The sequence below is a fragment of the Hirundo rustica genome, chromosome 1, assembly GCF_015227805.2.
Source record: "Hirundo rustica isolate bHirRus1 chromosome 1, bHirRus1.pri.v3, whole genome shotgun sequence".
NCBI classification, from domain to species: Eukaryota; Metazoa; Chordata; class Aves; order Passeriformes; family Hirundinidae; genus Hirundo; species Hirundo rustica.
Genome location: NC_053450.1, coordinates 107085571 through 107157659, shown reverse-complemented (window position 1 = coordinate 107157659; position 72089 = coordinate 107085571). Strand labels below are relative to the sequence as shown.

General features: G+C 38.8%; 1 long non-coding RNA gene across 1 annotated transcript; it reads right to left on the bottom strand.

Annotated features, from left to right (window-relative positions):
* Positions 1–12708: 12708 nt before the first annotated feature.
* LOC120755624 (uncharacterized) lies at positions 12709–53118 on the bottom strand. Its single transcript, XR_005701840.2, has 4 exons — positions 53047–53118; positions 43136–43249; positions 14722–14831; positions 12709–12809 (listed from the first exon to the last, which is right to left on the bottom strand). It is a non-coding gene; the product is annotated as an uncharacterized LOC120755624 (long non-coding RNA).
* Positions 53119–72089: the final 18971 nt, after the last annotated feature.

The window sequence follows — 72089 nt, the reverse complement described above, 5'->3', positions numbered from 1 at the left end:
CTTTCTGCTATAGGAGGCACAGTACATGAACATTAAGAGAGGAACCGCTTAGAAGTCACATCCTTTGAGATGACTGAGAAACAGCTGGGAGAACAAAGAATATGACAAAAATTTATTGTGTAAAACTACACAATAAATCAACAGGAAGTAGCAGTCAGGCGCGCAATAAGCCATGACAAATGCAGGTATGAGAAATAAAGTCATAGAACAGAGACAGACATCTGGTGTGTATCTCAGCAGGTTTGTTTTTTTGGTTTTGGTTTTTTTTTTTTTTCAGAATTAAGAGCAAAGAAATATAAATAAATAGCACATTTGTGTTCTAGTTTAACAAATAAAAAGCATAATAACAATGAAATTTCCAGATGCTAGTAACTACATCTCTAGCAGCTCAAGTCAGGAAACTCACCAGCTTTCTATCTCTAAGCAGCTTATTTTATATGACTGTGTTATTTTTGAAATATTATTCAATTGATTTTCATGGGGGCTAGTTTTAACATACACTTTTCCTTAAAATGTAATTGTGTTTGGTATTTGGATGGCACAGTTTTTGCTCTCTGAATATAATGAAATAAGAAAAGAGAAATTACAGTCAGATCATTGGGCCTTTGATTTGCTTTCAGAGAAAGCAAAAGAGGTCTGTGCTCTTCAAGCTGAAAATCAGCAATCTGTACATCTTATGCCATCTCCTTTCTGTGTTCCTGGAACTAGACATTGCATCAGATGGCTACTGTTAAAATAATACACAAAATATATAAGGAGGTGTTGTTTGCGGCTTTTAGTCTTTTGGAAGGAAGAGTTCATGATTTCAGGGGCTTGCTCTGCTGAGATTTAGATATAGATTTAGGTATGCTATAGAATAGTAACCAGTGAGGGAGAGTAGTGACAACTCTGAACATAAGGTCCCTTCTGTGAGCATACAACAGGACAGACTAATTTCATTCAATTAACACAGCACCCCTATTCCAAACCCTGTAGGTTAAGCTCCATGAGAAGCAGGTATGTTGTATTTCCATCCATAATCCTTGAAAAACCCACCCAACAAAACTGATGCCAGAAGAACCCTAGAAGCGATGAAGACCTAAAAAGATTGGACTGCTCTAGGAATGAGCACACTTCTTCCTGACTGAGGTTCTTCCTTCCTGTCTCCCCCAAAATGGGATTCCCTGTGGAACTGGCAGCTCCCCAGATTTTGTCAGCTGTTAGGCTTAGTATCTTCATAGGGACTGCTGTGCAGGATGTTGGCTGATGAGCAGAACCATCTGTTTAACCTGCTGACACAGGCCTTAAGTTCAAGGGTCTCTCCAGGAGACTCTGAACAGCCCACCGGTCATTTCTGTCCTGCAAGAAGGGAATAAACTGGCAGGAGCATCAGCACGTGCTTTAGAAAATGGTGAGAGTCAAATACTGACATTTTGAAAGAGCCCAGGCTGAAGAGCTGCACAGAAACATAGAACACCAGCCTGTCTCTGGTAGAGACATGCCTGGTAGGGATTGACTTATCCAAAGTACCCTGTGCTCTCTCCTTACTCATGGGAGTTACCAAAGCAATAAATACGTATCTTTTAATTTGGGTAATTATTTTGGCATGCGTGAAATCTCTGTTGATATCTTATTGCCAAAGTGTGAGGAACAGGTGGAAGCTTTTCGTTAAAAAACACAGCGCAATAATCAGTAGCTAGACAGAGACATGCTTCTTTAATTTGAATATTGATGGACACACATTATTTGATCTTCTACACTATATAGACTTGTTCTTACACCAGGATTACAGAATTTCCTGAGGAAATTAATTGCATCCACATTTGAATGATGCATATGTTTGGGGCTTTTTTTTCTTTTCTGTAAAACAGTTTCCCTAGAAATGGGAAGCCTGAGCAGTGGCAGGAGCAGAGAAGTGAAAAGCACTTCCTGAAAAGCTATTTGTTGATCTTAGGTTTTGCCCTTAGGTATGACAGCTGGAAGAGTTTACTCTCTCAAAATTGAATATAGACTCACAGCAGAGGATTGTCAGCACCTTCTACAAGTAGAAGGAGAAATATAAGAGAAATTAAATAGATAGAATTCAAGCACACATCTTTGAGTTTCTTTCAAAACTGTCCTGTTCTCACATGGCTGACATTTCCATACACGTATTGTACCATTAAAAAAAAAAAAAAAAAAAAAAAAAAAAAAAAATTAGTACAGGTATCTCTGGTTTTCCTCTTACAAAAATCAATTAAACCCATGTTTTTAACTACTTTCCCCCACATTGTTGCAAACTGGGTTTCCCAGATTTCCTCTGTTTCCCTCCAAACTCTCTTGAAAACAACAGCCAGAGGAAGAAATAGAGCGATGCAGAGGACCTATATGGAAAGAAACTTTGTCAGGCTGGGGAAGAAGAAGCTCATTTCCTGGTAGGTTTTGCTCAAACCTGTCTCCTCTTTGTTGCTCTAGAAAGGCAGAGCCATGAACACCTTTTTTCAGCAAGTCATCTATTCAATGGTTTTGGCACTCTTTCCTGGTTGTAAATGACCCATGGATACCTTTTGATATTCATTAATTTGGTGGATATTCAAATAAACTGAATGAATGGTTTATGCAAATTTGACTGTTGCTGTGAGAGATTTCTCATTATTCATGCTGTGTGATTGATTGTCTAAGTCTCAGGGTATTGTTTCTACTCCAGGAATGGAGAAGTCCTACAACCAAAACGAGATTTCAAGATGGCCAAACACCATCAGGGCTGTTCTTCACACAAACATCAGTTACTACTAGCGTCTAAAATATTTCCCTGTTCTGCAAAAGAAAAAGTGATAAACAAAGCCAAGACTTTTGATATACAAACCAAAGGGAAAAGAATAATGAAACAAGCCTGCTACTTCTTCCCGGTACAAATTTTCACAATTATGTGGCACTAACCCAGGTACAATCTTTGAAATTATTAGACAAATACATAAAAATAATTTGTCACATAGGAGATCTTCAGAGGAAATGTCTAAGACTTGGTCAGTGGTTTTGCTCAGCTGATAAGCTAAGCTACCTAAAATTCATATTCTTTTGTAGGTGATTTCCTTTGTAAACAAGTTAATACTGGTATTGTTTGCCAGGTATTGACAGCTAGTTGCTGACAGGGGCATGCACTGAAATCAGAAGCTCAGGAATGAACTTCATTTCTGAAAATCAGAATGAGAAAAAGTAGTTGGAACAACCAAGCATATATTTTATGAAGATGTCCATTGCTTAAACTCAAGATCATACATAAGGGATCTGAAGGCCGAATGGAAGATACTTCAGCCTGTTCTTCCTCACTGTTCCCTCTTCTTCACCCTTACAAAATTGCTACTCTTGTGTAGGTCTTCTGTAAAAAAAAGGAAAAGCATCTAAAGCTCATTTTATCACACAGATTAATAGAAAAAGAAAGAATTCATGGGGGAAGGGAGTATTCTATACATTACCATGTATAGACATAGAGTCCTGAGTCAGACAAACCCTTAGAATAACCTACAAAGTAATTAATTTTTTTCCCTCTGTGTTTCCCTCTGTAACAGTGATTTAGGGCATTTTTCTTTAACAGCTTTTCTTTCTTTAAATACTATACATGATTCCCACCCATTTCTTTTTATGGGGCCCTTACATTATACTATAGCCAGCATGGCAGCATAGGAGAACAGTCTCAAAGCAGCACAGCTCCCAGAAATTTGGCATTTCCCAATCCTCTATCACTTAGCCCTTTTTTTTACCCTCCAAATAATGGTCTCATAGCAAGTGCTGATATAATACCCTTATGGTCAAAATGCACTGAAGATCCTCTTAAAGACATGTGGATACTGCCCTTCAGCAGGAGTCTTGCCCTTCCTATTACCTGTGTTCTGCCCCGTTTTTGAACTCTTCATGCCCTTTTATCACAAATCCAAAAAGCTGCCTTGTTGCACCCTTCTGCAGCCCCTCTGCATCAGATGGCTCTTACTAATTTGTCTTGAAGATTCCTTTGTTCTTTTTCCCTGCTTCAAAATAATTTTTATGCTCTGCTGTCTTTATAGAAAAATGTACTGATTTGAATAGAAAATCCATGTTATTACTTTCTCCCTCTGACCCCTATTTATTGATGATATTTGGAGGGATGGGAACTTTGTACATCCAGAAAACACCTACAGCAGAGACTCTCAGCAACAAAATCTCCACAGTAAAAACAGGAGGCCTGAGTAGTGTTTAGAGAAAACATTCTGGTTTCTGTGAGGCAGCACTGCACCTTCAACAGCTATTTCACTCCTCCTTTAAGAGAAAATTTTGCCCTCATGTGTGAAATGTGTTTCCTCTTGTACACTAAATAACTTTGGTCTTTAATCTAGATCTGAAAATGTTGTATCTGTAGCATCACAGCCCTTTACTTCACCTAATGACCGAACTTTCTGATCCCAGACATTTAATCTCTGTGTGTAAGCATGTCAAGCTGGCTTGGAAAACAAGAATTGCAAATCATTTTCTCCAGAAGGAAAGTCAAAATCTCCCATTATATGAGCAACATAATCATTTTATCTAAAAGGACAGATACAAAGCAGCATCTAAAGATCTGACACTAATTAATATGGTCTCCCAATTTCTCTAAAGAAAATTAGTGGACATAATTCTTCGCACATTTACCCCAAGAAGGTCAAATCATTACCTGGTATTTTCTGGCACAACCCAGTTGAAGAGATTAGGGCCATGCTGATTTATACCAGCTAAGGATTTTGACCCCATGTTTGTTAACACTGCCCTGGTATTTTCTTCTGTCTGTTGGCTTTTTCATTTCTTAGCTAATATGTGATTTATTTTGCTGAATAGGACAATTGTCTTCAATTTGCTCCTGTTATTAAGGTATATGATCAACCACTTGTTATTCAAAAGTATGATGGTCTGTTCAAAAGTTAAGGTCTGTTCAAAGAAAAAAAATTGTACTTTGCCTCTACAGCAGCATGTAGAGTCCTTTAAAAAGCTGTAGAGATTTAGAGAAAACAATTTTGAAGTCCTTACAAGCTAAGTACTTTGCACTGACACATTATAAAACTCTTTTGTCACCCTGGTTTTTCTGAGTTTTTTAAAGCCTTTTGATTGTTCATAAAATGGAGTCAGACCTTTTAGCTACTGTACAATATTAGGAGCAGTTTTCACTTTTTCTCACACATGTAACATAAACAAATCCTTTGTTTTTCATTCTCTGTCCTTTGTTTGCATATTTCTAACCTGAAAACAAATGTAACTGACAGTTGGTCTGGCCATTTGGCTAAGGGGTGATAACTCCAAAAGCCAATCCACTGCCAGACCCACAAATGTATAAAAAGTAAGAAATAAACAGGCAGGGGGTCTCCACCTGGTTCTCCGCTTTGGCTCAGCCTTGAGCTCTCTCGGAGGAACCCTCTGCCCTGCGAAAATCTATTGACTCTGTGTGATTGCTTTGCGTACCCGATCACACTCTTTTCCATTTCTCAACAATAACAATGACTCTCTAATAGAAATAAAAGTATAAAAGCATTAAAGTCATGGTGGCCATGGAACACATATTCACTGCCCAATATTAATTGAAATGTATTGACTGTAAAAATATTAACCCTATTGTAAGATAGGTAGAGAATAAAACACTGAATTAAGTTATGCTAATGATTTATTTCTTTTAGCGGTATATTGCATTTAGACATTCCCACTGAATCCCAACCTGCATGAGTAACTGAAATCCTCACATGTCAGAGACAGGCTGGTTTTGTGGCATTTCCACCTAGGTCTCTAGAAGGAGAGATTACCTCATGGGAGAGCCTGTTCCTAAGTATACTGCAGGTAGATGAGATATCCTCAGGAAATTCATCTCAGTTCCTGAACTTCTCAGTGCTTCACCCCACTGCAGTAGCTTCCAAACTTTATACTGCATCGTTATATTACAGCAACACAAGGAGAATGGCCCTGAAATGTGTATGATAAGTTTGCTTTCAGATATAGGCAGTAGATAAGCAAAGATATACTAAGACTTATCTTGCCCAAATATTTATGGGAAAGAGCAAACTCTTTAAAAGGCCAATGTAAATAACTGGAGAAAACAATTGTTTGCATTTTTATCTTGTGAGCTAAAGCATGAAAGAATTCAGCCACTTGCTTAGAGACCTGATTCTTGATCCAATGCTCCTTGCCATCAGACCAGTGCTTTAACCAGAGCTAACCCACAACTTCTGTGTAAAGCTCTTTCCTTTCTCATTCTTTCACTAGAAAGTGTTGAGAGAAGCTGTTGGAAAACTGGCAACAAATATTCATAGAGCACCCATTTCAAAATGACCAAGTTACCCATAACAGTAATTTTCACTGTACTGATACAATTCGCTAAAATCTTATTGAAAGAACAAGTATTCTTCATTTGAATAGGAAAAAAAAAAAAAAAAAAAAAAAAAAAAAAAAAAAAAAAAAAAAAAACCAAACACAGAATAAATTCTTTAATGGTGCAAAAAGATGGGAAAAATTTGCAGCTTCCAGAATGTGAGGTCCCAGCCCACAGTGAAATACATGCCAGGCACATATACAAAAAGTTCTAGAACTACTTTTAGTAGAGGAGCTTACATTGAGCAGCAGAAGCCACAGGAAAGCACAATCTAGAGATAAAGTGAAGGTAATGGACTGAAAAAGGAGTGCAGCTCTGAAGAATAGCCTAGAATGAGAACCATCTGGGTGGAATTATGTCTAAAAGATGTTGGCAATGAAATATGTCCTATTCCATTCCTTGTGGGTTTAGGAAAATGGGATTTTTTAATTATTATTTATTTATTTAAAATAAAGATTTTTTTTTTTTTTTTTTTTTTCATCTTTTGTTCTCCACCAATCAGCAGAACCTAAGATCTGACTTTTCTGAAGGGGATAATGGTTCCTGTTTACTAGAAAAGCATGGTTTGTTTATATCATAAACTCTGTAAAATAAATACTGTAAAGGTTTTTTACATGATTTTAGATGGAGAACTGGTGATAAATTTTGGCCTAAATTTTAAACTGCAGAAGACCTAAATTCAGGCATTAGACATCTATTAAAATAGGTAAATAAACTGAGTTATTTAGGAATAATTCAGCACTTGAATTTAAGATACTTTCAAATGCTTAACACCAAGTTCTGATGTTTAAAATGTCAGAGTTTCCTTCCTGTAGAAAGAACATCCTTTTCCGAGGAGCAGCATATCTTTGTTAGACTCACTGTTAGAGTTGTGCCAGAACTTTCTGGCTAAATATGACTGTCCTGTGATGAAAGGAAGTTCACTCACAAAGCCACTCCAAACTGGCATTCAGATCACCAGAGGAATGGTACGGAAGAGGCAAACACCTTGAGATATTGGGTAATGCTGATCTTGTATATCAGATTTGCTACCCTGATATTGGGTAGGACATTTTCTGCTAAGTACACTGATCTCGGCCTTCAAAGATTTTTTTTCCAGCTTAATTTTTAGGGTTCGATGAGCCTGGGTAAGGCCCAGATTACTTGACGTACACCTTCGAAGAAATACAATTCTTCCAAATTAAAAAACAGTACTGATTCTGTACCTTGTTCCCTTTAAAGAATTTATTAAAAAACAGCCAGACTAAGACTAAAACCATTGACTCATTAGAGCAGCAGAAAATATGGATTCACTCCATCAAAACTAAAAGCCAGTATATTTCTTTTCCACTTGACACAAATGATATCTCACAAGTCCATTCCCAAAACCTGACATTGTCAGTTCTGAACCACCCAGGTTTACCCACAATTTATTATACACAAATATTCATACATCTTTGATGTCCAAACTAAAGAACCTGTCTTCCATTTTTACACCTTTCTCACTTTGAAGTTGTCAGCAAAACTCAGATAATGCCCACATGATAATGTTAAAGGACATAATCTCTCTCCAAATAAATTTCCATAACCATCCACTTCTTGTTATCATCTTTTCCCTTACTGTCAGTCCATTCATATGCTTTTTCTCATACCTTTAATTATTTCCTCTTTTCTACCTTTAATGTTTTTCTTTCTTTTTTTAAAAAAATTGCTCATTTCTCTTTATTGCTGAATGCTTTGCCTTGTTTCCCCTCTGCATTTTTGTTCGTTGTTTTTCCTTCAGTCTATCAAAGCATTTCAGCCATCTTTCAAATGGCCTTTCATCCTACTCCTAGCTCATTTTTAGACTCTGTTCCTTTCAACTTATTTTCTTCTGTTTTGCCACCCATTTCCTTTAGATTTATTTTCAACAGATCTGACTTTCTCAAAAAGGTTCCCTGGAAATACCTCTGATATACTGGAAATGTTTGAACCAGGATGATTTCCTCTCCATAGGTGAAAATAGCATGAAAGAATGGACTTGACATCAAAGACCCCAAAAGACACAGCCTCTATTAATAGCCCTTCTAAATGTCCAGTGGAATTCCTAATTAAAATGAGAACCCATAGAACTTATTTTTTGCACATACAGTGCTATGCCCTGTTAATATATATTATGCTGTCTGTGAGAAATTAAATGCAACATTAGACAGAAGTTTAAATACTCCAGGGAAACACAATTTAGGGGAATATCTGGACTGATGTTCTCCACAGATTTGAATACATAATGCCATATGAGCATCAAACTACGATCCTACTGAAAGAAAAAAAAATGGATAAACCCAGCACTAATAATGCCTAAACTGTGAATTTCTTCATCAAATCCAGACTAATAGCTGTTTTTCTGTGAAAACAATAGTGTATATATGCATGCATGTAAGTTTGGTCTGGCTGTTATGGAATACAATACTTAATGGTCCACAGAAGGCACAATGTACATGTTGTACTAATTACATTTTGAAGACATACTCTGGTTTCTGTCAGGAGCACAGAACACAGCATGTGCGTATTGTTTCCTACCTGCTTTGTTCAATACATGGACTTTTAAGCCAGAAGGTTTTTAGTTCAGCATGGGCAGTCCCTATGGTTGAAAATGTGGGACTCAATATTGTCAATACTGGCTTTAAAAAGACATAATAATACTATGGAAACTTACTTTTTTGTGTGTCATATGAATTGGAGTCATTACCAGAGGAGTCTTCACCACAGTCATAATTAATATGTATGGAAATGCTTCAGTCTGGTTTAACCTGGCTTGAAAACACTTTGGTAGAGCCTTTGGCCACTGGCTTAAGTTTAGTTGGCTGAAGATCCCTCTAGATCTGTGTGTGAAAGGCTATCTCCAGCATCAAAACCTGACATCTCACTTTGTCTCCTCACCTTGTCCTGCTCTTACCTGCAGTTTATCCTTTACAGTCACCTCAGCTTCTCCTCTTCAGACTTGCAGAATCTCCAATAGGATGACAGTGAGTCGCCACAGCACAGGGAAAGTGCAGGGTCACTGATTTCAGCTCCAGTTTGGGAGAGTGTTTCAGCACAAGTTTAGTGTTTCAGCACCTGATAAGGTAACTTTACTAGACAAGAGAAAATATTGACCTAATCCATTAGTAGTTTCTACTGATTCTGATGGACTCATCATTAGGACCAGGCTCCTCTACAAAAGAGGTTGTCATATACTGGATTTTCTCAGTAAAATTCTCATTTTATTTTTTAATACTTATTAAGTTTTTTTCTAGCTATTCTATTTTTAGAAAACTTACATCTTTTAAAACTATGACAAAAGTGTTCTGAGAAAAATACTAGTGGAAATGGGTTTAGACATGGGATGTCTAAACCATTTTGAATTCCTCTGGGTATCCCTTTTAAATGGTAATACATACATGGCGACTATATCCTCATGAGATATATACAACAGGCTAAAGAAAAGTATGGGGTTTTTTAAGAGTGCTTAGGACCAGCACATACTTTATGCAGCCAAGAGGAAAGGAAATGCAACCTATTTTATAAAAAACCTGAAGTAGTCTCATATTAAACAAAAAGAGAAATAATCAATCCATGTTTACAGTTCCAGTGATGAGCAATTCTGTGCTAGCAAACAATGATATTTTCACCCCTTTCTTCATGCTGCTTCTCTCTTTGGAATAGCTAGCACTTATTGATTACTATTAGAGGGCACTAAAGGAACACATGGTGAAAAGAGCAACAGTAGCAACAGGCCTGTTATTTTTTTCGTAAAGACCCTGAAAATAGTGTATGAAGCGTCAGCTGTGGAGTCCATGATTTTTCCTACTCAAGACTACTTAGGAGGGGGTATTAGGCATGGGGATTGCAGACTCTGGGGCATGAAGCAAGGGGCCTCGCATCAGCAAGGCAGACCACAGAGGAGGAGGTAACACCCGTGACTGAGGGGTGCAGCTGTGAGGTGCATCTGTTCCAGAATTCCAACAGTGCACGTGCTGATACCACTGACAGCCACCAAACACAGGAGCCACAGGGCAGGAGCAGGGCCCAGCCCCAGGCAGTGTTCAACTGGAGATGGTTCCAGCCTTCTCCTAAACCCCAGGGCAAAGCTAGCACACTGCAGACTGCATGGCATTTCTCCCAAAAGAGACACCGTAGATCATCTCTGATCTTTCCAAGGAGAGGGAAGACAAGCCTTGTGAGGCTTGACAAAGAGGACCTGGCACCTGCAGTTGGCTTGATGGCCTAAGATGGACAGCTCCTTTACCTCCATAAAACATGCATTCATTCAACTTTCTTAACAATAGCAAGTCTCTATGTACTCTTTTCATTGTCCTTGTCAGCAGGCATTTTAGAAGGCAAAGCAAGACATTAAAACTACTGATATAAAAATCTCTGGTTCTGAGATCTGGACAGCTCTCCATTCATGCCCTTTTCTCCTCCTATCCATTCAGCAATAAACACCAGCAAGAGGTGTCAGCTGCCCTGGGACTGGGGGCAGGTGTTTTGTTAATGTGTTTAATCTACACACCATATCCCCACTGAGTGACAACAGAGTTGCTAAGACCAAATGGCTTAAAAAAATATGGGACATGGGGCTGTTGGGGGTGGGTGGGTGAGGCATCTAAAAATCATTGCGATCTTAAAAGTTTACATCACTGGCTCCAATGTAGATGGCATCCAGGAAAGGGCTGGAACATAATAAAACACATGGGGATCTTTGTCCAGATCTGCAGTGTCAGGATAAAATATGTCCCTACTTACTTGTGGGTTAGCATCTAGAATCCTGATATGGCTATGAACCATGCTAAAAGGAGCAGTGAAAATGTTATCCCATTGATAACCGCATTAAACCTAACAGTTCCTAGGCAGTCAGATGTGGAAAGTACATGAGAGCAGTGAACATAAGAATAATCAGAAGCCAGAAGACACCAGGGCCTAGCAACTAAAAAAGTCTTTTGTGGGCACCACAGTTGAGATGTTTTCAAAATATATATTTTTATAAAGATCCACATAGAAAACTTCCAATTTTGCCCCTACTGTGTAATGGAGGAGGTGTGAATCTGTTTATAAACAAATTTGTCAAATGGGCAGTGTCACGGTACCGTGGGTTAACCTTGTACATAAGTGCAGAAGCTGACTGTCAGTTCCCTCATGTGAAATATAAAATTCAGGATATGGATAGGCTCCTTACTGGAAATTGCTCATTTGTTCATCAGGTGGACAAGGATGCTTTATCCCTAAGATGCTGCTCATTAATATTTTAACTAAGCGCACAACATGATTGCCCTTGTTTTGCCTTTAGCTTTCCAAATAAGGAGAGGAAGTAACAACTGAGAAGATCAGAAACAAGAAACTGTCCCCAGCTCAAACACCTCTCTCATTAATGCAGTAAAGGTTCTTAAGAATAAAGCCTCAATGAGGAACTTGTAAAGATGTAATGTTTTGTCTGCTGAGTATGCGATGAAATGTTAGAGCTCTTCTTAGAAAAACTAAGCAAAACCAAACAAACACTAACAAAAAGCCAAACTGTTTCAACATCTTCTAACTTTATAAAGCTCAGTAACTTTGGAGCCCGTTTTACCCACTAAATAAATACAAACTTCTTCCAGCTTTGCCTTAATGTGATTTAAGGGTGGTTTCAAGGTAGCTAGTTGACAGAATGGGCTTTGGCTTCTACAGTAGCATTGTCAGTGAAACTAAGATTAAACTTTTTACTGGGTGCTCAGCATCCAAATGCTTCTCTCAAGATATAACCAGTGTACATTAGTACAAAAAATACACACACTAAAGTGTGTTTCTCCATCAAGACACACAAATTGGCCATGCACGAGCTGTATGCAAGTGTCTCCAGGTAACATTTGTTGGCTGTGTAAGATTCATGGCTTGGTTAGGTTAGGAAGAAGAGTGTGCATGGAACCTGAAGGGCCAACACTCAAGTTTGTGAGAGAGATAGTGTTTTCTCTGTTTGTGCTGTTCTTTGCCTCCTCACCAAGCTCACATTCCATTTCTGAATTTACCCACAAAAACTTTGAAAACATATTAGAAATTTTTGTGTTTATTTCAGATAAAGAAATTAAGTTGCAGAAATTATGAACAGTATTCTTTCAGCTAATCATGTGCCTTATTTTGAAGACAAAATCAGAATGATAAATATATTGAGAAATGGGTTTTGCTTGGTCTGTCCAAGTAGTTTTGAATGTTTAGATCAGAAAAGCAGCAATCATTAGTTTAGGACAGCATGGCACTGTCTACTGTGGAGTACTGACTGCAAAGGTAGCTAAATTAGATATGATGAACCAGCCTGAATCTTTCAGTGAGTTCATTAAAGCTCACCATGCAAAACCCAGCCTAGCCAGAAGAGCTGATATATCTGGGGAAAATAATAATAATAATAATAATAAAGTTCAGCTTGACCAGAAAAAAAGACTGTTGGGACAAAATCTGCTTTGGGCACATCTGGCAACCTGGACCTTCCTGTCCATATCCTGTAGCTGCACAGCATGAGAAGCTGGAAAAAAAACACAGAGAAAAAGAAGCTTGAAGCCACTTTAAGGCATCAGAGGCAATTCACTGCTGAAAAAGTATCTGAACATAAACACAAGAGCCAGCTGCAATTGTGGAGACAGGAAAAAGCAGCTGGAACAAGACAGCAAGAGGGAAGCCAAGCAAGGGCAGAAAACTGCTGCAGAAGAGGCGGGATCCAATACCCCAGGCTCTGCTTGCCCACCACACTTCACACCCTTGAGAGCTGTGTACTCACCTTCTCCAAGAGATCTTTTTTCCTGTGGAGACCCTCATATGTTACATACTAACAGAGGTAGCAGAAAAAACATTACATACCCATTCTGATTTTTAATATGAATGAGGAGGACGGGAGGGAGTATGCTAGCTATTCTCAGGACTCCAAGTCCAGATGTTGTGACAGATGTCTGAAGAATCACTGTTGTTAAAATTTCAACAGATTTATCTGAAAGCAACAGTTTTTGAAAAATATGCTCTGAAAAGAGAGGGGATAAAGAATGGAAGACACAAGAAGAAAATGCCAAAATAACTAAACAGAAAGACTGGGAATTTTTCAACCAAATGCTTTCTGTGATTCACTGATTCACAGAAATAAAACTTTTCACAGCAGATTGTTTCTAATCATTTCTCAGGTAGGGGCCCACAGGCACAGTGCAGACCTCCTGAGCAGACAGAAGACTCATTGCACACAACTTAGTATTGCAGACATAAGCATTACTTAAGTTCAGCTCATTTGCTCTGGGCTTATATTTCTCATTAAATACTCTCACCAGCAGGCTACACAGCAAGAATTTTCCACCATCTTTTCTTACAAGGTCTATATGTGTGCACAGACACACATACAGACACAAAACCCCTGAGTATATATAATATTTTCCTTGTGTGGCATAGGAACACTCTTCCTAAATTCCAAACGCTTCAGAGGCTGAGGCATTTGCTACCCAGCTTTACTAATAAGTTAAATAAAAATGATAATCATATCTATTAAACGCTAAATACCTATTTACTTCTTCCAGTTAACTGGTCTAGAAACATATCTAAATCAAAGCAGGCTAGTGAAAATGTTTTAATTCAATAGCAGCAATATGAACATCCTTGTAAATCAGAGCTGATCAGGTGCCAAGCGAGCTTGAAGATATTTTACTGCTTTCACCTTTGCTTTGCTCAAGTTAGTGTGAAAAAGAGAACTCATGTCTTTGACCTTTTGAAGCAGCTTTCATCCATAAATGTGAAGATTTCTAAGCAGAGACAATAATCTTTGTTAAGATGAATTTGCTACTGATGGTGTAAAAAATACATCATATGGGTATATTTCCCCAAGAGTGAAATATATTTTAAAACAGCATTCATCAAAGAAAAACACTTGTAGATCTTCCCATTTGGCATGGAATCTGGGACTTCTACAACCAAATGGGAAAAATATAATTGTGCGAAAAGGTTTGAAGAACTATATGTATTTTAACATACTTCTCACCCATACCCCCAAAAGCTTTAAACAAGTAAGAGTCATATTTTCATGACATTTTACAAGTGTATATACTGAGAAAAAAACATATTTCATATTTGCTTTTACATTTCTAGGAAAAAAAAAAAAAAAAACAAAACACAATAATATCTCTCAAATTCCAGAAGCTTGAACAAGATCAACATCCTAACACTGAAAATCTAATTATGCTTACAGAAAAAAAAAAAACAAACAACAAAAAAGCCAACAACAACAACAACCAAAAAACAAACAAACAAACAAATTAAAAAACCCACACCACCTTATTATCTATTTTGCATTGTATTTTCTTTGCATCTTAGCAAAGCTCATAGTTGTTTTTTCAACCCACTCAATGACAAAAGGAGGTAGCATGTAGTGATTTAAGATATTTAATCTAAGCTCAGCAACTTACCTTGTATTTGTAATGTTGCTAATGAGCAACGCTTGTCAGGTAGTGAAAAAATATCTTTACAATTAGAGGCTTGACTTCAACTTAACTTTCTTCTGTGGTACGTTGTAGATCTGCAGTGAAATGAATGGTATTATGATTGAAAAATTTGTTAAGAGAAATTTTAAGTGAAATGTAACCAGATTGTTTGAAGGAAGGGAAATGCAGCAGTAGTAGAAAAATTCAGTTTTCTGTAAGTATTTTAGTGCTCACTTTGACAAAAACAGAAATCCTGAGACATTGCAAGGTGACTGAAACTGAATTATAAGAAAATTAGTTTAAGAACAGAAAGAATGTGGAAAGAAAAAGTTTTGTAGGCTTTGTCTAAATTACAAAGCCCACCATGTGCAGAGAGAAGCCTAAATGCAAACAGATGTATGTCCTGACACAACATCCAGTTAGCCATCATATTCTTGTTCTGAAAAGACTGGACACATGTTCTGAGGACACTTAGATGAATGTCTTCATGTCTCAGAGTCAAAAAGAATAAATATCCCTAAATCCTTTCATATTCTCAAATGTGCTATTTCTAGAGCTAGATGAAAATGCCTAGATCAGGCCTTACAAATACTTGTTTGAGTCTTGAAATCATACTTTGTTCCTTTTATTCATTGCTTATGAACATTCACACTTTTAATTTTTTTCTTTTGCACATATGTTTAGAGAACATCTGTTCCTTGTTCCCATCTGGTTGAGATGATCTATGTATCTATGCATGAAGAAGGCAACTGCTTATCTGCTACCATCATTTTTTTAATCTAACTTTATAAGCAAGAGGGAGTAGGGATTGAGTACAACAGGAGACTCTCTGCCTTGCATTAGTTGCTGAAATGCATGACTTTCACATAACTCATATCTTCAGCAAGTAAAAATCACTTTACTGAAGGCCAGTATCATTATCATCAGCTTGGAAACAGGAAAAAAAAAAAAAAAAAAAAGAAAGACACCTAACTTGGCAGAGTCATCAGATCAGTGGGAGATCTTAACATAAACACCAGTTCTCCTGCATCCTAGCTTGTGTCTCTCTCCTTTGCTGTACACCATCTTCTTATAATAAAAGAGTGAAACTTTTTTTTTTCAAATAATAGTCTGAAACAAGTAGAGAAAAGAAGAAGGGGGTTACTCATAAATGGATAAATTTTATTGGGGCATTGGGACAACTGATACTTTTATGAGCACAGCCTGAGTAGATGAATTATTTTGAATGATGATTGATAAAGACGTCTGGACATCAGTCAACATACAGGACCCTGCAGATGTTACATTTCTTTTTTTCCATCACTGAAGATGACAATTTCCTACAGGATTAGTGTTTCAAAAATTTGTCTTCAATAATATATTCTTTAAAACTGTACAAGTTCTCAGAGACGTCCTTCATAACTGAACTAGAATATACTAGGTAATAATGTTTATGGGCTACAAGTCATGTCTGTGATTACCTTTCCTGTCAGGCACAGGGTGAGAATATGCTTAGCTACAGATTTGGTGCAGGCAGCCAGGCTTCTATAATGAAGGGCTTTTTTAGTTCTGAAATACTGTTTTTCAAACTGTCTGATATTGTACAGCAGAAGCAATTGTGGCAGAAAGTTCCGCTTTTTATCCCCATTTCTATTTACCTATCTGGAAAACAATCTAAATTTTCACTGCAATTCTCCTTGACATTTCCCTTATCTATTTTCCTTTCTCATTAGTCTGCCTCATGAGAAAATATGGGTGCAGAATACTAAATAAATTTTATGGTCAACACATCTGGTGTATATTGACAGATAGATTGTCCCTACATTAAAGTCTTGGGTTTGAGGATTTTTTTTTACCAGAAGCAGAAGAGCATGTTCTTCTTGAACTGGAATATGTTCAAGAAAAATCGTTGCAAATAAAAGTGTTACCTAAAGGAAGCAGGTGGCATCATTTTAAGAAGGCAATGCAAGCATACAAATGAGAGGAGAAAGATGTGGGTTTCTATCTTTTGTCTGAAGATTTGTTTGGCTGGTTCATTTGATTATATGTATGAAGAAATTTTCATTAAGAGGCATCCTAGGAGGAACTGGTCTACATCCAAGCTCTTGCAATTTTCTTTTTTATCTTGACGAGGCAGAATACAGTTTTGCCAGGGGTCAGAACCAAGCATCAAGTTTCGTGATTTCAGTTCCTAAGGACTGATTCCCTTGATCATTGTGTTCAGTAGGATGCAATTCTGATCTTGGCTGCAGGTCATTTCCATGATACAGATAAACAAAATATTAAATTTAATGTATTTACACAATGTTTTCACTAAGGGCCTTCATGACCCACCTCTGGGGCAGAGAAATTTAGCTCTTCATTTGTCATCTGGAAAACATAAACCATGTAAGTTGTCTCTAGTCACAGAAAAAATAAGAAGTAAAGGATAGGACAGGCCTTTCCCTACTGAAGATACTCAGCCAGCCCTTGGCTTTGACAAGACCATCATTTCTATACAAACAGAAGATTCAACCAAAATTAGTGGCACACGCCAAATATGACTGCTACTTTTCCACTGCTGCCAGTTTTCTGTGAGTGCTGTGTGATGTGTTGGACCACTTTTCAAAGCTCCTGCTAGCCCCCAGCAAGAAGTGTTTTTGCAAAAGTATGCATTATAGGCCCTTAGGTTTTCACAATTCATCTGTAAATGGGATGCAGCAGGAGAACCCAGAGAGCAATATTAAAATTATTGAAAAAATGAGAGAGGGGAAATGAAGGCAGAGTAACTTAGTGTTTCTAACAAACTTTAGTTAACTCTCTCCAAAAACTTTACAAACACGGCATGAGATACAAGTAAGTGATTATGGGTATCTTAAGCAGACCATGCCCTTCTCTCACTTGTAAAGGTCCAATGCAATTATTACAACTCTATGGAAAATCCATACAAAAGCACAAATTGGCTGAGTTTGGAAAGGAACTCTCAAGGTTTGACCAACACCTGGCCTAAACAGAACCACCTAGAATTTGGTGTCTCAGGACCAAGTCCAGGTGGCTTTTTGAATATGAGATGGAGATACCCTCACAGTAAAAATGTGTATCCTAATGTTCAGAGAGAGCTGCCTGTGTTTCAGTGTGTGTCCATCACCTCTGCTCCTGTCACTGGTACCACTGGCAAGACTCTGGCTTCAGACCTTGTGCACTCTCCCCTTCAGGTATTTATACACATTAATGAGGTTCCCATGAGACTTCTCTAGGCTGCACAGGCCCATCTCTCTCAGTCTTTCCTCACAGGAAAGAGGGTCCAGACCCTTAAACCTCTTCATGACCTTTTGCTGGACTTCAGTGCATCCATTCGTCCTCTTGTACTGGGGAGTCCAAAACTGGACACAGCCTTCCAGAAGTGACCTCACCATGGCTGAGTTAAAGGGAAGGATCATCTCCTCCAACCTGCTGGCCACACCCCTAATGCAGCCCCAGATAACATTTCCCTTGTTTTTCGCAAAGCAACTTTGAAGGTTCATGTTTAATCTGGTGTCTTCCAGGATCCCCCAACAGTAAATCTAGGCTTCAAATCTAACCTTACTAGAAAATCTACACTCTAATATAATCAGCATTTCAGAAACAAGTATTTACTTAATTTGCCTGACACCATCCAAAATTTAGATGTCCATTTATAAGTTTCTAGAAAATATATTTATTATGCTACATATTCTTTGTTCCACAAAAATACTAATCTGTCAGGATTCAGATGAAAAATATCACTTTACATTTAATTTGGCAGGACACAGATGAAATAGTTTAATTCTAGCATCACTGTGCACTATTTTGTGATTCACTACCAGAAACATCCTCAGTCATTAGCTGCAACTCTCTAAAAAGAGTATTTTTAAAAGACTGCTAAAGCAATTCGTTGATTTGCCCAAGCAGTGGACAAAAGTTTCTAATCCCAAGACTTGCCTTCCATGATTTTAATCTGGCTGTGAAATTCCAATGTCCACACATCTCCTTTCCCACCCACAAAGCAAAACCCTCAGTCCTTTCACCTGTTGTCCCCATGATGCTATTGACACTATTTCACGGCCTTGCTTTGCTTCCAAATCTGACACAAAACACTAGGAAGAACTCAAAGGGTTCAGAAGCCAAGCTGTAGTTATCTGTCACCTTAGCAGCCTCTTTCTCACTTTAAAATCGATCTTTAGTTGGATTTGACTTGTGCAAGCAGTAATTACAGCCTTCTTGCAGTGTTTACTACTCACTGTGGAGCCAGACTGAGAAACAGAAGAAGAATGCCAGTGAAGTATGTTGGAAGAGTGTAAAACAGAAGCAGAGAAGAAAACTTGCATCTTATTATTAAATGCATTCTTTTAAACTGAAGTCAAACATATCCAAAAATTACCTGCTTTTTTTTTTTTTTAATTTCCTCCAAAGAGTACTCCAAAGTTCACAGGCTTTTTTTTAAAACAAACAAATACAAAGCCACCTACAGATGCATTATGATTCAATGTGACAGATCTACTGGAGTTGATAAGAGTGTCATCATTCTCATAATTCATTCATCACCCTGATTAGGACTGGAAGTGGGGTTAAGGGTGACTTTCAGATATTCTGCGTGCCTTCTTCAACACTGATGGGATTAGGTAATGTTAGCAGCTTGGAGGAGATGCTCAGCACTTTGCAGACACTGATAAGCCAATGTCTAAAAATAATGCATTCCTCAGTGTGATTTGTATAGGTGTGCTTTTTCTCAGAAGACATCAGAGCTGTATAGAAGCTCACCGCTCTGAGTTAATGCAGTTGTTTAGATTGTGGAAATGGCACGGGGTTTAGCATACAGGTGGGCATGTTCTAGAGGCACAAGAGGGGAGCAGAGAAGAAAAAGGAGAGGATGAGGTTAAGGAGGTGGAGGGGAAAAGGAGCAGAAAGAGAAAGAAAAGAGAGAAAAATATTTTCATAGGCTCAAATAGAAAATACACCAAAGATGCAAAGAAGAAAAAGAGATGGAGAAAAAATATAATTGTATAATGACAGCTTCATAAGACCATGAATATATACTAACAACAACCCTGCAAGCTAGCATGCTTCTTTTTTAAGTCAAATCTTGCAAATCATGCTCAGGCAAAAACTTATATTACCTTAAATACTGAATATTATTTTCATATTTCACCATTTCCTAGCAGAATTTATAGTTACTATTCCCTTCTGTTTTCCATTTACACTGAAATTCCATATGAAATTCTAGTTTCATTGAAATTAAAGCCAAAACTCTCTTTTACTATAACGGACTCAGCATTTCTGCATCATTAGCTACTACTACATATATTAAAGAGCTTACAGAAGTATAACTTATTACACGGGAGACATATTTTCAATGGTCACAGTAAAAGAGCATAGGCTCAAATGCAACACAAGACTTTTTTATCTTCAATAATTATCTTTAATAATTATTGTTTTGCTAACACTTAGCAAAACAATACCACATTTTCATGCACTCCTTTGGAGATGATGCAGGTTCTGCTGCCTAAAAGAAGTCCACCTAACCACTTTTAGGAGACATTCTAAGGCAAATTTGCTCTCTAAGTCAACTTGCTGAATAAACTTATGTTGAAGAGGAGAGAGATGAGAGGGAAGGAGAAACACAGTCAGGAATGAATGTCTGCTACTGTGCTGAGGAATAGGTCTCTTCAAGCCTCCATGATGTTCAGGCCCCCACCGTGGACAACACCCGACTCAAATTTTCTGACTGTAGATATTTATGAAGCAGAAGCACATAGCTACATCCAGCCTTGCAAGCACCATAAGTACATCTAAACATAAAATATATTAGCTTCTAATCCACAGGCAGAGCATGCTTATGTCTGCCTGCAAAAGGCAATGCAAATCTTTCTTCTGTCGCTTATCAGTGAAAGAATAAATAAACTGATCCAGTTTATTTGCACTGGTAGATCTTCTCAGAGCAACATTCTCTTACTCCAGATCTTGTTTGAACCCCTCAGACCAGCACAGCACCAGCAAGAGTTCTCCACTGTTCTCTCATGTGAAATAAATTTTAATCTGATGTGTTTGAATAAGCCTACACTGCAAAGCTGCAGGCAGCAGATAATTCCCTCTCCATCACCAGATTTAATTCCCAGCTTCCAGGGAGTGGCAGTTGAGGGTGAAATCCACAGTAGGTAGGAAGGAGTGCTGCTAATTATGAATCGTGTGGGGGGCACAGATTTTCTTGCTCTCAGTACTACAAAACTCCATTTTTTCTATGCAGCAGATCCAAACGGCAAAGCATAGTGAGGTCTCTGGTGGCTCTCATGGAGACAGGAGTTCTGCAAGAACATTTCAATAGAGCTCCATTGATTCCAACAGGCTACAGAAAGAACTGCAGAAATTCACTCACTGAGAAACTAATAATAGGATAGGGCTCCTTTTTACTTCTCTTCCTATTCTATCTGCTCTTAAGTGACTTAAATATAGATAAGGTGTGCATAAAAGTGAGAGAGAAAAAAAGTGAGAAAAATGGGGGACTTGGAAGATAAGAAGGAGCTAGCAAATGAAATCTTGCCCTGATTATCTCATAGTTCCAATGATCTGAAAAGAGGGGATAGAAAGAACAAGAAAGAGAGTAAGGAGCTTAGAGTAATGAATTAACTCATTGTTTAGATTGTCTTCTACTCTGCAGAAAAAGGAATCAAGATTAAAAGAAAAATGAAAGTTATTAGAATAATTAAGACATAATTATGATGTTGTACTAATTTGGTTTTGTGCTAATTATGAAAAAGAAGCCAAATGAATCCTACTTCATAGATATATTATTTCAAAACCAATAAAGTTATTATTTTTTTCAAAGTAAAAGCTTTTGAAGTGTGCAATTAAATACCTTTTGAAAAAGAAAGCAGTACTTGTACTCAAGCTGATCAGCAAAAAAATATCTTTTCTATCCTGGTAAGAAATTATGGAAGTCTACTCCATTTGGACTGCTCTATGCAAGGCATTGCATGGTAGGGGACACCTCTCTTTCCTCTCATAGCCCCTGAAAGAAAGTATTCTCCCAAATATGTTTCTGATGCAAAATTGGAAACACGGCATGCAACTGAATTTCCCAAAGCAAAAAAAAACCACTGAGATTTCCAGTGTGTGACCAAGGAAAGCCTCTGGTCTGGATGATCTCTACCAGTGCAGCTCCTCCAGTGTAAGAAGTGAGAAGTGTGTGGCTCCAGCCCACCTCAGCACAATCACTCTGGACAGTGCAGCAGTGGTTCTGTTCAGCTGCTGTCAGCTGAAGGAGCACAAGGGCAAAACAGTGATAGCCCCAGCTGACTTGGGAACCCCAGCCTGCTTCTCCTCACAAATGCCCTGCTGGGGGCCAAGCTGTCAGGGACTACAGGACGAGATCCTCTCAGGCACTGATCCTGACAGGGAAACCACTCATGTGCAGCTGTGGACAGTTTTAAACCTGCTAGTGACTCTGAGGGAGGTTACCCCTGGGCCTTGCAGTGATTTGACAGCATGTACAGTATGCATAATGTATGTGACTAGCACAGAGACACAGAGGATGCAGTAAACAAATTAGTGCTCTAGTGGAAAATATATGCATCAGTTTGACTTGTCTAAATTAAAAACACACTGGAGCCACTGCTGAACACAAAACATACTGAGCTCCCTTGGCAGCAGCTCAGAGGTGCATGATCTAGGGCAACAGCTAGTGCTGCTAATTCTCTGAAATACAAGGTGAACAAACCTGTGAGGATAAAAATACTGTGGCCAGCCTGTATAGCACAACCCAAAGGGAGCAGCAATGTTATCAAATGAGGCTGATGTCTGCTAATGCAGTGATCAGCCCCACAAAATTGGTATGCTGGGAGTCTGGAATGCACAGGATTTTGTTTATTACATCCAGTTACATTACTACTTTTAATATCTTATTTTTGTTGTTGTTGTTTTGGCTATATTACTTATGGAGGTATATATTTTAAAGTATTATTATTAATTCTACTACTGTTATTATCATTATCATTAGGATCATCATATACCTCTATAGCCCTTGTAAATACGGAAGTTGGCAAAATGTCTACTTTCAAAAACACTTTTAGAAAAAGTTGTTCTTTTCTGAATCATCGGTAAATTTGGGCCTTTTAGTCTTTCTTATATGTAACGTAAAATATGGAAATTTTTTACTCACAGTAATCCTGATTGTTGGGTATTTCATATCCTCAACAGACTACTCACTTGCCTAGGCTGCATTTTCCAGCACTGTGTCAAATTCGATTTGAAGTGAGGATTTCAAGGAAATAGGAAAAGAAGGCTTGAAAGGAAAGGGCTAACACCTCCAACTCAATGGTATATGGTATGGTGGGCCAAGATTTCAGATGATGCAAAAGGTCATAGTTTTGCCAAAACTAGCAGACATGTACTGCAAGGTAGCAGAATATCTTATTAGATAGAGTATTTAAGAGGAACTTCAATTTTCTAAATAATCTATCCTAGCTAACTTGTTTCAGGGATTTGAGACCTTATCACTTCAGAAGCAGAAAAAAAGAAAACAAAGTGGAAGAAAGTAAAAAAAGAAAGGAAAAATCCCAACCCAAAATAAATGCTATATCATGGGAGTTTATGATCGTTAGTAGATTTGGCACATATTAAAAGTTGTTCCATAATGCAGTCATTTTCATTTCAGCTATTCCTCTGCACTCTTCAATTATTAAAGTTTAATGCACAGAATTCCTCAGGGACTTTCACATTTATTAACAAAGCATTTTATGTGCTAACAGAAAATCCCAAAATTAGGAGAAATCATTTACAAGCAGACAACAGCTGTTACAGCATTAAAACTTTAATTGGTACCCCCCTAACAGATCATTGGGTATTTCAGTCATCCTCTTAAGGATGTGATAATCCTTATGATATTCAGAAAGAGAACAATTTGTAAGTACAGGGCTGCACATTAGCAGAGATTGAGTGTGTATGCAGATGCAAATATATATCTGTCCAAAATAAACGGTGCACTGAGAAGACGCTACGTGTGAGTCAGACACCTGAATTCTGCCATTTACCCCTGATTTTATGCAAACCACTTCTCTAATTTGTTTCCCTGCCCACTTCTTGCCAGTATATCTTAAAAATTCTTCAGAACCAGAGTCAATTGTCACTATTCCTCCCATGAGACAGAACCTTCCACTACCTTGATAATGGTATTGATGAAAGTAGTGGTTATGATCTGTTAACAAACAAGAATGCAAGATGATTCCTTGAGTGTTGTGCAAAAGAGAAAGCAGATTTCTGCTGAATATTTAGCATTTGGAATCTGTACCAAAACAAATAATTCAGTCTTGATAATGCATCCAAACTCTTCTATTGTAAAAACAAATATTTGAACAATTAGGTTAGTGACTGAGAGAGAGAGAACTTCATTGATGAAACTATTAGTGGTCTAGCTCAATGGCACATTTGGAAAAAAAATAATAAAATGAACTGGGTAATTGGTAGAGTAAATTATCCCTGTGTTTCAACATCCATTTATCTAAAACCTGTACTGGAAAACAGTACAGAAATGAAACTAAAAACTCTTGTTGTGCTTCTCCTCAGGGATTTTTTTTCCATCTGTGAACAACATTGTTACAAAATTTTCTCTGCTTCCTTCATTCCCAAGGATCCTAAATAAAACAGTAAATGAGAATTCCAAAGATGATTAAAAGCGGTATTTTAAAAAATGTCTTGGGATGGGTTTTCATCTCATAAGCAGCTGCTTAAGTGTTTTGTTGATCTTGGGTCTTAGAGGAAAGTTTTCTCCAGTCGTAGGAAATACATAATGGTTTCACAACTTAGCCACTCTATCAACAAAATATATCAAATGTTCTCTTCACTGCATAATTAAGAAGATGCTTCCTAATGTTCCTGAAGGTTTGACTTTGAATATTATGTGATAAATTTGAATATTATGTTGCAAACAGAAGGCTAAAAAATAATTATTAGTAGAATACCAACCCAAATATTTTAAGCTGTTTCAATTAACTTCAAATTTAAACATGAAAAAAAAAGGGCAATGATTCAATTGAGATTTCAAATTGTTGATTCTAAAAAAATTTTTTTTAAAAAAAAAAAAGAGTAAACAGAAGTAAGAAAAACATATTTGTAAAGACTTCTCCTTATCTTGCTTTCAAGGGCAACGTTCTTATTAGCGTAATGTGGTGTTATTTCATTATTGCATGTTTTTCCTGGTCCCAGCTAATTTCCAGCTTCTGGCCAAAGAAGATACTGTGTTTCTCTTGCAAAGTGTAGGTGTTAAGGGACTGACTGAATGCGGACAAGTATACACCTAATTTAGCTCTAAGCAAGATCTACACTGAGGAACTTTTGACTCCACAGAGAGCTTGTAACAGGTTTCCATGTATCTTTTGAAAGCTTATTCTGAGTAAAGGAAATTCCTTCCTAAATTCCAGTCATCCCTTTTGAACCTGTGCACAGTGGCATAATGCACTCTCAGGTCAGGTTTTCCAATATCCATCAATTTTTAGAATTAAAATATCTGGATTATGAAAACTCCTTAAAATCATCTTAAATGAGTTAAGCAATTCATGCACACCTTGATGCGAAAGGAGATCTTTCACCCAAAGAACACAGTTACAAACGACTGATAACTCTTTCTCTTCATTGTTAAGGAGATACTGCAGAGAAACTTGTATTTGGTGTCACTCTCACAGCTACTTATCAGCTGCAAAACAAGTCCATCAAGAATTGCTCAGAGGGGAAAGCTGACAAGAAAGGAAAAGGTATATCAAAACATGAGTGGCAATCCTATTGGCTTAGCCTCAACCATTCTTAACATATTTTATTATTTATATATATGCCTGGAAAAGCGTTTGCACTTCCATGCAATAAGAAAACAGGAAAGACTAATAAATTTTCAGTTTAGACACAGAACAAATTATAGTGTAAGAGTTTGTATTGCGTAAGATCATATTACTCCAAAACTAGCATTTCAGTGTACATGGCAATCAATAGCATAGACCACAGGTTATAACTCTTGTTTTACGAGGTTTCTTCTGGCATTCTGTATGTATTTATAAACATGGTGCAGTCCATCTTCAGTATTAAGTTTGGATGACATAACACAAATGCCATAAGCATATGACCTGAACCTCATCTACCTGCACAACGTTTTTAGTAAGATATGCTCCCTGCTTGAGGTGACACTTGGCAGTCCCTCTCACACCTGTCTCTGCCAGGTCAGAGTAAGAAAGACTAGGACATATGGGTTAAGGATTCAGATGCATTGGAGGGACCACACCATTGTTTCACATTTACCTGTCAACAAGGCAAGGAGCCAGACAGTTGCACGTCAAATCTCGCAAAGGTATTAATGAAAATAATGTGGATTAAACACATAAATTCAGAGTGGAAAGACTTACTTGCTGGATCCCCAATATGAATAAATGCCAAAGAAGAAGTAATCTAAATGGTTATTAGCATAATCTGAATGCTGAGTGCTGTTCTGCTCCAGCTACAAATGTGATTGAGACTTTTGCTTGCTCTGATGGAGGAAATTAGCAGAGGATTACCACTTTCCCTAAGAAGATTAAACTAAGAAGAAAAAATAATTTGCATTCCATTGCACTGCTATACCATCTACCATTAAAAGAAAGCAGACCCCATTTAAAAGGACCATCAGTTTAATGGAAAGATTATTCTGACAGTTTCCAGCTTTACATCCCGTTTAGTCGTGTAAGTCAAGCTCACATAAGAAGCAACAGCAGAAGCTGTTGCCTTAGCCCAGAGAGTAGAAACATAAAAAATTCATAATGACATCATTAAATGAAATTAGGAGATCGGGAGTTTTAGATTTCTGCCTTGTCAGCATCATAGCATTATCCTATGATTCCATCCCATCCCAACAGAGAAACTTATTCAAAACTGCCAGTTATGGGACCTGAGGACATGGACAAGACCAATCACATTCCTCTTCGCCCTAACTCTGCCCAAGCCTTCAAGACATATTACAGAGTTCAGTATCTAAATGTCCTGATTGGAAGTTGAAGTACATAGGAATAGTGACTGTAAAACAGTATCCTTAAATCTATATCTCAAGTTCCATACAGTCATGTGCCAGTCATGGGAAAGTGCACAAGCTACATGGTCCAAGTACACTGATGAGGGGAGTGGTATGAGCAAAAAGTCAAAGGATGTGGCAACTTTAATACAATGGGCCATAACAGCTTTCCTCCTTACTTGACAAAAGACACCCTATCCACTCACACATCATTGTACAGTATTCTGTTACCAGTGCAGACAGAGAAAATGTAAGAGTTTTGCAGGCATTTTTAACTGTTTCACTAGCAGAATTTATAGTTTCCCCCTTTTCTGCAATAGCCATAGCTGAATAAAGATAAGCAGTAACCTTCTTGTATCCAGGTGTTTTTGGTAACTACCTGGAATAAGTATGGTTTGGACTAGAAATACCGCTGGTACATTCTACTCATACCCTGTGCAAGGTGCTCCCCACTGCCTCATTCAAGCTCTTCAAGACACAGGAAATAACAAACATTTGGCCCAGTAGCTTACCTGGAATTTTGGTCTGGTGAATCTGAACCCATTTCCCAGCTCTCTAAAGAGCCACAATTTAGACACTAATCCGTGATGCTTATTTTTGTTAATTCCTGCACTTCAGTTCAATTGAAGCAGTCAACTGCACTTAACCTCAGTCTACAATTTAAAGCAGCCCTATCTAAACCACTTGTATTACTACTGCCATGTTAAGGAAGAGCCTCTCCACATTGTCTTACACAGCCCATTCATTTGTAAAGCAGATAAAAGGAGGCAAATATGCACTAAAGTTAGCATTAGGTCAGTCCCAAGCACAAACACAGGCTGCATGGAGAACGGATGGAGAGCAGCCCTAAGGAAAAGGACTGGAGGGTGTTTGTGGGTAAGAAGCTTGACATGACTCTGCAATGTGTGCTCACAGCCCAGAAATTTAATTGTATCCTGGGCTGCTCCAAAAGAAGGGATTCTTCTCTACTCTCATGAGACCCGACCTGGGGCACTGCATCCACTTCTGGGACCCCCAATATATAGCAGGACATAGATCAGCTAGAGTGAGTCCATGAAGATTTTTAGAGGACTGGAGCACATTTCCTATGGAAACAGGCTGAGGGAATTTGGCTTGAGAAGAGCCTAGAGAAGAGAAGGCCCTGGGAAGACCTTAGAGCAGCCGTCCAGTACCTAATGGGTGCCTACAAGAAACATGGGCAGGTGCTTTTCAAAATGACCTGTAGTGACAGGGCAAGTGACACTGACTTGAAACTGAAAGAGGATAGGTTTAGATTAGACGTTAGGAAGGAATTCCTTATTGTGAGGGTGATGAGATACTGAAACAGGTCGATCAGAGAAATTGTGAATGCCCCATCCATTGAAGTGTTCAAGGCCAGGCTGGATGGGGCTTTGAGCAACCTGATTCAGTGAAAGAGACTCCTTCCCACAGCAGGTGGCTTGGAACTAAATAATCTATAAGGTCCCTTCCAACCCAAATCATTCTATGATTTTAGTCACAGCTCTGAAAAAGTGCTAGAAAAAACAAACCCCTAAAACCCTGCTCTATAATGGCATTGACAGAGTGGATCCAGGAGGCGTTGTGATTCAGACACTCATGGCTGAGTCACCATTCTCCTGTGCTTCCTCACTGCCCTTGCCTGACAGTATTTTATGCATAGTACATGTTATTTGGCAATTATCAGGCATCCCCTTTACTTACCTTGTACCAAATTAGCTGTTCTTCCAACTGAGTGCTGACAAAGGGAATGATCTGAACATGTTGAATGATTCACTTCAATATTTCTGCACTATGATTTTGCTTCCCTCTGAGCCTGTTTTTGGATATGTAGCTCGAAACAAAAAGATGGCCAGTTGCCACTTCATAAGTTCATTGTAGAATCACAAACAGCAAACAAAAGACACCTCAGTAATGTAGATATTTGATCTTGTTAGGCAAGCGTAAGACAAGTGCTTGGTTTTAATTAATAGAATGTATCAAACAAATAGATGCTTTTGAAGGTAAATGGGGGAGATACCTTTTGCAACAAGAAAATGTCCTTTTCTAAAGGATAAAAAGAACTACCTACATTACATCCTCAGAATTGTCTTGCTTACCCATTAAATGCTTTGTCTCATTCCAGTTTCAGCCTTTGTACAAGTGTTCAGTACCTGCCTTACTATCTATGTTTTCTCTTAATACTAATCTTTTACCTGTCAGCGTGCTGTCCACTGAATGCCAGTTGGGTTCCAGTGGCAATGCCAGGGAGCACAGGGCAGAGGCAGGGGACAGGCCAAGACAGACTGCCCTCTGACCGAGGAAATATTTATCACTTACAGACAGCATAAATAAAAAGTCTCCTGAGAAAAGCAAATCATTTGCTAAAGGTGACATTTAGCCGCTACTTCAACCCCAGTTTTGATTTTAGCAGTCGGTTCATCCAAACACGATCAAATTGTCGGTAGCAAAATCCCTATTATATCACTAAAATGAAGTTTCCATCCCCAGAATGAAGATTCAAGTGCTGCAGGTACCCAAGACATATGAAATGCTGAGGAAATGTGAATTCTCAGGACTGCCTGTCCCAAATCAGGAAAGGAGGCACCTATATAAAAAGGTTAAGATCATCACAGATCCAAGTCCTGCAAAGGGGGAAACTGCAAACACAAAAATCTCTTCCATGGGTGGCCATTTTGGACATAGTACAGTGTGCATTGAGAAAAGACTCAATTTGTCAGGGAGACGACAATGATTTTCTTAAGGAAACTTTAATTGCCCTGGCTATAAACTGAAATCTTTCAGTAACAGGAAGGAAAAAAAAAAAAAAAAATAAAATTTGAAGCAACCTGGAAGATTTATAACTCTTTATATTAAAAATAAGCAATACTTTTTTAGCACTCTCCTTCTCCTGATTTCTTATGCCATGAGTTCCATGAGTTTAAATTGACCACAGTGATGTGCTTCTTGATAACATCTTCTCAAAATTCCATGGTATCAACTTTCCCAGTGCCAAAACAACCTCTGACATAAGCAAACTAGATTTTGCTTTCAGAAAGGAATACCATCAGATTTACACTACTTAACAGAGCAAAAGTTAACTTTTGATCAAGGATAGCTCAGAGTAGGTAGTAAGTCTTTGCCTTTCTGACATGATGAAATGAAAAAAAGTAATCAAGGACTCATTTTTACAACATGCAAGGTACTTTTTACACAGCTTTCAGTTGTGCCAACAGGGATGTAATCCTGATCCCACGGTCATTTTATTCTTGGTCTCTGGTTTTTTTTTTCCAACAATCCCCCTCACCCTCCCTTGAAGGAATTCCATGATGGGGACACAGATGTTTCAGTCCATTCAGGCTGAAGCGGTCCCTTCAGGCTGTCTAGACATTGTGACTGTGGATGCTAGATGCTTTCAAGTGCAACAGTAAGTGCCATCTCCCCAGCAGGTGAACAAACCCACTCATGACGGATCTCAGCCTGCACAGCTCACAACCTGTGAGCCAGCTGGTATTCTCAGTTCTCAAGTCTCCGAGTAAAGACTACAGGGCAGAGAAGCTTCAGCTTCTCCTTGCATGTATCAACCCAAATGTCTGAAGCAAGACTAATTAGAGAAAGAACAGTCATTCACTATGTCTGGACAGAATATCATTCCAGCATGCTCCAACTTCAGCTTATATGACACAGGGGAAGCTGCCAGTCTGGATCTCAGCCAGGAGTACATCTCCTTCCCCTCTTTAAATCGACAGGGATTTGACCACTGGCTGCAGTGGAACAAGAATAAGCCCTTAGTGCTGCTGTGCTTGCAGCAGTGCTCTCCACGCCACCCGCTCTCTTCTCTGCTTCCTCATTAACATCCTATAATTGCAGTGGCTGTTTCGGGCTGGTTTACACTGCCCAAGGCAAATGAGAAAATGCCCACCTTTCCACCAGAGGGTCATCTGCATAAACAATTAATGAAGAGTGGTTGCCCTCAGCTAATGTCCTGTCTGTCAGGTTGATATAACCTAGGGCTAGTGAGATGTTCTGAACAATGATCAGTTGCTTTTAATGCTCCACTGGACTATTAAACTCCTGTTGGCAGGCTAAAGCATCAGGCAAACACAGTGGGCTTCTTTATTAAAACATTGAAAAGACGGCATCCTGCTGTCAATAATGGTTTTGATCTCCTAAAAGAAGAAAAATACCTTGTAGCAGATATGTAATTACAAAAGAAACACTGTATTTCCCTGGTTTAGAGCAGATGGAGAAAAGGTCAGCTATCAGTTAAGACATAGGATAAAATATTCTCATATAAGGATAAGAAAAGAATGAATGAAAATAAACTACTCTGTATGAGAATAAATGTGTTTTCTGTCTCACTTATACTGCAAGAAGGTGCCTACACAAATCTAGAAGAAAAACTTCTAACAGCTCCATGACAACACTTTAAGATGGAGGCAAAATCAGAGAAGTTTAATGGTGGAGGTATGGAATCACCTCTAAATCTGGCCCAGGTAGCACAAAGAGGACAGCAATATTTGTAATAGGCAAGTGGATCTCAGAAACAGGATAGACACATTAGATGATGTAGTTTCATTTAAATCACCAGGTTAGATTTGCCCATGGTGCAATTCAGAGTATGCTTGGCTTATTGAACTAGGACAGGAAAAAGTGACCTACTGTAAAATACACATGAGATTTTTTTATCCCAAATGAACCACACACTTTTGATTTCATTCCACATTGTCTTCAAAACCTGAGACCTGTATTTAAGCAAGACCTGTCCTATACAACGTTGCATTTTTTCATTTCCTTTCAGCACCATCTCAATTTAAAATAATGAGGGTTTTTTTGGTTGTTTTTTTTTTTTTCTTTCTGGAAGAAAGGATATTTCTTGAACTGTTATTATTAAGCCTGTCATTTTATGTTTAAAGTTTGGTGTTGTTAACAGACAGAGCTGGGTCAAAGACAGAGAAACTCCTTGTGATGAAGGCTAATTGGAGGAAAAGAGTATGATTTCAGCTGAACAATCCCAAAAGCACCAAATACTTCAAGAATTGTTCATTAAAATAAACACTAGTTAGTTTAGTTTGGCTCTCATTAAAGCAGCCTTTAAATGTCATTTTTCTTGACGTAATTTTATGAAAGACCACTCTACAGGAGAAAAAGAGAAATTTTTAAATTTCCCCTCTTTTCTGTGTATATGGAGAGGTCCTATCCTGAAGTTTTCATGCTAAAAGAAGCCTCTGCCTTAGCTATATCCAAGTTTATTTAATAAACGACCAGAAATTACCATGTTAAAACATTCTTAATCTTTACTCATTAATAAACTCTTTAAAATATTTTTTTGTTGTTGTTCTTCTGAAATGCCTGTGAGAATACAAGTTTCATTTCAAAGTACTTTTAACCTATGTTCTACGCATCTTCTACATTATCAACATGCATGAACAGCATGAGCCATGCAGAAATAATAAATTAAAAATAATCTGCAATGTTTACCATCTTTCTTTTCTTTTGTTCATGGAAATTGACCCTTGTGAGATTAATACAAAAATATACTAAAAATAATAACAATCCTCTTTAAAGAATGAATTAGACAGTTCATTACTGATGAATAACAGTTTAACCTAAAAATTAAAATCGTATGTTTACTCGAAGTGCTCGTGTACTTGTCTCCAACTTCTATCATTCACTTGTCAACCAATATATTACTTTGATGTGTCCAAATAATGGCTAAGATTCAGAAATACATCAGTGCCAAGCACAAATGACTGCTAGGCACAGAAAGGGCTGAATTCCTTTATGGCATATAAGCTATCTTTTATGGCATATAAGCTGTAATATTGCCAATAGCAAAGTTTAAGTACAGGTAATTCTTGAGGGGAAAGAAATTAGGAAATTTGTCTACACTTTGAGGACATTAATTTCCTTCTTATTAATGGCTGCTCTGTGAGCTAAATGTAATTCATATCTTAACATACAGCTGGACTCTGTTTTGAAAGAAAGTCCCTCTTTTCCCTGGTATCAGTAGAATATGAATAAATATTAATTGTTGTCAAAACATCAGAGTTGCAGAAGATCATTTTCCTGTTGCTTGTGCTGTGATTCAATAAGCTTGTAAGCTTCTGCTGATTTAATTTCACACATGCCAATCACTTTCAAAACTTTGACTCAAGAAGTTAAAACCATGGTCCATCAATGCCTGCAAGCTGCTGAGGAATCAACTTGCAGCTACTACGTGGTACAGTCAGCACACAACAGACTTCTGCTTGCTCTAAATAAATGTTAAAGGTCACAGAAAGTGTACATCCCTGAAAAGAGTCTAAAAAAGTAACATACACAAAAAGATAGAAAACTCTCCTATTTCCATTTCCAAAAATACTTCTTGTGTAAATAAGAGATTTTTTTTTTCTTTAGGGATACAAACTAGAAATTTAGTTTTAGACTCTCCCATCTAGAACATATACCCTTTAAGGTACAAAAAAAGTATAAAAGGCATCTAGCTTAAAAACAGTGCTAAATATTATAATCTTTAGCCTATCATGCATTTCACTCCATCCTCCTCAACCACTGCCTAGTTTCTTCAAAAACCAACAGTGAATTAGCCTCAAGACTTCCTTTTACATTGCCTAATAAACTTTTTTAAAATATTCACTGCTAAATCTGCCAGTAAATCCACGTCCAATGCTATTTCGTGTCCTTCATATATTCAAGTTTAACACTTTGAGGTAAATTTACACACAGAAAATAGTCAAAGCTATTCTACTAAATTCTAAATCTACACATAGAGGATTGAGGATATACTACATTGTAGACACCATTTACATTTACAATGCACAGGTGGACTTAGTCTATACACTGTATCTATACCAAATATTTTAAAACTCTCATCTCAATTTCTCAGATACTAGATCTCTAAATTCCAGCCTCATCAGTGCCATCTTGAAAATACAAAACTCGGGTAGCTTCATTTTTTATAATACAGAACAAACAACAAAAAATTCAAACCGTTGTGGCAGGGATGAATAAAATGTTTCCAAGGAGAACAGTACCTGAAAAATTCAGTTAATCATGTTTTCCTGGCACAAATTAGCAGCATTTATTTGATAGTATTCTACTATTCATGATAAACCAGTGATGTTTATAATGCTGCATCTCTCACAATTGTTTGGATCTGCTATTGTTTGGTGACTTAAGTGTCTTGTTTTGGCTATGTTTCTGAGCAGATGGAAGGTGAATTCTGATTCTGGTAATTAGTATATGGGTCATTGAAAATAATTTTTTGTTATTTATTATATTAGGTTTTGAAAAATAGAGGCTTAATGAACTAATTTACATATAATTATTAATAATCATAACAATTTTTACTCTGAATGGGCAAGTTGCATAACTCATGTACTCAACAACTTTATTCAGTAGAGAAAGAATCACCTACATGTAGCAAATGCCAGCTTGTCCCATCTGAAACAGCTTTGTATTTTAAGAGGCAAAAATATTTGAAAAGAGAGTCTTGTTCTGTCATTCTCAGATCAGAAAACCCTGCTTTAAATGAAGCAGAAAGCTGTCAAAGGTCAGGAATCATTAGCAGAACTAAGACAGACCCTGTATTCCTGAGCTCAGCCAAACCCAGATCTCTCAAGCAGCACAATGTAGGATCAAGTCATAATAAGAAACCTTTGAGGTCACAGGCCACCAGTCCTGGCTTGCAACAATAACTGTTCAGCCATGATAAGGGAGGTAGATACATCTTTCTACTTATCCATTTTCATTCCTTCCTCTATCTTTTCCTTCCTTCAACTCTACTTTGTCCAAGACAGACTGCTGTGCTTTTCCCCCTCTACCAAACTCACCTCCAGGCGGAAGGGGAAGAGGGGGAGGGTAAGGAGTGTGGGCAAACAACAAGGCAAAAATCTGCAGATAATCCATTACTTACCAAAGCAGCATGATACTTTATTCCAGAGCTGTGAACTCTATAGAGAAAATTACAAAGAATCAGGCGTTCATCATTTATTTTAACATCAGTTCCTCACTGCTTAATGCAGGTCGGGGTAATTTAGGCATGTTAAAGCTGCTCTAAATTTTTCTTTGGACCTGGATCATTCTTTATGGCACTTAGGACTATAGCAAGAGGTCACTTTTTTCCTCAATCATTTGGGGGTACTATGAGTCTAAGACAGCTGAGGATCTTGAAGAAAATCTCTATTAAGAGTTGAAGAACTCTAAGCATCATAGAGGAAAAGCAATTCAGGAGTGACCAGGGAAGTCTCTGAATCAGGGTGGTGGTTTTGACTGTTTTAAAGATGGATTGAGTTTCTGACAACCAGAAAATGTCCTTCAGTTTGGGTTATTTCTTAGGGTCTAATTAAATTATCCTGGGTGTCTTTCTCTCTGTAATGCTCATCAGGAGGCTGACAGATTTGTTTCCTGCATCTCAGGAAAAATTGCATGCCTATGTCAGTGGACAAATCACAGTCTTCAGTCATGGTTTCTAGCAGTATGATATAAATAAATAAGATCACGTAACTGTTTTCTTTGAAATCTCTCTCTTTTCTCCCTCTCATATTTATAGATTCCTCACTGGGCGTGAGGCCTATGCAAATGTAAAAAGTGACTTTAGGGATACAAAGTGCATCCTGCTTGCTCTGAGATTTTCAGACTGTCTTGAACAGATTATTTATGATTGTGTGAAAGCCAAGAGAACAATATGGAAAGCAGATTGTCTATGCACCTACAGCCCAATGCCAACTTGGCTCTGTGTTTAGAGGCTGACATCATTTCTTGAAAAAGCTGGAGCTACAAGTCAGTGAAGCTTGAAAAGAGGACACTCCATGAAGCTGTGGGCAGATCACATCATAGCATGCTCAGGCTTCATGGCAAATTATTAAATACCTATGATCTGGAGATGTGGGGGAGTTTACCTTCAAACCATTGATATTACTTTGGCATCAAATGCATTCTGTGCTAGACAGCTGGTATTAGCTCAAAGACTAAAGCACCCATGTAGAGGAAGACAGACAGAATACAGCAAACAAACAAAACTACAGAAAAAAAGTTCACACATGGGAAATGCTTTTTAAAAGCAAATCCACTGAGATTTGAAGTAAATCTACAAATATTCATATTTTTCCTAAAAAAGCATTTTTTCAAGGAGCAAAAGTGAAGTTTAAATCCTGGAAACTAAAAGTACTCTTATAGTTAAACAGCTGACAACTGCTGCAATGTATTTTAAGGAACATTCAAGATTACACAAGAATATCCCATTTTTTCTCCTCTTGCTTTAAAAAACTAGAAAGGAATAAGAGAAAGGAAGAATGAGTGAAGAAGCAAGCTGTGTGAATTGAAAACTCTGAAGCTGTTGTGGATATAATTTGTGAGCATTAGGGAATCAGCCTGATGAAAAGGTTCATTACGGGATTCCAGGATTTCAGGAGATCAGAGGAACCTTGGGGATGCTTTTAGATCCTAGACTCCAAGATGCCATTTCTACTGAAACCTGAGGATGACCTGAATGCTCATAGATAGAGTGAGAGATGAGGTTGCTACAAAGCCTGCCTACAGTGATTTCCAAGAGTCATAGAATTGCTTAGGTTGAAAAAAGACCTATAAATCATTGAGTTCAACTGTAAATTTAACACTGCCACGTCCACCACGAAACCATGTCCCCAGGTACCACATCTCCATGTCTGTAAATTACCACCAGGCATGGTGACCCAACCACTTCCTTGGCAGCCTGTTCCAATGCTTGGCAACCCTTTCAGGGAAGACTTTTTTTCTAGTATCCAATGTAAAGCTCCCCTGCCACTTGAGGTTGTTTCTTCTCATCATGTAACCCAGGAGAAGAAACTGACCCCTACCTGACAGCAGCCTTATTTCAGGGGGTTGTAAAGAGCAATGAGATCTTCCCTGAGCCTCCTTTGCTCCAGGCTAAACACCTCCATCTGTCTCAGCCTCTTCTTATCAGCCTTCTGCTCCAGACCCTTCACCAGCTCCTTTGCCCTTCTCTGGACATGCCCCAGCACCTCAGTATCTCTCCTGTAGAGTGGAGCCCAAAACTGAACACAGGATTTGAGGTGTGGCCTCTGCCCAATACAGATGGATGATCACTGCCCTGGTCCTGCTGGCCACACTACTGCTGATACAAGCCAGGATGCCACTGATGCCATTGACCTTCATGGCCACCTGGGCACATGCTGGCTCGTGTCCAGCCAGCTGTCGACCAGAAGGTGCAATCCCTTTACACCAGGCAGCTTTCCAGCCCCAACTGTTAGTGAGAATCCATTAAAGAACAACTAGTTCACATAACCAAAGAACAACAACCTATACTTAGTAATAAAATGACGAAGACATTGACCTAATTGAGCAATCAACTAATTTATGCCAAGAGAAGCCAAAGATTCTTAGGCACTTGGATTTCTCTTCTCATTCTCAATGTTTCATTCACCTTTCACGCGTAGGATGATGGGCCAAGCACTGCTCTGCCACGTGTTGAAGATCTCATCCCACTGAATTCCGTAACAAAACTCCTGTTGGCTCATTGGATCAAGTTTCCACTATCAAACTGAAATGATACATCACTTTTTGACCTGTCCTTGTCTTTCCTCTGAGGAGAAAAACACCTCTCCTTCTTACCCAGAGTTTCTGTACTGCAACAAATCTGAAAGTAATGTTATTACAAATGTTATCAAATCAAGAACAAGCGAATGTGGCCTATGTAGTATTGACTCCACTTTTTCTCACAGATTCAGTACTAAACTGGAACAATCTAGTTTCAAGCAGATCAGTCTGCAATGCCATCCATAGGTACAGGACTGGTATCTTCTGTCCTGCACTGAACAGTGTGCTAGGACTTTTGGGGCAGATATGATGGAACTAGTGCCACAGTGACATGAGCTACCCCATTAGTCCTCTCCTAGCCTGTTGAAGGAGAATTTGATTGCACTAATGGGTATAAATAATCTTGAACCAGCATCTCTTTTGCACAAAACACTTCCATGTGCAGACATTTCAGGTTTCAATGCTGTGACCTTTATCTTGGTGGGAAGGTGCAGTTGCAGTCCAGACCAATGAAGTAAATCAATTATTAGCACAGAGGCAGGGATGGAGGAAGGGAATAAAAATTCACAGTGATTTTCTCCAGTGGCTAGATAATAAGAGAAAATAGAGAAAACATCCTTTTGTGAGAGATCCCACATGCTGGCATGAAGAGGTAAGTGGGGAGAATGTTTACAGAGGTGCAGATAGATTTGACAATGATTTATTCTGGGATTGCACAGCAAACAGAAGAGTGCCAAGACCCCCTTATCTCAGGCCAACTAGCAACAAAGTCAGATCTGTGTGAGAAATGTCCCGTTTTGGAGGTCTGTGAGAAATATGGTGGTGCAGTCTTAGCTCTACAGGAGAGTGAACCATCTGACCTCACTCCTGTCAGGTCACATGAAAGCAAGAAGCATTAATAGATTTCTACACATCTGTAATAACGCTACTCAGCCAAAATTACAGCAGTCAACACCCACAGACACGCTAGCCAGAAAGGAAACACTGAGCAAAAAAGAATGAACAGAGCACTAAGGACTTTAGTTGCAAAAAAGATGCCCTCCAAAGTATCGGCAGATGGGTTGTTTTGTTAAAATTGCAAATAATTTTTATCCAGCACTCCAAATTTTGTATAATAAAATGTATATCAGAACTACAAAATCACAAGTACTTTAGTTTCTTTCTTTTTTTTTTTTAATGTGGGATCCTATCTGATTTCTGAGTCATATCAGAAATCTCAGTAAATGCAAATCATATGCAATTTTCAAATAATCCAAATTTCTCAAATACCTAAAAAAAAACATTTATAAGACAGGAAATAAAGTAGTAAATGCCACCTGATACTTATTTTAGCTGTAACTGGCAACAGAAATGCATATCATATATTCACACACATGAACACTTGCACACCTCTCAACTTTCTACCTCAGAGTTTATTTTAGATTCTATGTAAGACAGCCCTGTGTAACATATAAACATCTGTGTTTCAGCAATATTTACAGTGAAGCTTTTATTTAAACTAAAATGACCTATCAGGGTCCATGTCACAATTAATACAACAACAGTTACAGGAAGTACTGTTCTCAATTTATGACAAATACATACTTGTGAGTATATATGAAAAAATTGAGTAAAATACATGCATCAAGTTGGAGACATCATGAAACATCATGCCCTAGTACAGAAAAGCAAAAGATCATTCCAGAGGGAAATCATTGCAGATTCCACCAATAAGGAAATTTTGACCCTGAAGCTGCTCACTAATACTTTTAAAAGGGATAAGCATATTGCAGCTTGTCTGTTGCCATCTTGCACTTTTGAACCTAGAGGGAATTAAATTGTTTGATTTTCTGTACATTCAGAAAGCTGTTGTGTAGCTGCAGCTAAATAGAAGTTTGAATAAATACATTTCTGAGTCATCAATCAACCTCTCATTTACTCATTTAGTGGGAGGGTGAATGTCTTTTATGAGTCTGATGGAGCAGCACGGAGGTTAAGAACATGCTCCATCTGTTTGTTCACTGCTCAGCAGCGCTCCCCGCTTCCCAGCACAGGGAAGGGAGGAGATTCCTGCCCTGAGCAAGGAGGGAGTGTGCCAGATTTCCACTAGCACGGCTCCATTTGACCTCTGGCATCCCTGCTCTCACAGCCTCCGAGTGGTGGTTGTCAATCACACCGAGCTGCAGAGTGGGTTTGCAACAGTCCATAATATCAGCATATTTCAAATAGCAGGTGGAGACATTTCTGGTAGGAGCAGGAGTGACACAACGTGCCTCCCTGTAAACTGCAACTCACAGGAAGAAATCAAACACTCAGGACCAGATTCCCATCTCCCTGAAATGAACCACTTTCCCTAAAAATGAACAGACTTATTGAAGCTAACAACATATTTTATGGAATACACTGAGAGCAAGCATAGATCTGAACATGCTAATCCACATTTGAATTTAGGAATTTGTGCTGACTTTGTGTGGAGGCAGAAGATGGTCTCTTACCACTTACATTAGGCCTCAGTATCTCAAAACCAGCAATGCAAAACAAGTGTCTTAATTTACTTCTTAGGAAAGGGAATTGTCAAAAAAGATTAAAGGAGAAAAAGGCATCCATCTGTCAGATGTAGGCTTCTCATCTCTTGAAAGATTTGAGAGAAGAACTAAAACAATGAACTGAAAGGGAAAGGAAGCAGAGAGAATAAGGTGAAGCCTTCCTTCACTACAGCTTAGTATAGCTTCTTTGAAACCAGAGCATCCGTGTTGGTGTGCAGCACTTGAAAGGGCCAGAGCAGGGTGAAGGGAAGAACAAAAACCACCCAATGATGGTTCAATTGATGTCCTGAGATAATAGATATTTCTGTGCCTTTTTCACTGACCAAAAGACAAGATTGCATGTTTTAATGGTCTTAAAAACTACTGAAGATTGCAAATAACAACTAAATATTTTCTTGTCATTACCTGCAACTTCTATATTCTTTGGTCAGTAGGGTGCTGCAGAGTGTCTACCTACAACACCCAGATGCATAAAGAACAGCTACAAATGTCTTTATAATTAAGCTTGGACAAGCAATACCTAGATAATTCAGGATCTCTCTGCTATACTATACTGCATGCTTTTCTATGTACGAAACTAATACAAAAATGTGAAGTTAGTAAATCACAAAAAAAACCCCAAACAAACAAACAAACAAACAAAAAAAAAAAAAAAAAAAAAAAACCCCACACAAAAAATCAATTTACAATTCCAGTATGTTAATTATTTGCAATATCTATCAACTGGTTTGGTAAAATATTCCCTTGCAAAATGACTGGGTACAGAAATTGGCTAAAGCAAAGAGAAAGTTAGTTTTTATCCATATGCACTGTAGCCATCAGGATTCAACTCTTATGTCCAGAAAAGTTGCTTGAAATCTCTATCTCCACTCTCTGTTCTTGAAGTCCTTTGGCAAACTATTTAGAGGACAGGATCACTGAGGGTGAAGAGTGGTAATGCCTAGCAGATTATAGCCTCAGATATAAAGCTTTTGTATAGTATAATGACATAAAGTGCCAAAAAAAAAAAAAAAAAAAAAAAAAAAAAAAAAAAAAAAAAAAAAAGTAATTATCAGGTCCTGGTTTTAAAATAATTCAACATATAATTAATTCTTGTATTTGTATATTAAATAGGAAATATAAATATATTTAGAAATTACATTTATACTTCCATTATAGAAAGATTAATAATCTGTTCTCAACAAGCATGTGAAATGTTAATTGGGAGAATGTGTGAAAGTAAAGATCTGGTCGCTAAATGACTTTTGGAGACTGGGGGACCATTGGATTTTGAGGAGAGAAACACTCAATTTTCTATAATGGTTTTGTGATTTTTCAAATAAGCAAATGAAATAAACATGTAGATTCCACTTAAAATATACCCTGACACTTTCTCGCACCCAACAAATCTGGTTTTTTAAAAGGATAATGGACATATAATACTACATGTAACATATTCCCTGATAGAACTCAGTCATGTATGTGGGAGCTATAAAAATTACTTCCAATATCTTTTTAACAAATAACTTTGCATCCTTTATTTCAGATTTTACTATCAGAAACAAATGTCTTCAAATGGATTTTCTCTGAATAGTAAGCAATACAAAAAAATTTTCATCAAAAAATTTTAACTACATTTAATTGATGGAGACGAAACTGAGAAAATGCTAGATTTACCTGTCTAGATAAAAATCTGGAGGACAAAACACTATAGTGCCTGTCTAGTACTGATTGCCCTGAGGTCCCTGAAGATTTCAGAAAGTTGACACAAAAAACTGCATTCCCATGCACACTACAATGAATACAATGTCAAATTGGTTTCATCAAACAAATCTGACATGACTTGCTCTGAAGTGAGGTCACAAAGCTTCCTAGCTACAACATTTTAATTGAAATATCCACTGTATTTTAGACAATGCAGAGCAATAAGCTGAATCATAATGGAATATCCTACTGGAACACCTATTCTGCTAAAAGGCAAGAAGTTGTACTATGCGTGCAACTGATGTTATCAATCTCAGTGTCAGAAAGCATAGAATTAAAAGAAAATGTTCATTTTAGAATGAGATACACCATGCAGATTGACATATGGGTCATCAGAACTACAGAAAAAGAAAAATCAGAATTTGATAGATCTACAACAATACACAGGTTTTATTTAGAAACAGTAACAAAAATAAAAGAGTTGAATCAAAGAGTAGAAGATCACCAGGTTTTTAGAACTGAATTTTTGGCCTGACTCAGGTCAGTAACAAAATTTTCATTAACTTCCATAGTATCAGGATTTCACCAAATATTAACAAAGTAAAGACAGCAAGCTCCATTTATGAAAACTTCTAATCTCTTGCCTCTGTTCCTGTCAGTAATTCCTCTCTAATGTCTAAAATCTAAAATGTAAATGGGAAAATAACATGATATAGCAGTTAATTTTTCATTTTACTTGTGTAATAAGTGACTGACACTTCTATTTCCCATTTTTGTCCTCAATTATAAGCTATTTGCTAAGCTGTTTTTAGCTTAACTACAAAGATTGAAGCCTGAGACTGGACTTAGGTGATCCCATGGAGGAATCTTAAAAAAACACCCCCAAAAAACATGGGGACTGTGGCAGATGTGTTCTAGCTGCATTCTCAGAGCAGTTTCCTGCATGTACAGACGACTGCCATTATTTCTTTTAATCCTTAGCCTTTACCTCAGAGCATCTGGAATACACAATGGTTAGTTTTATCTCCTAGTATTTTTTGTAGGCTGGTTTGATCTTTCCTCACCACAATTTTTAACTCCAAAATTATGTCTTCATTGCTGAATTAATTCACACCAGTTAGTGTAGCTCAAGGTGAAGGCAGATACATGTGACGTAAATCTTGAGCAGCACAAGGCAACCAGATGACCACACAAAAAGATCAGATTTGTGTGGGGAGCATAAATACATCAGTATCTGCTGAGCTTTAGCCTAGGCTTGTATTAAAAAACCCTCAGCTCACAGCTGAAGGGGTATTTGTGTAGATTTCGGACATGGATGGTCTTTAGTGAGTGACAGTGCTTGAGTTATAACTTGAGTTGTATGCTTTAAGCTCACTGATCCCATATATTATTTGCCCATGATGACAAAACAAAGGCATGTCTGGGCTCTATCCTCTGTGATTCTGGGGACTGGAGATACTTCTTCTCCTTATGTCTCACCTGGGTCCAGAAGACATCCCAGTCTGCCTCTGTTGCCTTCCATCTCAAGGCATAAAGATACTTCTCTTTCAATTTGATATCATGAAATATAGTGCTTGTTTACAACCAAAATTTATGCTCCCTTATTATTGTAATTGTTCAGCTCGGCACTGTAATTCGAAACCTGCAGCTTCTGATAATAAAAACCCCGAAGTATGGAACTTACTGTCACATCCTTTACACTGCAGTCTAGATGCACACCAGATCACATCAGGGATCTGGCAGTTGCCATGCCTTAGCTGTCTTCTGATCCATCTGTCTTAGTCGCCTCCTTTGGAAACTGGGGAGAAAGAGCACCAGGGAAGGAAAATGCTTGTGTGCTGTGCTCAAGGTGCCATGCTAGCACGAAATATTGATGCAGATGGAGCACAAACATGAACCTGACAGCTGGATAATTCACCCAGCAGCTTTGGGAACCTGACGGAATAACAAAACCAGATGCCTTTTGGTTTTTTTTTTCCCCCCAGGAGCTCCCAGTTTGTGGACAGCTAAATGTAGAACATGTAGTACAGAACCATGTTGATTTTGAGGATATTTTGTTTTGACTTTCTGGGAATGCATAGTTTTAGTTATCCATTTTCAAACCAAATTTTCATCGCAACTTCCATTTTATTTGGTATGTCACACACACACACACACAAAAAAAAATCTGGACAAAAACACTGCACAAGCTCCTCTCTACCCAGCTCCCCTTCTAAAATGTCATTTCTTTAGCTTCTCACCACTTTTTGCATCCAGTCTCTCTGGGAATTTAAAGGAGAAAAGATAAAAATAAGCTCACAGAATTGGATTCATATATATTTGGATATTAAAAAAAAAAAAAAAAAAGTTCTCATTCATGTCTTCTTAAAAAGAGACTGCAGATACATTCTTGCATAAGAGACCCTCGCATCATTTTTCAGTTTTATCTAACTCAGTTTTCAGTGTGGGGGCTTTTTTTCCGCGCATTTTTGAGTTCCCTGACTGAAACATGTCCCACACCGTAAACTCCAGCGCCATGCGCCTGACGTTTGACAGGCTTTGCAATGCTGTAGGTGTCACTTCTTTTTGACATCCTAGCAATCCTTGCTGATGGTGACAGGAAAGGCCAGAGTGGAATATGAAAAGCAGCTGGGACTACACTGGAGTAAGGAATCACTTGTCCAGGATCACTGATTTTGATTTCACATTGAGGCCAGCCTTTGATCAACATTGTGGCTGTAATTTTCAAAAGAACATATGCATTTTTATTCAGGCTTTTATTTTATTGTCAGAACTTTGGTATTTAAATTTCTCCCGGATTTTCTGGTCTCTGGTAAGGAGGGAACAGTCCAAGAGAAAAGAAAACTGACCTGCCTCGCTAGATACTTTGCTATGTTGTTGCAGATAGAGTGTCAGGACTGGTGCCAGTCGTTTAAGAAGCCAGCTTTATTTAGTATCCAGTCTACTGTATCATTCAGACAGTAATTTGAGCTTCTTCAAGACACCTGCCCTCAGTCCTGCAGGCCTCAAATGTCAGCAAGCAGGGACAGAGGATAAATGCCTCCCCAGTTTCTCTGTTTGGTGAGCTATTCTTCAACTCCCTTCTTGCTTTTCAGGTCATACAGGTATATTCCTTGAAGCTGGGAAGGGTCTCAGACAAGGGAATATATACAATAAAAGTTGGAAAGTATCTTCAGGGGCCAGAGTAAGGAATTGTGCAGCAAACACTAAAGGAAAGCTAGAATGATGTTGGCAGCATTTCTATCTCTGACAGACCACTGCAAACCAATGAGTCATGGGGAGTAAGCGTGCAATGGACACAGTCTGAATTGCTCCAGTAAATAACACACAAAAAAATCAAAACCTTTTCCTTGCACCTTGGATGTAGAGAAGTACAGAGTGAAAGCATGAAGTAATGCACCTGGCAGTACTTGGCAAATAGAAAGGCTGTTTCAAAGGGGATGCATGATCTAAAAAATCAGTGAGAAGAAAATGAAGTTCAATTCTTCCACAAAAGTGAAGCAAGTCTAGATTGGTCACTGTTAACCCCACTGAGAAGAACAGCTCAACAACACAGAACAGTGTGGATGGGATCTCTGACATTGTACAATGGGCCAAGTGCCTGTCTTTCTGTCCAAAAGAATCATGGTCTCACTTAAAGCTGGTGAAAATTTTCTGCTGATTCATAAAGAGACACTTTCTAATTCCACTGGCATAAAAGGTGAGCGCCTGACTTAAATACTGCAAAGAAAGCTTACAATTAGTCCATGCTGTCAGCAGTCCCCCAGGAAACGCACATTACTGCTACAGTTCTTTAACAGGAACCACATCAAAAATGTGCAAGGGGGTGTTGCATTGATCCATGGAAATTCGCTCAATATTGCAGCAGTATGTGTGAATTTCCTCATGGACTCAGAGCCAAGAAGTGCAGGAACATTCAGAGAAAAAGGGATTCCACTCTGTCTGATGCAATATGGACTCCCCAGTAAGTGAGACTCCAGTCACTATTCCCAAACTACCTTTTCCAACAGTCTGAGAGGTGTTTTGCCTCTTTGGTATGACATGAAATATTTCCACAGGAAAGAAAATACATAATATGCTTAGGCAGCTATTGTAATTCAAGAATTAAAGGGAAAATTACATTCCAATTCTGGATACATATTAGTATTCCTGGGTAATGGTAGGGAAATGCTATAAAAATGTTGTTTGATCCACCAGACTTCTGCATAGCACAAAGCTGTAATGAAGTTGGACCCTGTGATTGCTCAACAAGAATAAAGGGAAGAAGTCGTATCAGAAAATTAAACATATCTTTTCCTCAGCAAAACACTTTCTCTAGGTGTACTTTCAGTTGTGAAAATCCTCTACGGCATAATTTGGCATAAACACTAATGCTGTCAAACACCAAATGAGAAATTACTTATGTTTTTCTGCACCATTACATCCTAAGAATTACCTGAACAAAATCTATTGGTTTGGATCAATATTTCACTTCACATCCACGAGAGTTACAATACTGTTTAGGAGAGCTGTAGTTCCTGGATTCACATGTTCCTGTTTATTTACTTTCTTGGCAAACTACACCTTGCCCAAATAATTAATATTTCAGTAGATGTTTCGCTCCCTATTCTGTGACTAGCTTTAAGATACAGACAGTTCCTACAGATCTGAGATGTGATCTCTGCTCTCCATCTCTTCACACTGTACTGAAAGAGGTGGTGTGGAAATTATTCTATAAGTTCCTCTATCCTTCCAAAATCCTACACATGGAATAAATTACTTCAGAGGAAAGGTACCAGGTGGCCCAAAGACTACCTATAGTGTGACACTATGACTGAGTTGGAATAGCTTATTCCAGCAAATAGCAAAACATACATTGGCAGAAGAAATCTTCCCTTCCCTTGTAATAAGCAGGACAATATATTAGAAACACAAACTTGAAATTTGGTTTTTTTCTCTCTCTTTCTGAAAGGTTTGGTGTTCCTCTTTACTTTGTCTTTTTTTATTGCTTCTTACACTAAAAATATGTTTCTAAATGATGCTGGAGCCGTTTTCTATGAGGTCTTCATTCCAAAACCATTTGATTCTCCCCTCATTAATTAAAATGGCAGTTATAACTCCTATTACTTCCTAATCCTGATATTCATCCCTCACCCTTGAGGACTGCTCCTCTGTTTCTTCCCAAATGCCATTCTTGTCTGTGTTCCTTTCCTGGGCTGGAGGCCATCAAGGCCATCAGGCTCACGCAATAGATTCAGTTTTCCCATTAATTTTATCCTCACTCAAATAAAATCCATACACAAAGTAATTTCTGTAGTCTGAGATGGCCACCTTTGGAGGGAAAGATACGGTTTCAGCTTATGTCATATTATTATATAACTTATAACAAAAGAAAGCAAAAATTGAGGACTTGGACTTCTTTGCCTAGCCTTTGCTTAGAAGAGAGGTATACTCCAACATAGTGAGAGAAATTGCCTGAGGCCCTTACATATCCCATAAGTACTAGATTTTGTGTATAAGAAGTGGCAAGGGTGACTAACACTGGAAGCACTGTTAAATGTAAGCAATCATGAATGTAAAAAAAAGTCCCCTTGGGGCCTTTTGGGGGAGTTAGCAATAAACACAGCAGACGTTAGCAGCTATCAGTAGACTTGGATTTTCTGTTGTAGCGGTAGACTCCTGGATATCATGTTTTAGTCTATAGCCAAGCATGCTTTTCTTAGTCTCTCTTTGCCAAAGAGTTGAAAATAATTGGCAGATGCCACCAGAGATCTCTACTCACACTTTTGAAACTCCTCACTGTTGCCTTTCTTTCCTGCCACATACTTCGCACAGGTAAAGAAGAAATTCCAAATTGTTTCCTTAAGAGAATTGTTGGGTTGACCAATTTCAGATGGCCACCATCACACTTATGTGAGTCCCTTTTCTCTTCGTTAGGAAGACAGCTGTTGCAGAGTAGCTCTAGCCCTGCACCTGGATGTACACATTGTGCACAAGGAAATATGCTGGACACCACAAAAAATAATCCTCATATTGTCCTTCCTAGGCAAGACACATTTCAGGCAGCATCACCAACATCTTTCACATTGTCAGTGCCACATAACAGACCTCTCTGTATTCCCATAAAAATGACATCATGGTTTCTGTTTGACATTCAGAGTTCCTATCAGTCTTGGTGTTTGGGGCCTCTACTTGATTTGTCCTACCATTGCTTTACTTTCCTTCCTTCAGGTCCTATTTTATAAGACATTAGCTACACAAAGAACCTCTTTCCACTAAGATTTCTGCTATTCCAGTTGTCCCACTGCTTAGGCTGGCAGAATACCTGCTACAACACACACCACATGAACATAATGCTAAAGATCCCCTCTCTTTATAGGGCATGCAATGAGCTATCTGCTCCCCATAGATTGGCAGTTCAGATTCAGGCTGCAAGATCAGGCCAACACAATCCATAAGATCATTCCCTCTAATCTAGATGGTTTTAGAAATCTAATATCCGTTATGTCTTCAGCCACCTCCTTTCTTATCTTGTGATTTTATCTTGTGGCTGGCTTAACATCACACACTACTGCAATTAATTAAACCTTCTGCATAGAGATATAAGATCACCAACACAAATGCTACCATAAATCAGTTCACCAGACACAACTGAAGAAATCCAAAGTAGAAAGTTGGAAACATCTTTATAAGTGATCCATAACAGTACACATCTCCTCTGTACTACTGTAGACCTTATGTGTTTGAAATTTCCTCTTTCAAACTCCAGAAAAGAGAGGGTCTTTTTTCTTGGGCTGAGCAGCAGCAGGAAAGTGACTCATGGCAAAACAAACAAGTGAAATGGAGATAAGAAGTGAAAAAACAATTCTGAAAATCAGGGCAAAGAAAAGAAAGTGTTAAAAGCTTATGCAGTTTATTAATGAGTAACATAATTTTACCTCAGTCTCTTGTATCATACCACTTTGCAAATGTGGGGGCATGGACAAACCCGGGAGCAGAAGCACTCTTATTTCTGCTGTGGGGCTGTCATCTCCAGGTAAGTGAAAGGGACAAACACCTGGGTGCAGGTACTCGTGCTAACAGTGCCACCAAAAGATTTACAAAAACTGGTTACCAGACCAGTTTTTTTGTTTATGACGACAATGTAAATAGCATCCTCTTGCTACTCAGATCTGAGAAGAGTCAGCCCACACTGGTGGCATCAGGCAACCCGGCAGAGCATGGCCACTGCCACAAACAGGTTTGCAGCAACCACTCCCCGCTTTTCTTGAAGTTGCCCACTCTTAAGCTGTAAATTCTGTATGTTAAGAAGGCAGCTCTTAGAAAATGTGGATCACAGTTCATTAACTAACTAGGTGAATGTTTAAGGGGGTTTCTGGATCTCTTCCCATTACCTTGATACTTATTTAATGGATTAGGCACATTCACACAATAGTGATAAGTGGCATTTATGGAAATGAGAGAAAAATAGTGCTACAATTGGGCTGGTAGGAAGCAAACGGGTAATCCTATAATGCTTTTGAGAGCAGTGCTCCTCATGCCGGTGCTTTATCAAATACAAAAATCAAATACAATTGGTTTTTTTCCCCCTCCAGATAATTTTACTATAAAAATGTTTTTATTTTGGAAACTTTAGTTAGTTGGTGGGGGTTTTTTGGTTTTTATTTTTAGTTTCCAATGATAGAACACAATAAATATGTATATGTATATACATACAGAGATTTACACATGCAATATATTTTTAAGTATTGGTTTAAGATTTTAAGTTTACTACAGAGGGCAGAGTTCAGGCCACAAAATACAGGACAGCATATTGGCCTCTCCTTGTAACAGCCAGCAGGAGCAGAAAAACTTCATTAATCCCACACTCCATGAAGCTTCAAAGAATCTGACTAGATGTGCCCTTTCTAAGTTTTATTCATCTTCTGACCCCACCGCATGCAGAGTATTTGGCTCTACGTACATGGGGAACATGGAGAGGAGACAGAGATAGAGGCTTCCCAGGTCTGCCACCACCTTGAGAGTGGTGACTGTCCAAAGAAATATGCCCAGAACTTTTTTTTTTTTTTTTTAAACGAGGAGGATGTAACCTCAGGGATGCAAAATTACCTTTAGAAGATTTCTTACAAACTAATTAGACAGGTAGATCTGTGTGGCTTCAAATGCTTTGGAGAGCTTTATTCACCCCCTCCTTCATTTCACCTTATTTAAAATTAACTTACATTCTCACCTATACTTAAGCAGAAACTGTTGCCATGGTAACACTGGAGGTCGTCTAAATCCAGCATATGATGTAAGCAACACAAACGAGTCCCTACAGAAAGGGAAACTGGCACCACACACACAGAGTCAGTTCTGCAAGGATTTCATATGAGGGGAGCAGAGGTGGGAGCAGACCCTGCTGCTCCTGCCCCAGGAGGCACCACAGCTCTCTACTGCAAGGCACCCCTCATCTTTCTCCCTTCTCAAGCACGCAAGGAGCTGCAAACAAAGAATCAGAAGCTCTGTAATGAGCTGGGAGAAGTGTGCCCTCAGAGCCGACCCCAGCACTGATGAGTCTGAAAATCTCTGCAGAAGCACGAGCTCTGTTAGTTCAGCGTGAGGCGAAAGAGGGACCGTGGTTCACATCATCTTCCCCCATCTGTGCATTTACTGCTGTCACCCTGTGTGAAATGCCTGGCTCTCCCCATTACTCCCACACCGCTGACGTCCCACTGCCAGCTTGCTGGCTCACCATGGGCAGAGCTGTGGCTCAGGAGCCAAGGCAGCACCATCGTGCCTTGCACAGGGTTGGTATACCAAGAATCAGAGGTACTATCAGGTGGAAGCAGGGCTTGCTGTCATCACTTATCATCCCATGATTTTGATGTTTGTGGGATGTACCAAACTGCCAGTACTCTTGGCTAAAATACCCGTCACCCACATAAGAGCTGTAGTACTGGTCCATTCAGGTCCTACTGCTCCTGACACTGCCTGTACCCCTTAGCCCTGAAATGCAGGGTAAGAGGAGATTCAGTCTTCACAATTACCTCCACCATTTCTTTTTTTGCTCAGTTCATTACTGCTTTCATGTAATGAAAATTATTCATAAGACTGGAGTGAGACCTCCACATCACTTCCCGCAGATCACTTAGCTGCTATCAGAATAGCAACAATTGCTGATTTGGGCTGGAGCCGAAACAAAGAGATCATTCCTTCACTTATTGCCCAATGCATCTGATGAAAATTATTCCACATGGTGCCCTCACAGACAGAAATCCTCTTTAAAACACTTATTTTCCTTCCATCTATGTGACTTGCTGATGAATTCACAGGCTTTCCAGGATTTTAATTCTCCTCCCTGACTCTGAATCCCAGGTTTCGTGGAATTTCTGAGTGTTCAGAAATCCTTATGAAGGGTTGATTTAGCCATGGAAACAAGATTAGATCTGAAAAGAGGTAATTTAAATAATCTATACTAACCTGCTATTATCCTACAAAATAAGGTGAGGTTTTTACAGCTGATAAGGCCAAAATAAAGGCTGCATTTTTCTGTCCTTTTCCCCTTCTTATAGAGAAAACTTACAGACTGCTACATCAACAGTCCCAGAGTTTACAGTGGAGCTTTTTATGACAAGGGTGTCAGAATCTAGCACAGGAATTTAAGGAGGGCAGAAACTATTTTTGTAAAACTGTCATTTGATCTTCTTGGACTATTTCTATCCGAGTATCGTGAGGATACTTATAGCAACATATAGCCTTTTTGACAAGAGCTCCTCTGCTTCCTATGTTTAAAATTTGGTGGTAGTTTTGGTTAAGCAAATAATCAAGGAGTGGACTAAATAAAGTGTTGTTGTTGACATTTAAGTAGATGAATAAAATAAAGAAGAGCAACAACAATTACAAAAAAAAAAAAAAAAAAAAGAGCCTACCAGTGATTACTTCCCAGCTTTTGTAGCTCTCATTTCAACTGTGGTTACCTCCTCCAGATATTTTTAAAATCCATAAAGATGCACATATTGGGCCAGATATTCTCCTACTTATGATCACTGGAGACTTCAGCTCTGTGGAAGCTTAAAAAACTTACTACTTCTGCTCACCTCCTGTAAACTCGGCAAAATAAATCACATCAGAACTATGTTTTTCACTTAAATTTCTGGTACTTTTTCATCTAGCTAAGCAATTAGTGACAATGTACAATAGTTAATGGTCATCTTCTAAATTTCAACCTTTATTCTTAATATTCCCACCTCTCTATCCACATGCGAACCTGCCAGCAGAGGCAGGCTTCTGCTGGTAGCCGAACTTGATTCACAGTGAAGTTAAAACATGGTGACTTTTGAAAATGTTCCCTGCTGTGCATGGTAGGAGGCAGTGATGGGTAGGAGGCAGTGATGGGCATAGTCAGACACATGCTTTCCAATTCTCCACTGTCCCAAACCTTACATAATTTTATTAAAACCAGCAGAAATCAAATAAAAATTGGACCAAAGCAGAATGCCACACCTTTCAAATTGCTTTATCCTGGTATGAGTGACTGCATAATATGCCAGTCAATGGGAAATAAGCTTTACGTTTTTACATTTTAAGAGATTTAAGCAATCCTCTGAGCTCCTGTTGAATTGGCCCACATAGAAGCAGTGAAGGAGAATGAAACTTTCTGCCTGTGATCCAAGGCTTGTTATTTATTTATTCTAGGTTTTTTGGTTTTGTTTTGTTTTTTTTTTCCCAGACTCCACCAATATTCTCTATCCAGAAAGTTTAGGAGCCATCAGAAAAACTTAACCTTTGGCCAGAGACAGTTCTGCTCTTGGGGAGAAGCTGGAGTAGGAGAGAAGGTCATGGGATGCAGCCAAGTATGTTCAAGCTGTACTCAACAATTCTGTGACGCAAACATCATCCTGTGCCGCTGTCAGACAGCATTCCTACCTGCACAAACAGATGTAGGAGCCCTGCTCTTGGCCTCTGCGCAATCATGCATCCTAATCCCAAATGGGTGCCCAACATGCCATCATTTCTCATTGTCCTACAGTCTTTAAAAGTGTCTCTGTCAATTTCGTTTCCAGCATGTTTTACTGGCAATAACAAACTAAGGAACTACCTAGTTTGAAAAAACTGCCTTCCTCCTTAAGGACTAGGTAGCTGCAAGGAGTTAGTAGTCAGGGGAGGAAATCAGAGCTCCTTATCCATAATGCCAAACTTATATTCTAACCCCTTACAGTCCCAATGCCACACCCAGTCAAAAAAGCCTGGGGAGGATCCTTGCTTTGCTACTGTCTTTACAATATGTCTTCTACAGATAAAAGAGTCAATTTTCCATATATCCATCAAATTCAGGAGGACTAAGCTTTTAGTCACACACACACACAAAAAAAAAAAAAAAAAAAAAAAAAAAAAAAAAAAAAAAAAAAAAAGCAGTCTGAAAGGGACACTCAGAAAAATGCACACAGCAAGTATGGTATTCCAGCCCCTGAACCAGAATGTGTTTCTTTCATCTACCACATTCACTTACTACCTCTTTCATACACATATTCAAATTTATATATTTGTATATAAATGGATGCATGCATATATGTGTACGTATGTATGAATATATTTCTTCCAAAAGAAATAGCACCATATAAGAAGTAATATTACCTGCAACTGGAAGAGATCAGAATTTTTCTGTGGAAGATGGAAGAGCCTGCATGCGAATGAAAGTAGTTGAGACCTTGCCTACCAGCTGAGACACATAAACCACAATAACGAGTATGCTGTGAACCACATCAAGGGAGAAGACATTCTGCTTCACAGAAGAAAAGCATGCATGCAATCAGTTTAAGAGACCAGCTTTTCTCTGCAACTGGTCAGTAAATGAATATGCCCAATTACCACACATCAGAGGAGAAGAAATAAATTGAGAAGCACAGGTCACTCAGTCACCTTTACCCATTCATCCATAGGCTAAATGAAGGAACTGACCATGCTTGTTACCAACCTCGTTTCCTGAAATGGCTGGCTTTCAAAAAAAAAAAAAAAAAAAAAAAAAAGGGTAATCAGATGCAATCTTTAGCTTGCTTATTTATAGAAGCAAACACATCTCATTTAACTCTTAGCCTTTGCAGGTTTGCCACATAGGGTGGGTGCGTCATAATGAATGACAGTTCTGGCAAAACCTGAAGCATGTTGCTAGACAAGATGATTTCTTTTCTGAAAAACTGAATAATAGCTGATGACCCTAAAAGTGGTCAAAGTTCATTTTGTGTTTTATTAGTGTAGTACCCATGTGATGATTTTTCCAAGCACTTTACTGAACAAAGCTCTATGGGAAGCAAGATGGGGAGATACAAGGTGTGTGGCATACTGCATAACAAGGCTAAAAGACTGGGCTGAAAATAGCTGGGAGGTCCCTACTTACTCCCTCCATGCAGGTGCAGTTGAATGCCAGTGCAGAGGTCATGTAGGAGATTCTTGAAATCACCTGAGGAGCTGGTAGAAGAGAATGGGACTTGTTTAATGAGCTATTTAATAAGGTAAAGGCTTCTATTACATATTGATCTGACAAGGTGGCTCCAGTTACTAGGAAGATGTTCACATAGGCTGCTTAAGTGAGCCTATCTGGGTCTAGCTGTAGATGTTCTTTGCCATTTAGGTGGTATTTGAAGTGAGACAGGAATAAAAGCAGCTTCTGAGCCATTTGAAAGTGTATTTCTGACACCTCAGGTCAACTGTCATTTTATTTCCAGGAGAGACATACAACTACTCTGTGTGGAATTTATTTAGTAAGAAGCAAGTCCTGGACAGGGTATCCGTGCCTGGTTTCTCATACAACCTCCATCAGAGGAACATTGCCATTTTCAAGCCACATGGATATTTTCTTACCTGTCGTCTGGCCTCAGCTGCCTGAACTTCACTGGGAAGACACACACACACACACACACACACACATACACACACCAAAAAAAAAAAAAAAAAAAAAAAAAAAAAAAAAAAAAAAAAAGAAAAGAACAAATTAACTGCCAATTATTTCTGAAGCTAGCTGCAGTACTTTTATGATGAATATATTTTTTCTTGGCCCAGAAGCCTTGAAATTAGCAGTCTTTCCTTTTAATTTTATGGCATAGAAAAGGCATAGAAAAGCAAGGCTGTTCTTGAGGGAATGTTAAACTTCCTTATATATTCCAACAATGTCTCCAAAGGAGCACACAAATCCTATGGCAAAACCAGGAGCTGAAGTCTTATTCCCTGAAACTTCATCCAATTTCAACAGTATACAACAACAAAACCCTATCAAATCTCTTTAGGAAATTATGGTATATAGATAATAATTTTTCCTTTCTTTCTCATGGCTTTTTTTCCCAGGCCTTCAGCACACAGAGACCATCAGCAAATTTTGAGACAGGGTAAGAACATATTACTTATTGGTCCACTGTTTCAACAAGAACATAAATTATTTCTCAAGAAGACCAACATGTCAAATATTATTTATGTCTCCAGGAGCATCCCTCCCCATTTCTTTAGTACACTGAATGAAAGAAAAGCCAGAAGATGTAGTATGAATATTAGAAAAAGCCCAGCTGTCTACCACGTTGTGAAATAAATTCCCTGGGAGAATATTACAGGTCTCACACCAGAACGTCTAAGGTGTAGCAGGGAATGAATTAATAGAGGAACAGCAGAAAAATATCTTAATCTCGCAGATGGGCCAGATGACCTAAAAAGGTTTTACCCTCTAAAACATAGGATTCTGTGTTACATGTTTTTTTCTCAGTATTCATTTTCTCTGCCTGATTTCAAATCCCATTCAAATGCACATTTCTCCTGCATAATGCAACCTATAAAATGGCACTCACTAATTATCTTAGCCATTTAATACCTACCAAGTCTGTCCTTTTGGTATGCTATAAGCCTATTTTTTCCCTGGATATGTCATTAGAATGGAATTGTCACTATGCTTCTGATGGCTTGCACAAAATAAGAAGACAGGACTGATTAGAAATGTGTTAATTATATTTTTAACTTTGCAATGCAAGTCAGAAAATATTAATAAGACTGAAATTTCAATTATTAATTACATAACGAGTAACATAATGCAGTTTTACAGTCTAATTCAGACACATTCCTGAATAATTTAATTCTGAAAATGGTGTGACACAAAGGGCTTGGATCAGAGTGAAACCAAGCAGTAGTGGGAACATAATAAAATCAGGGCTAAGAAATCAAAATTATTTTCTCTCTCCACCTTCCAATTCAAATGTTCTTCCATGATAAAAATTGTATTGGAAAACATACTTTCAGCATAATATCTCATCAAAGAATAGGGCACCGACCAGTTATTTCTTACATTCATATCAATGGCAAAAACCTGCATGCCAAAAATGTGCAGTTCCAAGTGTTTGACTGATGATGTTTTTTTCCTGATTATTCAACATGGGTTTTAGCTGCTCTCTGCTGGATCTTTCTTCACAATACCTTTTGTATATGTTTGTGTAAATGGTCATATTTACTGTTAGGGTATAGGATAGTTCATGGGCTATGATGTGAAGTATGTTGTGGAATACAGAAAGTCTTCAGAGTTTTTTTTAATGTGATGAAGCAAAAACCAGGCATCTTTCAAAAATATTTGTGAACAAAATTGTTTCCCATTCCTCCCTCCCCATCCCCCAGTCCAACTGCACATATGCTTAGATTTTAATGAAAATCTGACAGACAAACGATTTGAAGGAAGTACTCCCACGCCTGAAAAAATCACATGCTGGCTACTGCAAGGTGAAGAAATGTGATCTCTGGATACCAGCTCCTGTTGACTGTCACCCTTTAATCTCTCTGTCTGCCCCCTCATCAGGCTCCTTTCACTGCCCTCTACATCTTAAAACACCTTGCACAGGAAGGGCTGAAATGCGCTTCTGCAAAACCTTGTGGTTTTGGCAAACTGGAATTTTCTGACAGCAGTGAGCACCCACGTAGCTTTTCGTTCGACACCCTGTCAGGGCTGGGACCAGAGGTGGAAGGGTGCAGGGAGCCTAACCAGGGAACATTTTGATAGGGCTTCTTATCAGTTTTCAGTGGGCTGCCACATTCTTGCAAGCACATCTCAAGGCAAGGAGCTAAAACGGTGACCTCAGTGCCACCCACACATCAGAGTATTAAAGAAGGAAAAAGTGGTGACCATTATTCTTTTGTTGAAATCTATGCTGGATTCACACAGTCATGAGAAGGAGTACAGATACAGAAGCCAGATGGAGCAAACGCTGGTGTCTTTCAAATGCCACTGCCACAGGGAAAGCCGTGCATGCACTCACACACACAAATAAAGGGAGGGAGCACCAGCCTGAAGTGAGAAGAAATAAGGTTGCTGTGGGCAGGAGGGCTGGGGAAGGGAACAGATTGCTGCTCTGCTTCTTGCACCTGAGTGCCCTGCCAAATTGTCACTCAGGCCAGAAGTGGCAGCATAGCTGCAGCCAGTTAATCCCTGCCAAGCTGTCCCCAGCCAGCCTGAAGGGAGCCAACATGACCTCCCGCTCACCCCGTATGCCGGCCAGCTTCCAGGTAGCCAAAGTCATCAGGAAAAGATTGCTTCTCTCCGTGTGCTTTTGTCTTTTTGGCTGAAATATGCCTCTCTTTGTGTCAGTGATGCAAGCTGAGCCATGGGGATACAAACACTGGTACTGCAGGCTTTCCAGTTGTTGTTGCTTCTGACAGCAAAAATAAAACTCACTCCTTTTAAAGGATAGATTAAGTTTTCCAATGCTGGTGAGAAATCTTGCAACACACACTGAATACTGAAAACATGGGTGGTGTTATTTCTTTAGCCAGGTAGCTGTATTCTCTTCAGCTCCTTCCTACATGCACGCTTCCTTCCACACTGCATAAAGCAATGCTCGTTCTCAAACTCCGTCAGGGAAGAAGCCACGAGTATCAGCGCAAATATCCACCCCCATGAGTGTCTGCTGACAAAGCCATCTTCATGAAAGCCCATTCTGGGCGCAAGCTACAGGCGCCAACAGAACGCAATGTGGAGCCATCTAGTTACACTCACCGAGTTGTTCATTATGGTTAATTTTATGGTTATGAGGTTTCTTTATTCTAATCATACTTATTTAGACAAAGCTGAAGTGCTCAGCTTTGGAAGCACACACTGAGCTTGAGATTGCATTGTGTAAGATGAACATATCTTTTTTCTCCCTTGTGAAACACCACTAGATTCATGCACAACAAACAGCAACAGAAATGACTGCATAGAAAAATGGAAGATTCCTGTAACAGCAGTAGTGAAAGCAGGATATGCCTGTGCTTACAGAAAATAAATTCCATTGAAACAATTTGCACCTATCTTGGCTCTGTTGTTTACATGGCCCAAAACCCCTTCCTTCTGCACCTCCTTCTCTTCCCCTTCACTTTGTCCTGTAACTCGATGAAAGCAGCACATATTCAGTTGATATTTCTTTGACACCATATGTGCAATTTGCACCAAAAAAGGTTTTGGCTAAAAACAGAGACATTTACTTCAAACTTCTTTCACAGATGGAAGCATAGACTTAGATTTCTTTTTAAAAAATTTAAAAAAACCCCTAAACTATGTGTCTTCCTTTCCCAGGATGAATCTTAGAGATAATTTTTCTTTTAAATGTTTAGCTTATACTAAACTCTATCTTGGTAATGCCACATATAATGGCATGCTAAAGCAAATGTTTTCTTGCTTCACAGTGCCTTTTAAAAAATTATAATTTGATGCACAGAGACAAAACTGGGGTGGGGTGAGGAGAGAGATTGCTGTCTCAAATTTTACAGTTAGAAAAAATTCCAACATTGCCATACAGAAGAGTGGGAGGAGACGATTCACGCCAAATGCAGAGGACTATCTTTCAGAATCATGAGCACTGCTCTGGTGGCTGCAGAGCAAGCCTGCATTATTCTGGGAAAATGCATTAGACACAAAGGAAATTTTCTCCCATCAGAGAAGCAGGTTTTCTTTTTCTCCCTCTTCCCCTCCTCTCCTTTTTTAAAAGAACCTTAGTTTCAAATGTCATGAAATACGGGGCAATGGCAACTTCTCTTCATCAACATATATGCAAGTGAAAACCTACTGTTAGCTGTACTATTTTGCAGTATTATATAGAAATATAGGAAGATCTGTGTTATCAAGTGTTGTACAATGAACACATTTCTTCAAATCCACATATTAATTAAACAGGCCTGGCTGAGTAGAAAGATAGTTTTTATTTAAAACAAATACTTTGAACAAAGGTTTGGCAAAGTGACTTTAAGTTTACTACTGTTAACTAAACCAGCATGAAGAGTTTTGATGTCATTTAGAGGACCACAGTACTGAGTGTTTATGTTGCAAGCAGTTTTCCTCCACTCAACACTAGACTCAGTGCAGTCTAACCAGATAGTAGGAATTTCATAGAAATAATCATAAAATAATTAATAGAATGACTTGTGTTGGAAGGAACCTTAAAGGTCATCTAGTTCCCACTCCTCTGCCATAGGTAGGGACACCTTTCAGTAGACCAGGTTGCTTCAAGCTCCATTCAGCCTGACTTTGAACACTTCCAAGGATGAGGCAAATTGGAGCAAAAACTACAGATATTGGCTTTGTTTACAAAGTTTAAGAAAGAATACATAGTGATTTTTCCAGTGACAACACAGAGCTATTCACAGGGTAAAAAGAATGTTCAGATTAGGAAGGGATCCAGAGAAAATGCTGCATTAGCTTTGTTATATACATAAGTACCAAGTAAAAGCTAAACATTTACCAGCAATAATTTAATTATTTTCCATTCCAGGTGTGCCATTTCTATGGATTAACTAATTCTATGATAGAGTAACCGAAGTGAACATGCAATTTTGAAGGACTGCATCATATTTCTTTTTGCAACTTATCGAGTGGTTGTTCATTGTAAGCAAAAAGGTGGCTATTCATCCTCCTTTCCTGACATGCAGAAACCAGTGCAGAGCTCTCTATAGGAATCAGCTCACAATATCAGTTATTATGGTTATTATCCTGTCAACCGTTGTATATCTGTGCCTTAATAAGTGATATTCATGCAGCAGACAAAGCAACACATGGTGCAAGGACATAACATACCATTGAAGACAGTGAGAATTCTGTACGGCAGTGGAACTGTTCTTAAGTGGTGGGTGAGCACATGAAAGACAGGAATCTGAATCCATTGTTTGAAGGAGGAACTGAATTATTTTGCTCAACAGAGTGGGAGGAGTGAAGAGGAACATTTTGTCCCTTCAAGAGAAAAAGCCTTCACTTAGTTAAGATCTCGCTGAGTTTACAGACATCTTGTATCACCATGCAAAAATATCTTTATTGCTGAAGTCTTTGTCCACACTTCAGTTAGTCCAATATGGTCCTCCCTAGATAACCTACTTCTCAGAAACTCTTCCCTCAACTCCTAGTTCTCACTTTCACCCACAGACATCCTGCAAATCTAGAGCCGGGCAAGAACTGGAAACCGTAGCTTGAGGAAAAACACTGATTTCCAAAAATACTGTGGTATTTCATTTGAAACTGCAATTCAGAGATATAAGAGCTTGCACACAAGGGAAATATATACATATATGCACACACACACTTATATATGCATGAATATATTTATATAGACGTGTTCAATAATTATTCTAGTGGATAAGAAATTGAATCTTTCAAAACAGTCCTCCAAAATCCTCTGCTTCACAGTTCTCCAAGTGACCTCAGGCCTAAGCGAAATTCTCCCCCAGTCTGACATTCCCTTCTGTTATAATTTCTCTAATTTACAAGACAGCTACTTATTAATCATCCAAAGCAATCAGCTTTGCCCTGTGTTCTCACTGCAATTGCTTTGCCAAGGGTGCCAGTTGATGGTGCCATCTCCTCTTGCCTTGTAACAAAACAGTAAGTTTTCCTAAGTACACTAAACACTCTCTGGAAATCTGCTTAACATGTATGCTCACCTTCATCAAAACTCTGACAGTATTAAAACAACAAATTGTTAACAAGAACTACACCTGCAGAAAAGGAAAAACTGCATTTCAATCCAGGACCATATTTAATACATCAGTCCATTTATAGCTGTCTCATTCTCTATTTCTTCCTCCTCCTGTGTGGTTCAGAAAATAGGATACTGACAGTTGTGTCAGTGGTTTGACTCATTAGTTTTACTGCTGAGTAAAACAGCAGTTGTGATCCCTTCATGATCCCATCCCTTGCTCACCTTGGCCTAGTTTAGCTTGCCAGCATTAAGTCTGGTGTAAGCCCCAGCGAGGTAATTAACTTCACACTTAACTTCACTGTATGCTCTATATCGCAGATCTTACAGGATAATGTTCCGAAGTTGGGTGCCGTATTATGTCCTTAGGTGTCCCCAGGCAAAAAGTGTACAATGCAAAAAAATGACCCAAGGACATGCAGGTCCCTGTTTTGCCTGCCACACAGTAATGCACGTACAAAACTGAGCACCTGCATGGTAATGCACATACCAAAGTGTGTTAAAGGCTGTTTAAAGAGAGAGAGATGCAGTAATCACACTGACATATAATTAGTGAGCTTAACACTGTTATATATTGCATCTTTCTTTTATCTTTGACAGGCTATAAATTCATATGCCGCAGGACTAATGCTCACTTCCCAACCCACACTTCCCAGGAGACCAAGATATGCTATGAAACAACTTCCCCAAGACATATTTTTCCTCCCCCTATGTGAAATTCCATATTCTGCTCCCACAAAGATACAAATCTAGTCATGCACCAGGCTCATATCTTGCAAGCCCCTGGGCTGGACCCTCTGCCTTCTGTTCAGGCAGAATGGGGGCGGCCACAACTTCTCAGTGGGAATCAAACAGTAGCTGTCACATCTGAACTTATTCACAAAATAAACTCATAATCCGTTGCATTGAGAATTCTTCAGTGAGGGAGGTGTTTATTCATGAACAGTAGAAAGGAATGCAGAAACCATATCAATAATATTGCATCTGCTTGCACACACTGCAGCTGTGGAAAATCCTTGATCCCAGAGATTTTAAGGCTAGATGGGATTACTGAGAGCCACTTGTATGACCTCCTGCACCAAACTGATTTTCATCCTGTAATTCTTGAAATCAAGCCCAGTGCTTCGTGGTTATAGCACAAAAATAATAAGGGTCCATAATTTTGATGAAACCTTTTCTAAAGTATGCATTTCTTGGTAAACTGTACCCCCAAAAAATCACCTTTGGTCTTGCCTCTTTTCCTGCTTTACTTGCAACTGCATTTTTGGTGCTTCTTTTGTAGATAGGAATAGACTGAAATTTGAGTTGCACTTTTTAAACTGTCTTTGAACAACAGGAACAATTTCACAGTTACTAAATAACAAAGGGAATATCACCTCCATGGTCCTGTTCATGACTCCATTTCTCAGAAGACAAAGAACTATACACGAGTTTTATGCATAGACTGAATATTTGGGGCAGAAGCTTGTGTTGCTTGCATGCACACATTATGAGAGACACTATCACAGACCCCCCAAACCATTATTAAATACAGTCTTTCTGCATATGGTGTTACATTGTGCTTCATGTGCATCTCTTTCCTCACAGTCAGAGGCACGCATTTCACAAATTTGGTTCAGTACATATGGTGTACGTGTGTTTGTTCCTAATTTTGTGGTCTTTCAGGTGGCTGCTTAAAAAACCTGCAATATTTGATTGGAACCACATGGCTGAAGTATTCTAGAATTTTCATATGTATGTCATATAGCTAAACCCTTCAAACACTGCAAACCTGCCGGTTACAAGCCTAGAAGTCCTACCAGATTTGTCACCTTTTGTAGATTTTGTGATTTAGGAAATGGGAGTAATCTTGAGAAAAACTTCAATGAGCTCCTTGACTTATGCTGGTTATGGAAATTTTGCAATACTAGTGATTGCTCAAATTATTTGCTTTGGGACCAAGCAAAATCAAAATACTTAGAGCCTCATTTTTTTTATTTGAAACTATTCAAAGATGAAGCTGCCTGAATATATCCATTTCAGTTCAATTCTCTCCTGTACTGCATTGCAAGGTTAAATGTGTTTAACAGTATAACTGAAAAGAGACACAAGCACCGCAATATACAGCGCTGCCTGAAAGCTGTGCAGCTACTTATGGGACCTCAGAGCCTCAACAGCCATTTCATGACATTTAGAAAAAGCTATTTGCCACACACACAGTATGTTGGGAATGTCAGTATGCTCAAAAAGATTAGGTGGTCCTTTATATTTCACGTCTGTACTCATGTTCCACAAACCTGACTGCCATTGAATCTCACAGGTAAAAGCTGATGAGGAAACAAAGTGCTCTTTAGGAAGCTGTGCCTTCTGCCATGGGTGAATCTGGATTAAGTGTGCACAAATGCATGCCTGGAATTTGTAAGAGGTCAAACTGCCTAGAGGCACTTGGGGAAAAAAAAATCTTCCTCATCTTTCACTGTTTAAGATGAGCTTCGTTCACATTATCCTACTATGAATAAAAATCTCCAAATTTCCTACTGTCTTCGCCCTAAAGAATTAGAAAATATTTTAATTTTTCTTTGTGCTGCCTGTATACTCAAAAGAGTTTGTCGGCACCTATCAGTCAAGTGGGTATTGTTCCCTGGCTATCCACTCTTTCACTGATCTCATTAGTCAGTTTGATTGACAAGATAGTGCACTCTGTTTATGGCTGTTAAGGAGATTTGTAATTGCGATTAAAATTCCAAAAACAAAGTCCATCTTTTTTCCCTAATGTCCCTGAGACATTTAAATGGTGATTAATTTAAACTGAAAAATACATTGTGCCTCCTTGTAAATCCAAATGTCCCTTCCTCCCATTTAAAGCCATTAATTATTTTAGTGACTTCTGAATTCCTTATTGAGCCTGGACTGTTATGATCAGCCTGTTGCTATTGAGAGAATCTGCCTGTTTTTCCAGCCGTTTCCTTGTGTCAAACTCAACTCACACTGATTGCAGCACAGGCCATGCCCCTTGGCCAAGGAAAAACTCCTTTCATTCTTCAGCAGTCAGCATATCCCACAGGTCAATAGATTTTTCAAATTCTACTATATATAACTATTTAAAAATCAGCCATTATTACTATTCACTTCCCAGGCATCAGGACTAGTTAGTTACAAGTGCATGTCCTACTTGCATATACTTACTTAGAGAGGCCACTGGAAGGATGAGTTTTTATCCAGGGAGAAGAAAGTTTGAGTTGTTCCAGCATCTATCTCCTTGTGATTTCTGACACCACTTACCAGGTTGATCACATTTGTACATTGTTCAATGCATCCACCTCTTAGAAGTAAAAAATAATAATAAAAAAACCTCATCTGATTATAAGTCCAAGTGAACTACAAGAAAGAAAAGCTTTTAGAAACACACTGTTCAAATGGTGATAGTGGTGGTATTCTGTGACATGAATTTCAAAAGAGATACACTTCATTCTAATATATTGGGAAAAAAAAAAAAAAAAAAAAGCAGTTTGCATAAGGCAGATCAAATTGATCAGTCAAAGACAAAAAGATTATATAAGGACAAGAGATGTGAAACAAAATTTTCAAATGGAGGGAGATCAGATTATGCCTTTAGTTTCATCCCCAGGTGGACAAGAAGTCCAAGGGCAACTCGGATGGTACCAGAAATAGTGGCCAGCAGAAGTAGGGCAGGGATCATCCCACTGTACTCAGCACTGCTGAAGCCACACTTCAACTGCTCTGTTCAGTCTCAGCCCTTTCCCACAAGAAAGAACTTGAGGTGCTGGACCGTGTCCAGAGGAGGTCAGCAAAGCTGGTTAAGAGCCTGGAGCAAAAGTCTTAGGAGGAGTGATGGAAGGAGTGGTGAGGAGGAGGCTCAGGGAGGACCTTATCACTCTGTTTAACTGTTTGTAGCGAGGTGAGTGTCAGTCTCTTCTCTCAGGTAAAAAGCAACAGAACAAGAGGAAATTGCTTCAAGTTGCAACAGAGGAGGTTTAGATTTGATATTAGGAAAAGTTTCTTCATTTAAAGGGTTGTTAAGCATTGGAACGGGCTTCTTAGCAAAGTAGTAGAATCACCATTGGTGGAAGTAATCAAAAACTGTGTAGATGAGGCACTTGGGAACATAGTTTAGAGTTAATATGAATGGTTCCATGATTCTATATAAAGGAAAGATATTTATCTATCCTGGAGACTAGTAGAAAGTCTCCAGGAAACTGTAGACGGATAGAAAATCTTCCTGCACTGGAAGTAGTGCAGTAATGTAGCGTGGAAAATTTTATCATGCGTTTATCTTAGTGATATTGTCCCATCTCCGTGGCCAGAGTTAAACTAAAGGACAGGAATAGCTAAATTCTCTGGAAACAAATGACAAGTTAGAATAAAAAGGCAAGGATAAAACAGCTCAGGTGAACAGCTTCCAAGATTTATCTTCAAAGGATTTATCTTGGCCACCAGTTTGGAAAAATCTGTCTACCTAGATATGAAAATGGTTTTCTGTTATTAAGCACAGTATGAAAAATTATTTAACACTTACAGACCCTCAAGCCACAGAAGAGAGTAAGTTACCAACAAGTATGTCTATTGAAAACAGTGAGTCATGCTGTAAGAGATGGGGAAAAGAGAGAAAAAGCAGGTTCAGCAAGGAATTCTACCCATTTCATCCCAGAGATGGAGGTCAGCAGGCTATATATTGCACCAAATTTTCAGGATAAGAAAAAATATGTAGAATTTAAGCTCTTACTATTATAACTTCATAATACACATGCTTCCTAATTATAGATAAATGAAGATATACTATGTTAATTCTAACAAATCTGTTTTGCACCTAGTCTCTCTAACTGCTAACCCACCTTGCCCAGAGAAGCAAGGATTTTCAGACTCCATATGCACCTATAACTGCTGCAGGCAGGCATATTAGAGGATGGAGGACACCACCACCTGCCTCACCCTCAGGAAATTCACCCTAGTGTACTTGAACCAGGGGCTTGACCAAGAATGATGGAAAGGAGTTCAGGGTTATCTCCAAAATGCATATTCAGGAATAGTTAAAAGGGGCGTGATATTGGTGGTTTGCTTTGTGAATGTGACACCAAGACAGCATGTGTTAAGGCAGAAAGTATGTTAGACACTGCATCTCAACATCCAGAGTGAGATCTTTCCTCCCCACATCGCAAATCTAACTCAATGAAAAACGTGAGAAAAGTTTGTGAGGCCCAAAACATGCTTGCAAGTCCTATGCATCTTAATTCATGCATGTCTGTGAGGTCACTGTTTCGTAGGTGTCTACCACATATCTCTTGTTGGCATCTTGTTGAATCAGATGGTGAACAAAAGCAAGGCAGGCTGTCAGGCATGTGTTTGTCTTTTTTTTGTTTGTTTTTTTTTCCTGGTGCAAGTCTAATAAAAAGTCACGCCTCATCCATAAGTCTTTTCTTACTTCTTTGTGTTTAAAAGGCATTGTTGGCCTTCCTGCTTCATGATGGTATCATAAAGACACTGCACAAAGCTGTTGGAATCAGGGAATCTGCCTAGAGGGAAAATGATTCCTCTTAGAGAGACTAGGGCTGCCATTAAAGCAGGAGCATAAACCATTACAGAATGCCTGCACCTTATAAAAGGAGAAGACTATATAAACTGGGGTGGATTTTTACTCCTTAAAGTGCAGCAGTGGATTGAATTCTGCTTACTAATATTTGTAAGACAACCATATAAAATCTTTTGTTACCGAGATGAATGATGAAAACTAAAACTCCTTGGAGTTTGACTCATTCATTATCCACCACACCATGCAAATGCACATGTGTTGGAGGTATTAGCATGCTTTCACATGGTAAAGCCATGCAGCCCCAAACCCTCATACTGCCTTCCCAACTGTCCCATTGGAGATCAAATGAAATTAAAAAAAATAAGAAAAGCTCTCAGTGTTTTCCATGACCACTGGCTATGCATTCCATAAGAATGAGCTCATCTTTCATCAGTTTCAATAACTGGATGGTGGCACTGGCCACAACACCCAGATTAGAAGACATTGACTGTCAGGTTTCATTGCATTAACCAGGCAGTCGCTAATATGGAGGATGAGGTTCATGTCTTCCAGCATCCTCACAAAAGTGCATTTTGTTTACCCTGCTTCCGTCAACCACACATTCTGAATGAGCTACCGCTCTCTTAAATCAACAAATTATACACACACCCTATGAGATGGAAAACAAGAAATTATACTGGAGGGGAAGCAATAAAAATGTGTCAGAGACTACTTCAGCATGGTTGTAGGAGTATAGCTAGCAGACAAAAACTACACGTGAGGTAAGCAAAATGCTGAGAGCTTGGGCCTGGAGCCAGGAAATGCCTTGCTGGATGTATCTTTTTTCAATAATGAACTCCCACCAGAGCCGACACTTTATGAGCCTGACACATCTAAATTACGTTCAGCAACATTTAAATGCTGAAATAATAGGATAAATTCAAACCAATTAGAGAGCATATGGAATATTGCCTTCCTAATGGTATGCATAAGCATCTCCTGTCAGATTTATCAGATTAAAGACCCCAAATGCTGGAATTGATCAGATCCACGGTGATAAACGGGCACAAGGGTATGAGCAAAGTTGCATGTGATCTTTGAGGTGGGTCTAACACAGGAGAAGGAATCTGCATTGCAGTTGGAGGCTTCTCCCTTTGTTTCAAGGAAGCAGGGAAATCACACTGAATTCTCAGCCCAATCAAAAGCCATTGTTTTACCAGGTCAGTGCCTTGGATGAAACAGATTTTTCTTTTGTCATTCAGGCATTGCTATTCCAAGAAGAGTGCCCCAAAGAACACACCAATTAACCTTCAAATGACAGTGAAAGGCTTTACCTTTCCTTCAGTTCTTTCAGCACAAAATACTAAATCCAAAATTCCTGAGCTTTGAGCAGAAACAGAAATGTTAAAACCCAAGAATAAACAAAGGTATATAAAGCTCCTTTAAATATCATAAAGCAGAAAACAAAGCACCAGCAATATCATCAAATCATCAGTCCAAGGCAGACACCATGCACAAAAAATGTTTGCTCCACTTGCTGAAGTTTAGCAAAATTACAAGCAAATCACAAGAAACTGAAAAAAAAAGGGATGAGTTGCCACCTTTGCATTTGATAATTATAGATTTAAAATAAACCATGTCAGGTGTAGAAGTCCTTCGTACACTTTGATTGGCTCTCCAGGAATTCATTGCTATTGTTTTGTGCATGTTAAGTCAACCTGAGACTTTTAAGAACCAAATGAGAAATTTGAGATGGTCAGTTTGGAGTTTCAACCTGGAGGATTGCAGTGAATTTAAGTCAGACAGGTCAGTCTGTAGATGCCCAGCTGAGGATCTGGTGTTTGCAACTGTTGTAGCCAGTTGAAAATGCTTTACAGGTCTACAGCTTTAAGATGTACTGTGCCAAATGAAAGGGTTCCAGGTGTTCTATGAGTCTCTCCTCTTGCTTGCCTGCTGAGGCACTCAGCAGCGTGTTGAGCTGCTGGCCTAGGTATGGCGTCAGCATTATCTCAGACCCAATGCCCATCTGGAGAAAAGGAGCACCTCAGAGAAAAGGCCCTTGTTCTCTGGGAACCCTTAGCTGGAGGAATACTCCCTCATACTCCAGCAGCCCTCTGCTCATATTGGTCCAGCCCTGGGGAAGCTGAATAGCCTCCAGCAGCACAGACCAGAAAGTATTCCAAGTTAGGCATGAAGACCTGTCAAGAAACTGTGCATCCTTTCCTCAATAGTGGCATTAGCAGAGCGACTGCTAACAAATATTTAGGATCCTGGCTCAGGATATGACACAATACTATTTAACCTGCCCACAAACCACTTAAAAGCCAGCCAGTACTAAGAATGCAATTTCCCTGCAAATCCTCTGTTTCTTTTTACGATATACTTTTCACCTTTGTACTTTTGTACAAAGTGTACCTTTGACAGTCTTTGCACTTCTCATCATTTTCAGAAAGTACAATCTCCAAAAGGCAATTCAGCACCAGAAATTCAGGCAAATGCAGTGTGAAGAAACAAAAGTTTTTCACTTGTCACACCAGACTAGGAATTTTCTTTTTGTTTCTGGAGGCATCTGATTAAATGATCCATTCAGTTTGAATTTAGACACATTAACCTAACCAATTTTTGAAAATCTTACGAGTGGCAGGAGCCTGACTTTTCAGCATCCATGATCACCATTGCTCTACACTATTACCTGGGGTCAAAACGAAAATTGAAGTATACTTGATGAAATGTATTTTTTCCTGCAACCTATATGTTTAAAAAGTGTCATTACATCTGTTTCAAGTTCTGAGAAGCAACAATACAGTGTGATTAAATACTGGTCCATTTCAATCCCTGAATGACACAAAATCCACCTTCTATTTACATATTTCAAATGGCTTCCTTACATGATCAAAGAATAAGTCTACAATTAGCCATGTATCTTTCCTTCCTGTTGTTTTGCCAATACCTTGCTATTTCATGCCCCACACATTTGGTCCAAGAGCAATCTTCTATTATCTCCAAAACCTCAATCTCACTTATGGCAAGAGGGTCTAAGCACAAAGCTGAGACACAAAATTTCTGCAGCGGGAAAAGCAGCTAGGTTCCTAAAATACCACTGAACTGATGTCACCATACTCTCCCTTTAAATGTTATTTTTCTTAACATTAGAAGGTGATGATTAAATTCCCTGATGACTGGTCCCAACTCAATGTAATGCAAGCAATAAAGTAGTTTCTGTTCATAGCTTTAATTTCAATACCCAACCAAAAATTTCAGTGAGTCAAGAAATTTTAAGCAAAGCTTATTCCTTTTGATCAAACTGTAGTACTGCTCCCAAAAAAGACTATGATGTTAGAGTGACCCATCTCTTCCTTCCTCAGGTATTCATGTGAATTCAAGATTATGTCGCTCACATTTATTTTATGCTTTGGGTGGAGGAACAGGACAGGGATTTCCAACCTCAAGATATAGCTATCAGACAAATATGAGGTAAAAATAAAAATGTCTTTTGCAGGAAAATGAGGGGTGGGGACAGATGAAAAATGTGTAGATTCACTTAAAAGAGCAAAATTAATAATTATCACAATATTTCCTTTAATCTCTCCATGTTGAAAAGCAAACAGAGCATGTTATTTTCACACATCAGAATTTGTTTTTACTGAAACTACCAACAACAGTTGTTGATGGAAAAGGGGGCAAAATAAGGTGGCTTTAAAAGTATTCCTTCCTAAAGAACCATGCAAAAGTTCCCAGGGCATAAAACTGAAATAATGGCCCACCATAAATTCCACCTCCAAATTTGATAGTAAAATTTGATGAGAGTAATACATCTGCATTCTAAAGCAGCAGAGTTCAGTCCCTTTGTCACTCACTCAGAAAAAAGGAAAACAAAACCTGTCTTAGCTGTGTTGGTACCTTCTGCCAGGTAAAAGTCAAATTTCAGTAGATCAGGATGCATAGCCACATAGGCAACAAAATCACTAACTTCTTTACATCTGTTGCCCAAATGCCAAGACAGTAAATTAAACTTTTATCTCATCTTCCTTGCATTCAAATTTCATGGTCACTGTGTTACACACCGTGGAGCCTCACCAGTCTCTCTTCATGTGTGCATCAGCAAAAGCTACTGCCACAGAAGTACATTGCAAGCACACACCTCCTCAGACACTCTTGTTTTTCTCTGAGACACACTATTCCGCCAAAAGGGCAAACGCAAACAATAGCGTCATGCCAGCCAGCACTGAGCACAGCTGGCATGGAGCACTGGACAGATAGCCAGCCTCAGAGAGCAGAGCAGCAGAACCACAGTGTCAGCATGATTAAATTGTTTTTCCTGCCCTTAAATCACTCTCTTTGTGCTGCAACCTTGCAGGAAGTAGGATGCGTGGAACCCATAGAGGCACACGTTTTTTCAGCACCTTGTATCAGCATGCCACACTGTTAGAAGTGGAGCAGCTAAAGCAAGTATAAGTAAAGTAAGCTGCAGAATCCTTAAGGAGACACAAAGCAGTCCCCAAAGTCAGAGCTTTGACCCCAGAAAACTGTAGCTGTGTGTTTACTTTTGTATTACCCTACTTTTTGAGCACTAACTCAGGGCAGCTCTCTGGTGGGAGAGGTGACAGCAGGGTGGTCAGGGTGTCACACAGCCTGTTGGCTGCCTGCTCCTCCAAATCTCTGGAAACGGGGACTGTGCAGCACAAGCACACGAACAGAGGCACAGCTCTCTACAGAATCTGGGCTGACCATACTTGACATTTGATGTGGCCGGCAGAGCTGAGGTATACACCTTGGAGAAAATACATAGAAGATGCTTTGAGAAAGCTGTGTCCCAGTGAACAAAAGAGATTTAATAATCCAGCTGCTCCCGGTTTGACTCTTCTCACTTTTAGCTGGCTGCTACACAGCGCCCCAAGGCAGTCCTCTCCCCTGCTGTTCCAGCACCTGAGATCCACACTTGCCAGGGAAAGAGGGCCCTAGAGACGACCCCTCCTCACACGGAAAGGAGGTGGGCCACTGTGCAGGTTGCCTGCTCCACCTCCATCGCTGTGGAGGCAGGGACAGCATTTGTACCATTTTGCAAAGCTGTCACACCATGTTGTTACATTACAATGTGCAATCAGCAAACAGTTTGTTCAATTCCTTCTTAATTAAATCCAGCTTCATTAAACCTAAGTAATGTCTCTGTTTAGTTTTAACACAATTATATTTTCATTCTAAATATCTTTCTGAATATCTTTTGCCCCTTTTAGACCTCTCTGTGACCTCAGAGTGTATTCATGTCCCATTCAGTTTTTTATTTCCTTTCTCACTCTTTTTCGTTCCATGCAGGCAGCTTCCTCCCTATGAACTTTGTTGAAGCATCTCTCTGGTTCCTGCCTTTCAGTATCTCCAGGGGTCTGATTGTGCATGCAGCCCTTGAAGCTGAATCAAACAGGCACCTTTGTCCTGAGACGATGGAAAGTTAGCAGCTTTGATTCCTGTTGCTATTGCACACAGCAGATAAAAGTGGCAATGCTTAGACAAATCAGGCATTTTCCTGGTGATTGTATAACTCTGCTTATGTTCCATTTTTACACAAACATGATCTTTCTGCACAGATTACCCACATCACCTAATTATCATTCCTTCAATGCGTTAATTTGCATTTAGCATACAGTGTGCACACTAACAGGCTACAGTGCAAATGAGAGGGAAAGGATGTCAAAATAAAAATCTACAGGTACCTGAAATAGGCAGAGGAAGTCAGAGTAAATGCAGCTTCATGTCTCCTCACCAAATTGACAGGCTGAGCACAAAGGTGTACAGGCAGACGTACCTGCCTAATTGCCCCTCAGGGATTACTGCACCCTCTCCATGCACCTCGCTCCTGTAACCTGGGCAAGCCTTCAGGGATACCTCATATGAGAAATGGCTGCTTTTAAATACCTGCAGGCTTTAGTAAGGAAACACATATTCAGTGGAAAGACTGCTGCCAGAACAGAAAAGAATACTGAAGTAAATGAGAAACAAAGACATGGCAGAATACGGCGCGCTGGTTATGCAGGTATGCAGATACTGAAGCAGGGGAGCTCTGCCCTCCTTTTCAACTCATCAGCACATTTTTCCTTTCCATCTCTCCTAGAAAATGCCCTTGAATTCTCCTTACAGATACGTTTGTACCGTGGGAGAACAAGGAAGTTTACTTTAAAGCTGTTTTAAAAGCTTTTATTTTAATGACGCTGTGAGAC